Source organism: Argentina silus (genome assembly GCF_951799395.1).
Source record: "Argentina silus genome assembly, chromosome: 20".
In the NCBI taxonomy this organism is placed as follows: Eukaryota; Metazoa; Chordata; class Actinopteri; order Argentiniformes; family Argentinidae; genus Argentina; species Argentina silus.
The window spans coordinates 246,932-319,020 of NC_139674.1; the positions used below are offsets into that span (position 1 = coordinate 246,932).

General features: G+C 42.0%; 1 long non-coding RNA gene and 1 pseudogene across 2 annotated transcripts; one reads left to right on the top strand and one right to left on the bottom strand.

The window, feature by feature from the left end:
* Positions 1-5,114: 5,114 nt before the first annotated feature.
* Positions 5,115-27,481, bottom strand: LOC310820244 (cytochrome P450 3A27-like; annotated as a pseudogene). The gene is made up of 10 exons: positions 27,471-27,481; positions 13,599-13,668; positions 10,623-10,691; positions 9,781-9,888; positions 9,328-9,405; positions 9,130-9,205; positions 8,800-8,960; positions 6,201-6,420; positions 5,835-5,997; positions 5,115-5,234 (listed from the first exon to the last, which is right to left on the bottom strand). The product of its transcript is annotated as a cytochrome P450 3A27-like (transcript).
* Positions 27,482-31,298: 3,817 nt separating this feature from the next.
* On the top strand, positions 31,299-34,395 carry LOC310820532. Its single transcript, XR_014554822.1, has 4 exons — positions 31,299-32,820; positions 33,087-33,187; positions 33,561-33,638; positions 33,865-34,395. It is a non-coding gene; the product is annotated as an uncharacterized lncRNA (long non-coding RNA).
* The last annotated feature ends 37,694 nt before the right edge of the window (positions 34,396-72,089 follow it).

A 72,089-nucleotide genomic window follows, 5' to 3' on the forward strand; every position in this document is an offset into this window, starting at 1 on the left:
GATTTGCTATGTATCCCTAAATAGAGGCCAATTGTGTTGAGGTTTCCAGGCTAACGGTGTCGGCATGTGCAGTCCCCTGTCTTATCTCTGCACCCCCACACGCTCTCAGCCAGGGCCACATCAACAAGGCTTTTGACAGAAAGGCTCGTCCCCTGGTTTGCCTGATTGTGTACCAGCTGAGCCATCAGAGAACATGAGGGTTGGGGCATATCTGCATATCTGGAGCCATCGTTCATCTGAAATTAAAAAAGTAACATCAGAGGGGAGTGCAAGGTGAGACAAGAATTGGACAAATTCAACTGAGAGTTGAAGGTCATGGACTAAATGCTATAGTAAAACTAGCAACAATCACCTTCATCTACTTAGTCTATAGGTTCTCTACCATCTCTCTAATCGTCACCATGCTCACCTTCTTCAATGTCTCCCTCTCCTGTTCTAGCTTCTCTTTTTCCAGACTGTTTCGCTCTTTCTTCAGCCACCATCACCAGGGCCTCTCTCCTCTTGACTGCCTCCATTTCTTTTTCCATCTGTTTCTTGGCCTTGAGAAATGTCTCCTTCTCCTTCCACATCCCAAGCATTTCTTGCTCCACCTTCTGCCCGTCTCTTTTGATTTTCATCTACTCCTTCTTTATCATTTGCAACTCTGCTCCGACCTTCTCTGTCTTTCTAAGCATCTCCTTTGAGGTCTCCTTCTCCTGCTCTTCCTTCTCTTTTTCCTTGCTCAGTTTAAGTCTTTCTTCGGCCTCCATCACCAGGGCCTCTCTCCTCTTGACTGCCACCATATTTTTCTCCATCTCTTTCTCCATCTGTTTCTTGGCCTTGAGAAATGTCTCCTTCTCCTTCCACATCCTGAGCATTTCTTGCTCCACCTTCTGTCCGTCTCTTTGGATTTTCACGCTCTCCTTCCTCATCATATTTAACTCTGCCTCTGCCTTCTCAGCCTTTCTAAGTATCTCCTTTGAGGACTCCTTCTCTTTCTCAATCTCCATCATGAGGATCTTGATCCCACTGTCCATCTCCTCCCTCTCCCTATTGAACTCATTCCTGTCCTCCTGCAGTCTTTCTGCCTTTCTGGCCAGGATCTCCTCCTCCCTCTGCCTAACTTTTTGGTCCCTTCTCTTTTGTTTCTCATATTCCTCTATCTTTTTCTCAAACTCTGCCTTCTCTGTCTTAATCCTCTCATGCTCCTTCCTGATATCCTCAATACTCATATATATTTTCACCTCCATTGTTTTTATGCACCTACAGTAGATAGAACACAAACAAAAATGATTGAAATAATCTCCACACACCCATACTATAATGCAACAGGAATGTCAGAAAGATTCCCCAAATGAGAATGGTATAACAATCTTTGAGTTTGCCCTTCTGAATCAGTCAACAAATACCAGTACACCGATTGGCAGCAAAGAAATGTTATTATCTATAATGTGCGTTCGGCTGGCGTCATAATGGGTTTGGAATGACTATCATGGTAATTCACTGCCTAACAACTCTTATCAGCGTTCGATGCAATGGTTCGAAGTGACTTGGTCCTGTCAGAGGCCTATGTTAGAGTCAGCAAAAGCTTCCAGTGTGGGTTGGCTGGCTATGTTTGTTGACACGCCTTGAAATATAGCCTACAATTGTGGTCAACAGGTCAAATATCAGTGGCCATATAATGGGCACATTTCATTAACTGGAATCGGCCTGGTACAGGTAGGAGCCTATAGGCTAACAAGCAGAAGACCTCCGCAAAATTAAAATAGCCCTAATTCAATTCATGCATTTAGGTCTCTAATAATAATAAAAAATATATTTGATTTGGAATGTGTTTTTCATTTGTAGCCAACAATTTCAAAGCCTGTGCAGTTGAGTGCAATAGACACACAAACAAAAACACAAACAAAACACTAACAACAACAAGAGGACAGGACCTAAAGGAAGGCCTTTCTAAAGATGTGAGTTTTTAGGCATATAGAAATATCCAACGCTGAATTCGACTTAATGGGAATATCATCTCCTAGTGGCAGATATCTCTCAGTGACATTTTTACGCGTCCCTTGTCCAAATGCTGTAAAGGTAGTCGGCCTATGCCGTCTCAAGTATTTACAAATACAAGTGTTATAAAACTATACTATATGTCAACTATACTACATCTCTGGCCTACATTAGCCTACCTCAGTCAGTAGGCTGTGTATGAGCGCCGAATCTTCCGGTTATAATCTCTTTATATCTCACTCTGGTAATACTGATTGCACAGGTTCAGGTTGCGTCTTAGCTCGTTATGCCACTGAACTAAAAGTTCAAGAACTTTGTGTATTATTGCAGAACATTCTCAATTCTGTGTACATATCAACGTCATAATGATACCAATAGCAACGCATTTTGGGTGGAATCCTAACTCCAAATCCGCGCGCGTAAATCTTGCATTCATGTCAATGGGAAATTGATTCGATTTACACGCGGATCTCGAGTTAGGATTCCACTGCAATACACATTTAAGTTTAAGTTCATTTGAATTTATAGTGCATTTTACCCACAATATACGGCTTACACAAAAGTAGCCTACAAGACAAATACAACATTTGAAAAAACATATTGCATAGAATCAAATTTGGGGATATAAAGGTTTTTTTTCTTTATAAAGTACATTACAAACATAAAGTCTCATAAAGTACATTACAAATACGAAACAATTATTAGTCATATTTTTTATTAGTAATAATAATAAGTATTTTATATTTAATACAAAATAGATTAAATGGTGAAATTGGTGTGTATAAATATATAAAACTTGACTCATAATCCGTATAGTGCTGTTTTTGGAGTAATTACTAATTACTAGTAATTACTAGTGTGTGCGGACTGCGCTCCCTGTCCCGTCTTTCTGCTGTGGGGCAGCGGAGCACTCTTGCCCCATCGTTGCGAGGGGAACAACGTGAGCGTGTTTGGCGTAAGCAGGGAAAACCTCACGCAAATTATATTGGGTATGAATTCTGCCTAGCAACAGGTGGCGAAAAACTATTAAACGCTAATGTCGTTAACGTGGTCTGACATGACAGGAAATAATCACAAAGCAATTCAGTTCATCTACTGTACGTCTATCGCTAATGCTAGCTAGCTAAAGTTTTCACAATGAATCGTGTAGATTATTTGTTGACCATGCGGTTTAGTACATTGCCTTTGGAAGAGAAGTTGGAGATAAAACGTTTGGGGCCAACAGGAATGGTTTGACAAAAAGAGATGGCTAACCGCTACCACCTCGAAACATGCGCTGTTCTGTTTCCCATGTATGATTTTTGGTGGAGACTATTTGGGCATCGGCTGGATTCAAAGACATTATACATCTGTCAGAACAGAACAGACACCAGCGACTGAACGGCCGTGACATGATTTCCATTGAAAATGCATTGATCCAGGGACAGATGGATTTCAACAGTAAAGTCATCGAGAGGTTTGCTGAAGCAACGAACCGCCGCGCTACTTTCCTATTCAAGTGAGCGGGTCTGTTTGGACATGTATGACAAATGGACAATGCGCCGTTCACTGTAGACTATATTGCTTTTGTTTTGTAGTCATTTTAAACGTTATACTGGCTGTGATATAAAGTGGAGGACTAAATGTTACGTATAGGCCTAATATCTAGACCGTTGATGGGCACACTTGTTACTTCTCGCTTTCAGAACCCTGGACTGGGCTCGGGCTGTATATTCATATAGTTCCGTTAATTAGCCTAGCCTACTTTCCGTGATTTAATGTGACTTTTGTAGTGTGTTATAGCCTCTGCACTGGTGCTATTTATTTCACATTTAAAATAATACAATTGATAAAACCTGATTAAACTTTCCTACAAGTTAACGATGTGCCGAATGCTTGTATTTTGATTAAACATGCAAGTTATTGAAGACACGTGTCTGTCTCATCTTTTTACTTTGTTGCAGTATAGGCGTTCTGTGTCGCGCTGAAGCGTATGAAGTGTATTCAGTTATGGGGTTTACTGTACATACTTTTTCTCTGCACTGTTCCTGCTGCAGAGGATGCGTAAACGATTTTCCCATGTTGTTTTTTGGTTGTGGTCTGTGTTTATACATTTAGGCTATTAGTTGTATCCTACTTTTCAGTTTTACAAGTCAAATCTTATGACAGATGAGATGGCACTTCAACCGATAAAATGCAGGTACATTTTGACTACTGCTGCACTACGATACCCATAGATAGACCCAATACATTGGTAACTGCACTACTTTTACAGCTCATATACTGCTTATACTGTTCATACTGCATTCTATATTTATTCTGCTTATAATGTTACTGTTAATACATATATTGCTTATACTGCACTACTTATACTGCTCATATACTGCTTATACTGCTCATATACTGCTTATACTGCACTACTTATACTGCTCATATATTGCTTATACTGCTCTACCTGTATATATTGTTCACATTGCACTTTTCTGCTTTTTTGCACTTCCGGTTAGACGCTAACTGCATTTCGTTGTCTCTGTACTTGTACTCTGCACAATGACAATAAAGTTGAATCTAATCTAACACCTATTTATTGTCATGTTTTGATGGCATGTTGTTCATTCTCATGTTATGATTTAGTTTGTGATTATACACACGTTTTTAGCGTGATGATAGAGACCCACTACCAGACGAGTACAAAACATACACAAGTCACATGCAAATCCCTGCACTGCAGACGACAGACAACAACTGTCTCTGTACAACTAGTCCTGGACCTCCACTAATAGACAGATACAAAGAGAGCAGCATACAGTAGCAGCAGAGCCCAGAGGCGAGGCAAGGCAAGGCAAGGCAAGTTTATTTATATAGCACATTTCATACACAGAGGCAATTCAAAGTGCTTTACGTAAAATAGATAAAAAGGAAAGAGCATGAAAGAAAAATTAGAATAAAAACGCATAAAAGACATAAAAAAAGAATAAAAGTCACAGTGCATTTTAGGGTCACAGTGCAATTATTAGCGCCAATTTAGTTTCAATTTAAGGCAAAAGCGAAGCTCTTTTTTTTTTTAAGCCCATTTTTGAAAGTAGCCAGTGTTGGGGCTGATCCTAGATCTATGTGTAACATAATAACTGAGAGACCTGCAGCAGGGCAGGTCCTCATCCCTGGCTGTCTGCTTTGAGCTGGTTGTCGTTGGACTCCTGGCAGCGGAACAGCAGCTTGAGTTTGATGGGCCGTATGGGCATCAGAGTGTTCTGTAGGTCCATCTCAATAGGGATCTGGTGAGAGTTGACACACAGTTAAAGTATGAAGGAACGAGTAAAACAGATGTCAGCGTTACACTATGAATGTTACCTAATACAGTGTCACTGTTACGTTCGGGTAGCATTGCACTATAAATTCAAATAAACTCAAACTCCTGGACAACCTCTCTTGGGTCGACATACATTAAAATGGCCCTATGAAGTCTCGAGGGAGTTTTGCAGAAATACAAATAGCTTTTTTTTTAAATCTCACACTTCCATCATTTAGTTACTAAATTTTAGTAGGTAGCCTATACTGAGGATGATTGGCGCCTAGTACTGAAAAATGCAATCTGGGAAATTAAATGGGGAGTACATACTCATGCAGTACGCAAGTACAGAATTGTAGTATGGGGGTTCAAACCCGGGTCTCCCATGTGGAAGACACAAACGCTACTATTAAGCCAAGAGGACATCCTCAAGGTCTGAGGGCGACACTTCAGTTTACATGTCTCAGGCAGGGCTACCTCATCACGCGAGTGTGATTCCAAAATCACCTCTGCTACATATAGAAACGCAACAAAGTCATAGGTACAAAATTATATTTACAATCATTGTATCATTATTTTGTCTCACCTCTGTCTCTTTGCAGACGGTGAAGTTGAACCTCTGTAGAATCTCCACCATCGCCAGTTTCAACAATACCAGAGCGAATCGCATCCCGATACAGTTCCGTGGGCCCAACCCGAACGGCATGTAGGTGTATGGGTCGATGCTCTCCTTGTTCTCCTTACTGAACCTACACACGGAGAGTTCAGAGGAGGAGGGGTTAAAGAACATATCAATTAAATCACAGTAATATGATGGTTATACATGGTTGAAGAAACCTGTTTGTGTTTGGTCGTCGCATTTAGGTTTGTTTTATGGTTGTTTGTGGAACACTGCTCTTATCGTTGCTGTTGTGATTGATATTGTGGTTGTGGTTAAGATGTGGCCCATTACCTCTCTGGTTTGAACTCCTCTGGGTCTTCCCACACATCGGGGTCACGGTGCAAGGTCCAGATGGGTATCATGACAACCATACCCTTGGGGATGGTGATGCCGCTGATCTCAACAGATTTCTTGGCGACTCTTTCAAGTCGATGGGGTACAACCTGAGAGACTCGTTGATCACGCTGTCTAGATAGTCCATCTGCATCAGAGCCTCGTACTGGATAGGAGCCTGCACAGGGATATTACACTCACATGAGCACTAGTGATTGGTCGTTCACGTAGCCGTAGCCCAGAACTAACTCTTTTTCGTCACAAATCTGAAGAGCTGTTAGTTTTTTGTGTTTTTTTGGGGGGAAATGAACACAGTACTATACTTATTCTAATCTGCATAGCCTAATTTCATGACACCCGCATACAGAACGCCATTACTTTACCATGGAACATTACCATGGTGCTTTTGAATATTAGGTCCCTATCTGGCAAAACCTTTATTGATCTTATCTCAGAGCGAAAGCTGCACTGTAATGTTTTTATCTGAAACCTGGCTAAACATGAATGCATGTCAGTCTATTAGAAGTGGGGAAAAAATATATTTTCTCTCTATTATTTATCTAGCCATGTCGCTGAGCAGATGAGAATTTCATGATGAATATGAATATGAATAGTACACCATCAACAGCTTCCTCCTGTGATAATGATTTAGCAACCAGCTTCAACACCAAACTAAGGGCAACTATCGACTCTGTAGCACCAGTCAAACTGAAAAAGGCTGTGGCCAAATTTAAAAGAATTTGCAGAAAGTCTGAGCGGACAAAAACTGCAGGTCCACCTTGATATTCTTCGAGAGCATCTTTCTGCTTTTAATAAGGCAATAAAAAAACGCCAAGACAGACGGGATCATTTCTCAAAATTGATCTGACAAGACACCTGGTGATCTGCTCTCCACCTACAAATGTGAGGAATTTGCAACATACTTCTGAGATAAGAGAACCAATATTAGGTGAGGAGAAGATGTGTTTGATGACTTGTTACCCCACCTTCCACCACATGGAAGCACTATGAACTCTTTTGCAGTGGTCATACAGAAATGCTCAGCAAAGTGGGGGTCTGTTCATCTGCACCTAAAACTACCATGGTGAAACCCCTCCTGAAGAAAAGTAACTTAGACTCTTCAGTCCTTAGCGATTTTAGGCCAATCTCCAACCTTCCCTTTTTAAGCAAAAAAATAATAATTCTTGAAAAAAAGGTGTTCAAACTGTTAAATAATCTCCTTATTCCCAACTGTACCTTTGACATGTTCCAATCTGGCTTTTGTGCCGATCATAGCACTGAGATAGCACTATGTTGTTAAGTTATTAACTAGGTTCTTAATGACCTTAGAATTAATTAATTAATGCTGATGCCAAAATGCTCTTTGTCCTTGTCCTGGTCAAACTGTCTGCACACTTAAAGACACTACTTACAGTAACACTAAGCACCAGGCAAAAAAACAAGGTGTTACCATTGACTCAGATCTTAATTTTGAAACCCATATCAAGAATGTGACTAAAACATATTTGAATCACTTAAAGAAGAGTAAGTAAGTTTGCCGGAAATCTGCCATCGTGGAGAAATTCTGCCTGAAGTTGTCCAAACAACAACATCCTCCCTAATATTAATATATCCCCCCAAAATGAACTTGCAGTGTTGGACATTAGCTGTTGTGTTTCTGCATGCGCACACGATTGGGAGAGGCAGCCACCAGAGAAAGGTCAGTCTACTCCCCTAGAACACCCCTGGCACTCACAACATGTTTATATGCAAACCGAATGTCAGGTAGGACACTGCATTTTAAAAAGCGTGTTTTCCGAACCAAAACAGCGTTCGTAAATGAAATATTTATTCATAAGGGATTTATTATAAGGGATCTTGTTCCCTGATCGCTACCGATTAAAGATAGTCATTACAACCGTTAGGAAGCTTTTAGGAAGCTTGAATATTACATGGACCTTTACAGAACACAGCTGTAAAGATGCAACCTTTCCTCTCCCAGGCTGACACTGAGAGACGAATGCATGCTTGTATTACTAGCAACCTTGATTACTGTAACACTCTCCTGTCTGGTCGACCAAAGAAAGCTCTTGGCAAATGATACAAAATGCAGCAGCACGAGTCAGATGGAGAGCACATATCACACAAGTCTCTGCACTGATAACCTGTTAGTTTTATAATTTATTTTAAGATAATTGTATTAGTTTAGAAATCATTCTATGGTCACGCACACCACTGCATGTCAGACATGCTTTTAAGGTATATACCCTGTAGATCCCTCAGGTCCTCAGGTACTGGCCTTTTAACTATTCTGAAGATTCCAACAACACCTATCTACTTCCTGTTTCAAATGAATAATACTGGGCAGAAGTCTGCACAGGGATGCTACAGACACATTAGCACACTGCAAAATACTGTCACCTATCTAACCATCTGTAGGAGTCTGCAGTGCACAGGGGTTACACACTCATCAGTACCCTCTAAAACACTGTCACTATCATGTCACTATCACACTGTCACTGTCACTATCACCTGTTCCACATGAATAGTACTATATAGGAGTCTGCAGAGGGGTTACCTTGTTGGGAAACACAGTGTCTATCTCCTCCTGCAGCTTGGTCATGATGTGAGGGTTGGTTGCCAGATTGTAGGCCAGGAAGGACAGAGAGCTACTGGTGGTCTCATAGCCAGCAAAGATGAACATCATTGCCTGAGACAAGATCTCATGGTCACTCAATCCTATGACGATGGGAGAAATGGGGTGGTAGGTGTGTTTGTAGGTATAGGTGTTTGAGGCAGGTACTGTATGTGTGTGTGTTAGATGCTAGTATACAGTGTGTGTGTGTGTGTGTGTGTGTGTGTGTGTGTGTGTGTGTGTGTGTGTGTGTGTGTGTGTTAAGGCAGGCACCTTTACTCTGCTCCTCTCCCTTTGAGTTGCTGTCTTTCTGCGAGTCTATCATCAGCTGCAGGAAATCTACCCGACTCTGGAAGCAGGCTTACGTCAGATCAAAATCACATGAGAACTACCAGATGCTACCAAATCTCTACAATTGTATTACACAATACTGGCTGAAGATCGTATATTTGATCAGATATATTTACATACCTTCCTGGTGCTAGCCACGCGATTGGACTTGATCTTCTGAAAGACAGCGTAGAAGAAATCTGTGACCGAGGCAGGGAATAGGGATACCTCCTTGTTTGCCATAACAGGACCCATGAAGGGGAAGAATGCTGGACGGACAGGAAATGCCACGGTTACAAACAGGAACAGGAAATACCATGATACTGTCCAGAAACAACTCCTAGGCTCTATCCCTAGACACTTCTGTATCCAATCCACTCAGATCTCCAAGTGTCCAGCATTTAGGAACTAGAGGTTGGTTCTGGACAGGGCCCATGTGTTTGTCAAATGAGTAGAGCGCAAACCATTGGCAGTGTGGTTTATGTCAGTCTAATCAATGAAATCGATAGCTTCATTTATTAAGCACAAAATGACTGAAAGCTATATGGGGGCAGTTGTACCGACTGTGAGGAACAGTGGGCTGAAGATGTCAAACTTGAGCATTTTCTTGATGTTGGTCACAAAGGGGTCGGAGGGGTTGTGGAGGGAGTCGATGTCGACACTGAATGAAGTACTGACGACCACATCCATACTGTATGGTCCAAAGAACCTGGAACACAACCACACAATCTCTGACTACCAGAACCACAACCACAAAATTAAAGGGGGAGTTCACTGAAATTACAAATTCACCTTATCGTCTCGGAGATAAATACTCACTCCTTTAGTTCAATGGGCTCATCGTTATCAGCCGTCTTCTTCAGATTGCTGACCAAGTTACCAGAGTGCTGCTTCATGATCCTGAGCATCTGAGTTTGGAAGGATACATGGAAAAATATCATGATTGATACGTGGATTAATATGTGCAAAACATATATTAATATCATGTTTGAAACAGGAATTATTTTAATGTTTATATAGCCTGATAATATACATCCATACAGGATACATTATGTATATAGTCAAAGAATAAGTGACTCCAAAGATGAACTATTATTCTATACTCTGTCATCTGACCACTGAACTTATCGAAGATAAGATCAAATATACTTTATTGTCCCGGATGAAAATTTGTCTTGGATTAATTAATTAAAGTTGCTGCTTCACACAACAACAAACAACAATGAATACACACTATACACATAGTACAAATCACACACACACTCTCACACACACACACACACACACACACACACACACACACACACACACACACACACACACACACACACGCGCGCGCATCAGAGTTGTTAGTCATTCATTTATTTGTGTTGTATAAAGGAATGAATGAAAGAAGGAGAGGAGAGATGGGACTGTACCTCTTTGATCCGCCCACTGGTGAAGGAGGGAGACAGGACACTGCGGATCCGTCTCCATGCATCATCCTCAGCGATAAACACGGCGTCATACAGAGGCCAGTTGAGATAGATATTCTAGAAAAATAATAATAATTATATACTGCAAGATTAACCTACTATTAATAATGCTATAATAACAATGATATTATCTATTTAAGGAGTCCTTATGTTTTTTCCCCCATACAACAACTTCAATTCAGCGTATTACCCTCCTGTTAGTGAAAAGGGAGTTGCATTCTTTGATGAGGATGGTTTTGATCATGGCTGTGTCCATGATACACAGGATGGGCTGACGGCCATCATAGATCCTACAGACCAGCAAAAACAAAGATAGCCTCAATTCTTCGTGGCATTGATTCCACAAGATGTTGGAAACATTCCTTTGAGATTCTGGTCCATGATGACATGATTGCATCACTCAATTCCTGCAGATTTTTCAGGTTCACTTTCAAGATGTGAATCTCCCGTTCTACCACATCCCAAAGGTGTTCTATTGGATTCAGATCCTGGGAAGGCCACTGAAGAACACTGAACTCATTGTCATGTTCATGAAACCAGTTTAAGACAACTTTTGCTTTGTGACATGGTGCATTATCATGCTGGAAGTAGCCATTAGAAGATGGGTCAATTGTGGCCATGAAGGGATGCACATGGTCAGCAACAATACTCAAATAGGCTGTGGCATTCAAGCGAATATACCGTAGATAGAGACAGACAGACCCATCACAGATCCTGCACTCTTAGAAAAAAAGTGCTACCTAGAACCAAAAAGGGTTCTTCTTCCACTCTCCCTTTGAAGAAACCTTTTGGGTTCCATGTAGAACCCTTTTCCACAGAAGGTTATACAGTACCGTGCGAAAGTAATGGGACAGTGAAGCATTTTTTCTTCTTTTTGGAGTTGAAATGAGAACGTAGAGATTCTCATTTTTGATTTGATTATATTTGTGTACATATTGGTTTATCATTCAGAAATTACAACATTTTTATGCATAATCCCCCTATTTCAGGCTACACTAAAGTGATGGGACAATTGGCTTGACAGGTGTGTTCGTCAGGTGTGTTCCATCACATAATTTGTGCAGTCTGCTATTGGTGTCTTGTCAACATGAGGACCAAAGAGATGTTATTGAAAGTCAGGGAAGCCATTATGATGCTGAAATGTCAGAAAAAAATGAAACATAGCCAAAACCTTAAACCTACCAAAATCAACAGTTTGGAACTTCATTAAAAGGAAAGAAAGCACTGGTGAGCTAAGAAATCGCAAATGGCAAGGAAGACTTCCAGTGGATAACCAAAAAATGCTCACCATAATAAAAAAAATAAAATAAAAAAAACTGCCCCATAGATTAGGAACACTCTCCAGGAGGTAGGCGTCAATGAGTCAGAGACTACCATCCGCAGAAGACTTCACCAGCAGAACTACAGAGGCTACACTGCAAGGTGCAAACCACTACTTAGCCACAAAAACAGGCTGGCCAGGTTACGGTTTGCTAAAAAGTACCTAAAAGAGCCTGCAGAGTTCTGGAAAAACATGTACCAGAGTGATGGCAAGTGTAAAGTGTGGAGAAAAAAAGGAACTGCCCAATATCCACAGCATCCCACATCATCTGTGAAATATGGGGGAGGGGGTGTTATGGCTTGGGCATGTATGGCTTCCACTGTAACTGGCTCACTTGTCTCCTTTGATGAGGATGAATTCAGAAGTGTTCAGAAACATCTTGTCAGTCCAAGTACAAGTTAATTGCTCCAAACTCATTGGACGGCATTTCACCATACAGCAGGACAATGACCCAAAACATACTGCCATAGCAACTAGGAAATTATTCAGGGCCAAAAAGTGAATCCTATAGAATCCTATAGAACATGCATTTAATTTGCTGAAGAGGAGGGCAAAACATCCTAAAAAAACAAACAACAATCGCTGCAATATAGGTCTGGCAGAGCATTACCAGAGAAGATACCCAGCGTCTGGTTGGGTCAATGGGTCACAGACTTTTGCACTTTTGCATACAAAGGATTGGGGACCAAATACTAAACATGAGTGCTTAATTTGGACATTTGCATAATGCAAAAGAAGAAAAAATGCTTGTCCCATTACTTACGCAGGGCACTGCAAATGGAACCCATAAGAGTTATTCAACCAAAGAATCCTTTTAGAACCCTTTTTTTCTTTATTTTTTTAATTACATTTTTGCCCTTTCAATGACATGGAGGGAAGACACAATCACTTCCGATTTGAATTCTGACATGTCGTGGCTCCTCTTTATTCATGCAGTTTGAGACGTGCTCAGAGGCAATATAGGATTGTTGTCAAACATTGGCAACGCACAAGTTGTGTTTGGGACCATACTACAGAATACTTAAAAGCTTAAAACTTAAATCGCTCAATAACAGATTCAAATTATTAATGTGGAAGCATGAAATTGTTGCTTGGGCAGTGTACTTGCATGAAGACAGATCATTTGTCTTGGTGTATGAGACCATTTCGTCGGTTGGATCGTCTGTGTTTGTGAAAATCGCACGGTGTCCGCCTGGTTTAAGAGTGTATACTGTAGACACTGAGAGATATATATATCCATCATAGTTAACAATAACCAGGATCAGTTTAGCAGACTCCCCCACAGTTTCCCATATTTCTGGAAGCTCTCTGTGTCAAAATTGGTGAAACCACCCTGGGAACAAAAAAACAAAACAAAAAAATAGCCAGTTCATAAATGCTTGTCATAAACCTGAACTGTGGCTTAGTTTATGATGGCCCTTTTCCACTACAGACCGGCTCTCACTCCTCTCTTTTCGTTTTCGTTCAAAAGCTTTATTGCCCATTTTTCTGGGTAAAACAATTCATATTCAGCTCCCATGGCTTTCACCACAACAACACACATCATGGATGAGTCTACAATGTTGTTGTTTATGGGCTTAATCTCTACAAACCTTCTTATATCCCATTATCGTCCCGAGGAAAGGGATGGGTTTAGGTCCAGGAATGCCTAGTTTTTTTTATATTCCATATGGCCAGTATCCATACCTGGTCAGAACAAATATAAATCAACAATCTGACTTGAAACAAAAGCAAAACGATCAAGTCATAGGTATCATTGAAACTGTTAGATAACTGTAATTATCAATACTATCATTTGTATGTATTATCACAACTAACTAACTAACAAATAATATTTTTTATTAAAACTTCTTACACTACGATCAGAGAGATGAGTAAGGCAAGGAGAGTCCATGTCTCGGTGGAGAAGTACGGAAGGTAACCCATCTTTACAGGTTCAATCGCTTCTTCTGAGTAACCCCGGACACGTCTGCTGAAGTGATTATTTTATCCCGTCATGACACCTGTGTTTCAGATCATGAAACACAGGCGAAAGAGTATGTGAGAGGTGAAGTTGAAGCCATGGCTAGTGAATGATTGAAAGGGGATCCCTGCGCAGAGGGCAAAACTCAGTGATGTTATTGTCGGCCTTTATCTTAACATCCTGCTAATAGTTGCTGCCTGTTTGATCCCTATCGGGTTTTAATAGTTTGCAGACCCATTGATTCAAGAAGGACTATGGGGCAAATATTTTTGGGCAAATATTTTCTTTCGAGTAATACTGAATTTTACATATTTGAACTCCTCTAAAAATGTGTTATGTTCTTTACATGTATGCACTTGTTTTATATCATTGGCTCCTAAAAACAGTATTTCAAAATACTAGTTCAAAACACATCACATATTACAGTAATGAAGCAACTGATTAACATGAATACAGTGCTCTTCATAAGTATTGGAAAGAGGAAGCATTTTCTGTTCTTTTAGCTCTACACTTGGATTTGAAATCAAACAATTATTATGGGGTCAAAGTAGAGATTCTCAACTTTAATTCAATGGGTTTTTAAAAAAACATTTGTAAACATACTCCCACTATTTCAGGGCTTCAAAAGTATCATATAATGTCCAAATAAAGTACTAATGTTTCGTATTAGGTCAACAATCTGCCTGAAGTCTGCGACCCCACCAGGCACTATCCACTATCCACTATCCACTATCCACTCATCTTTAGAAAATCATTGACTAGCCTCCCTACAGCAATATTATCTTGACATTAGGATCCTTTGTCCAAACCAGGGTGTATGTTTGGTTGCAGGGGCCCAGGCTGTGCTCTCTGACTGCTCCAACTGTAGTAGACCCTGCAGTGAGGAAGAGGTCAACATGCTGCAGTACCGTCAGCCAATCACACACAAGAACCAACAGATCGCCAAGACCTCCATTGCACCATGCACGCACGCACGCACACACACACACACACACACACACACACACACACACACACACACACACACACACACACACACACACACACACACATACACACATACACACACACACACAAACACTGTCTCAACAGCCCCTTCCTTCACTCTCACTCTCTCTCTCTGTAGGTGGGTCAGGCTGCGTATTCAGCCTCTAAGGGGGGTATTGTTGGGATGACTCTACCCATCGCCCAAGACCTGGCACCCATGGACATCCGTGTGGTCACCATCGCACCCAGTCAGTAAACACACACACATACATACGCACTCTTTCACACACTCCTCCCCCCCCCCCCTTCCTCTCCATATCAGACAACCTCTCTCTCCCTCTCCTTAGGTCTGTTCTCCACTCCTCTCCTGGCGGGTTAACCTGAGAAGGTGCGTTCATTCCTGGCCCGCCAAGTGCTCTTCCCCTCGCGCCTGGGAGACCCTGCAGAGTTTGCCCACCTGGTGACATCACTGGTTGAGAACCCCATGATCAATGGAGAGGTCGGATGGAGCTATCCGCATGCAGCCCTGAGAGAGAGTGAGTGTTTGTGTGTGTGTGTGTGTGTGTGTGTGTGTGTGTGTGTGTGTGTGTGTGTCTGTGTGTGATCCAAGGTATACCACTGTGACAGCTCCGATGTGTGTGTGCATGTGAGGTGTGTGTTCATGTCTGGTACTCCAAGCTCTGCTGTACTGTACGCTCCATGCTGTTTTGCTTTGTTTTGTAAACTGATCCAGTAATAAACTTCTAATGAGTCTGAGTCTCTCCTCCTCTGTGTCTGTGTAAAGTGAGGTCAGTAGGAGCTAATAGGACAAATGAAACAAGAATGAGCCTTATTAGGCAAGTGTACCTTCATTTGTCCTATTAGAAGTGAATAGAACGCCTGGACACAGGAAATGCTAAATGCTAAAGCTCTCATAACATCACACCTGCACCAGTGTATAGCTTTATGTACATGTCATCCACAACATTTGAGTGAAGGGAAAGGGAAGCACACATTTCTTTTGGAATGGAAAGGAGTCGAGGTACAGTATCTTGGTATACACACGTTTGCTCCAGTTTTGTACCCATTGACTGTGACCCTGTTTGTGTAAGAGGCTAGGGCTGACCCATTCTGATTCAAGATGTTTGTGTAAAAAAGGTATTTATTGCATATATTGTCCACTAAAAAGCAGATGATGGTACAAGTGTAAGGGACCAAGTGCTCCAACCTCAGTCTAGCCTGAAGATCATTCCATATCTGAGGAGCACAGCAGCTAAAAAGTTCTTCTCAATTCTGTAATCACTTGTAGCACATTAAATAGTAACAAGCTGCAAGTTTGATCGCCACTAAGTCGCCATAAAAGCAATGATGTGAGGTAAAATGGGAGTTTTAAAAGAACTGCTTCATATACAGATGAAATCCAATGATAAGCCCTTCTCAACGTCAAAGAATCCCAACCCACAGACTGATACAAAAGACAATGGTGGGTACAGAAAACATGCCTACAAATGAACTGCAGAGCAGAGTGATAAATCGGGTCTAGTGGTTTAAGAATTGAGGCTGTCGTGTGATTTTAAATTGTGTCACCATAATCACGGACAGGGAGGAGCGTTGCCAAGACAATCTTCCTCCTATTATCAAAGGTGAAGCAAGACATTTCTTTACAAAACAAGTACAAGTCTAACTCGCAAACTCTTGATCACTTTTTCAACATGTATTTTAAAAGTGTATCATCTATCTAAATGCCCAGGTACTTATAATGGGGAACTTGTTCAGTTTGGGTTCTTTTCAGGGTACAAATATGTTGATCATTGTAATCAATATTATGGGATATAGAGAAAAACATAACAGACCTCATGCATACCTCTTCAAATTAAGGTTTACCCAGATTGTTTCTAATCTAACCCATGTGCATACATGTGCCATGTTTTTTCTTCCTCAACTTGTAAATGTAAAAAACACAAACACCACCACTTTGTCTTTTTGTGGTGTTAGGAATACAGACCTCACAGATAAAAATGTTTTGATAAAGGTCATAAACCGAAACGTCGACACAATAAATAAGCAGAGGTAACAATCGTGTGTGCAGGAGTATTCATTTTTTTACATACCTTTTCTTCCTAAACTCATCATCACTCAACATAGTTTACAGCTATGCAACTTGTAAAATACAGCATTTCAAACATGACACACAGTTTGCCTTTGAATATGACTTTAATGAAAGAGAATTGAAACGGCAAGTGTAGTTATAGTGGTAGTATGCAGGGTAGTTATTGTGGTAGTAAGTTCGGGATAGTTGTGGATTTCCAGAATTGTCTCTGTGTTGAAATATCTGAAAGAGAAAAATTGTCTTATCATTTGTATAGATAAAATCTAAATTATTTTGAGGTGATTTGAGAAGCCAAAAGGATCATGCTTAGAATGCACTGTAAGCAGATAATGGAGGGCATACCTGTATTTTGTTTCCCTTTATGGAAAGCCCTCTCCATGCTCTCTCTGGCAAACTCCAGGTTCGCCGCCATTACTCTTTTCTTTTCAGTGTTCTCCTTCTCTCTCTCCATTTCTGTCTTCATCCTCTTCACGACATCTTCTGTAATCTTTGTCATCAACTCTTTCACTTCCCTCTCCCTCCTTTCCACCATATTATTTATCATCCCATCCATCTCTTCTCTCATGCGTTTAACGTCATCTTCTTTCTCCTTCAGGATTTTCTCCATCTCTTTCTCGACCACTTCTACTCTCTTCATTGCCTCCAACTCCTTTTTCACCCATTCAATATCCTTTTCTTTCTCCTGTTCATTCCTGTTTCTCTGTCTCTCCTCCTCTGCCCATTTCATCACCTCCATCCTCTCTCTCACTTGTTTCACCTCCCTTTCTTTCTCCTCCAGGATTCTCTCCATCTCTCTCTCCATCTCTTCTACTGTCTTCATACCCGCCTCCATCTCCTTTCTCATCCATTCAATAACCTTTTCTTTCTCCTTTTCAATCTTCTCCCTCTCTCTCTCCATCTCTGTCTTCATCCTCATCTCCTCTTTCACTTCCCTCTCCCTCCTTTCCACCATATTCTTTATCATCACATCCATCTCTTCTCTCACACGTTTAACGTCGCATTCTTTCTCCTCCAGGATTTTCTCCTTCTCTCTCTCCACCTCCTCTACTCTCTTCATCGCCTCCAACTCCTTTCTCATCCATTCAATATCCTTTTCTTTCTTCTTCTCATTCCTGTCTTTTTCTCTCTCCTCCTCTGCCCATTTCATCACCTCCATCCTCTCTGTCACTTGTTTCACCTCCATTTCTTTCTCCTCTAGGATTCTCTCCATCTCTCTGTCGACCTCTTCTACCCTTCTCTTCATCACCTCCATTGTTTCGGTCTCCTTCTTACTCATCTTTAATCTCTCTTCGCTCTTCTTTACCTCCTTCTCTCTCTCCTGCACCACCCTCTCTCTCTCCTCCACCTCCTTCTCTCTCCTCTTCATCTCATTTCTTGTTTTTTCCATCTCCCTCTGGAAAGTCTCCTCCATCTCCTTTGTCACTTTCTCCACCTCCTCCACCTCTTTCGCCTTTATTTCCAACTGGACAATCCTCTCCTCCAAATCCTTTTTGTTATTTTCCTGCGTCTTTTGAATGCGACTGAGTATTGCATTGCATTCATTCACTTTCTCAGTGTCTCTATCCAACACTTTCCTCTTCCTCTCCATATTATCTTTAAGATGGTTGACTATCTTCCTCTTCCTCTCCACCATTTCTCTGTCCTTGTCCACCATTTCTCTGTCCTTGTCCACCCTCTCTCTCTCCTCCTTCAGCCTCTCCTTCTCTGCATCGGTGTGCTCCTTCACCTTATGCAGAAGGTTTTGGGCTCCCTCCACCTCTTCCGCTCTCTCCTCCATCTCCCTCCTCCAACCCTCCTTCTCTTCCTTTCTTTCTTTAGCCATTCTGGCCCTCTCTCTCGTGTGCCTGGCCCGTCTTGATGTCCTCTGTGGGAGTGGGGTGTAGGCTGCGAAAGCTGCCGGTCCTGCTGCCTCCATCATCAGGGCAGCCTGATCCTCTTTACACTCCTGTGGACATACAGTGAACACACTACAGGTGCAGTCTCGAGAATGTCTTCCTGACGCCTTTACGCATACAGCTTTGTGATGCTTAGACAGTAATGACATAATTCATGTTTACATTTCTTTAATTTTCGACGCATTGTCGTTATTCGTGACGCATCAATGACCAATTGATTATCTGGCAATGCAATGAAAAAAGCGTGTGGAAAACAGTCGTTAATGATGTAGTGGAATTTAAATCATGGTATTTTGAAATAACATACCGTTAACCAGAGCTGTTGATTCATTCAGAGACTTTATTCACAGAGAACAAAGCCGGGTCAGGTTTGCAAAGTTGAACACACTTTTCACTTCCGTTACCTGTCTTTTTATAGACTTCACATAGGTCAACACCCTTCATTCAACAAACGTCTACTTCCTGTTTACATACACCAATAATATTCAAGAACTACATTTCGTCATCCCGGGGCTACGCCCCCTTTGGCTTGGCGCCGATCAGTCTACTGTAGAGATCAATTGATCTAGGCTGTTTTCTAAAGCCCTTTTGTCTTGGCTGTTTACAACTGTGTTTATCACCCATCCATCCTGTCCCCAGATCACCTGATGATGTTTACACAGCTGTATACCACTCTACTTCAAAGCATCCATACCCCCTAGTCAGCCCCCACCTAAGTGATCTCACCCCTCTGAGATGTTCCAGGACCATCTGGTGTCCTTGTGACCTTTTCCCCTAGGTGTGGGATTACTAAGGCTAGTATTTGTCTTTAAATTTACTATAATGACAGATTTGGGAAGCACATTTCTTCAATGGTGGCCGCATGGCATTCCTGTGCAGGTGACAATGGTCATTTTTCAAAACGACAAGGATATTTAAACACCTGATTATTTGTTTGGTATGCTCTATGGCCTCGGCTACAGACCTCATCGAAGTGACACTTCGATATCTTAGGGTGCACATATCACGTCTTGGTCTAGCGGATAGGAATCTGCCTTTTAACGCAGGGCGGCCCGGGTTCGATTCCCGTCATGGTAAATGATTCTTGTAGAAAAATAAAATGAGTCACAACGTGTGCAACAGAACAGTTCGAAATCTCTTTACATTTGCATCGTCATGAACATGAGTTATATCAGGCTAGCTCATTTTTTCTTTGTTCATTTTAAGTGTAGAAACAATATTTCGTTTGTGACCATTTTTTTCTGCCGTTTTGACAAGTCTCATGACTAAAGAACACAAGGCTGTCTGCTGAAGGACGCTTGACTGTAGATTTTTGCTTCGTGTCAAAAGCACTCCCTGACGCACACTTTTTCAAAGCAGGTGAATTCATCAGATCTGTTTGAAACATTGCATTTCATCCAGTCAATACGACTGCTTAGATACTCGCAGCACAGTTGCCCCCTACAAATTGCCCATGAGCGCGGAGCTTGTCTTTGTCAATGTAACAACTTTGCTCCATCAAGGGGAGCCGCCGGTTCGACGCCCCTGTAAGCACATGTGTCTCCAATTTGTAGCCCTATGGAAAATTAGGCCTAACTATTAAAAGTTCTTTGATTAATAAATAGGAACTAATAAATAGTATAAATAGAATAAGTTCATTAATAGAATACATAGGACTTAAAAAGGGTAAAACTATTACTATGTTTGATATTGAATAGAGTTTCATGGGTTAAGTTCATGTATTGAATTATTTACCTGATGTAAAATGTATTTTGTTTTCTTAAATACTGTGTTCACAATGCTGGCAATATTGTAAAGGAATTTATTTTTGATTTCTGTCAGAAAAGATTCAAATGTAAAGTTTGTGCATTTTGTTTATTTTCATGAGTCAATGAAAAAGTGAGATGAAGGTCAGGTGTCAGGTGGATGAGAAGGAGAAGTTAGATTCGGGATGGCGAACGAAGAGAACGCATGGAATATGCTGCTGTGCTGGTTAATATTGTGGAAATAGGTAGCCCACTTATTTCTGTGTTTAGAACAAGGTAATAATGCGAGTGCACAACCCGTGCATCTTATAAGTTATTACGTTCGGCGTATGACCTGTTTTGGAACAATTTCTCTGCAGAGGAGTAACCGTTCCGACGGTCAACCACCTGGCTTAGCCTAGCCTACAGTGAGAGAGCTAGTTTTTCTTCGGAGGCTTATGGGCTGTGTGTTCGACCAACACGGGAGTTCAAAACGTCGATAGCCACCGGGAGAGACAGTGGCACCAAAGATTCCTGCCGTTGGAGAGAACTACCCCGGTTGCCGAGAGAGGAGCTTCGCGAGGCTGCCGGCTTAAGGAACTGGGAGTTTGGTTTTTGTCGTCTAGCTCGTGAGAGTGAAGGAGCCGCCATTTTAGGTGAGCTACAACGCACGCAAGCTACACGCGCCAGGCCTGCAACGCACTGGACTTTGGTATTGTTGTCGTAGTTATCATTGCCGGCTTTAGAATAGGTTTTATTTCTTTTCATTGAGGTTTACAGTGTTTACCATTTACATTTGGATATTTGTGTGTGCACGTTAAGTGTTACTGTATTTCATTTCATGCAATCTATTTTGGGGATTTAATATCAGTGAAAGAAGACTGATTTGAATAAAATAACAAAAGACATGTAATTGGTGGGACTGTGTTAATGTGAACAGACAAAGTAAAAATACAATAATAGTTAGAGATAACATTTTATTTAAAGAATTCAGGTTAGCCACCCCTATTAATTGCCCAGACCAGCAAAGGGGCGCTACAAATTCCTTTTTTTTTTTTTCAGGCAAGCCACTGTGAGACGCCTTTACGCATACAGCTTTTCGATGCTTATAACATAATTCATGTTTACATTTCTTTAATTTTCGACGCATTGTCGTTATTCGTGACGCATCAATGACCAACTGATAATATGGCAATGCAATGAAAAAAGCGTGTGGAAACAGTCGTTAATGATAGATTCGAGAAGCACATTTCTTCAATGTTGGCCGCATGGCATTCCTGTGCAGGTGACAATGGTCATTTTTCAAAACGACAAGGATATTTAAACACATGATTATTTGTTTGCTGTGCTTTATGGCCTCAGCTACAGACCTCATCGAAATGACACTTAGATCTTAGGGTGCAGATATCACGTCTTCCCAAATGGTCTTTAGGAGATTAAGTGCTATGTGGGCGAAAGTGCAAATATAGGCCTGCCTATATAAATAGATAATAACAATTTTAAGATAAAAAGAAAATGCTGGGGACATGTAATAAATTAGTAATACGCATAGTGATAAGACAATTAGAGATAACAGGACGTAAAACCCCCATAATAAAGTGGCCATGCGTAACTGTTGTGATATATTAACAAACATTTTAGAAAAAGGTAGACGGTAATAAGTGCTGATGTCCTACAATTCGAGAAAATCACACACTATATATACATACATATGTAAACCACACACAGAGACACAAATAAATATGAAAGTGATGAAGTATAATACATGCTGTAGTATAATAAATACAAATATATATATATATATATATTATATATACACTCAACAAACACTTTATTAGGAACACCTGTACACATTATCATGGTGGAGGTGGTGTAATGGTGTGGGGAATGTTTATTTGGCACTCTTTGGGCCTGTTAATACCAATCAATCATATTGCTTGAATGCCACAGCCTATTTGAGTATTGTTGCTGACCATGTGCATGCCTTCATGGCCACAATTTACCCATCTTCTAATGGCTACTTCCAGCATGATAATGCACCATGTCGCAAAGCAAAAGTCGTCTCAAACTGGTTTCAGAAACATAACAATGAGTTCTGTGTTCTTCAGTGGCCTTCCCAGCCACCAGATCTGAATCAAATAGAACACCTTTGGGATGTGGTAGAACGGGAGATTCACAGCTTGAAAGTGCACCTGAAAAATCTACAGCAATCGCGTGATGCAATCATGTCATCATGGACCAGAATGTCAAAGAAATGTTATAAACATCTTGTGGAATCAATGCCACAAAGAATTGAGGCTGTTTTCAGAGCAAAGGGAGGCCCTACCGAGTATAGTATAGTGTTCCTAATAACGTGCTCAGTGAGTGTGTATATACAGTGCGGGAAAATAAGTATTCAACACATCAACAAATGTTTAATTCAACATATTTCCATTGCAGCCATTCACATGAAATTTAGATCAGACATAGGTATTAACTCAGTAAAACTACTCAGCTAAAGAATTTGTAACACCAATCTATAAAAAAAAGTTGTGCAATTCTCCAGGGGAAGGAGAAGGACTGGAGAGGAGGGGGAGCCCAACGGGCCTGCCGAGCCAGAGAAGAGCCACTCCAACAGCAGCACGCTGTCCGGCTGGCGGGACAACATCATCTTCATCAACGAGGTCTTCCACCAGGTGCAACTGACCCTGTATCCCTTGCTGCAGTGTTGACAGGAGGCTGCTGCTGAGGTTCCTCCACTGCTGCACTGCCTCACACATCCAGCAGGGGGCAGCAGCAGAGCAGCTCAGGGCTCTGCAGCACAGGCTGGATTTTTCCTGCTCCTCCTTTGTGGACCTGTCAGCATAGGAGCAGAGGGACACAGCACAGAGCTCATCCCACTTAGACACAGTCCGTCTGGGGTAAGGACAGACACACTGATCTCTGATGAGGAGGAGGGAGGAGGATTTCTCATTGTACAATGTACGCTCCCTCCTCTGTCTCCCCTCAGCTCCAGCAAAGCCCTCCTCCTGCAGCTCCTGTACCTGGTCCCTGTGGGAGGTGAGGCGTGCTGTGTCCCTCTGCAGTGCCCTTGGTGGAGAGCTGGACCTCAGTGAGACTACAAACCAAAGTTATACATAGTTAGTGTATAGCTGGTATATGATTCCAATTCTCAGAATGAGCCGTGAATCAGGAAATTTGGTGTTTCACATAATTACCAATGTTTTTTTTAATTGTTTTTTAATGACTGCCATGGGAGTGGCTGTGGACAAAATCTGCGATGGCCCTATATCCAATTACATTTTTGAAGTCCCTCTCTATCAGAAGAGGTTTTATGCTCTCACCTTTAAACCCAGATGAACATGTATTTTAATCTGAACTGTCCTAGACTATTAAATATAACTTGAAATGGTGACTGACTACTGCTTGAGTTTGTTTTGTGTGAATCTGTAATGACACCAACTCTCATTACAGACCATTATTGACCAATAAGACACTTTACTGAATTTCTATTTCTATCTCTCCACTGGACGAAAATCATTCCTATGGGATTTCCCATAGAGTGAAATAAGGCAGATTTCTTGACAGATTTCATGTTGACAGACATCAATAGCAGACTCCAAAGTCACTAGGTCTCAACTACCCAGCTTAAGCATATTGAACAACACTTATTGGATTTGTGTTCTAATGGCCTACTCTACGTTACCTAGTGATAGGTTTGGGAATTGTTATCTGGGTTTCGTTCTTCCTGGTACATCATCTAAGGACTACCTTCTGACTATGTACAACACTCACACACACATGCTAGATATTCTGCCTGATGGGAGGGCAGGACAGTGATGTCAGGTTTGTGTGGTCATTTGATTGTTGTTGTTGTAATGGCTTAATTACACCTTATTTGGCTCTGTTCTAACCTACCACTCTAGTCTTACACACACGTTGCTGGGGAAATGGCACAAGAAAGACGCAATCCTAGCAACGACAATTGTCAGTAGCACTAATTATTCTGTAATAATGATGCATGACATGTATTTTCAACACTTTTCAAAAATACGTCACTGTAATGTATTGGCATTATTACAACTTTGTGTTTCCAATGTATTAATAAGGGCTTTCCCTATTGGCTGTGTAAGAGTCCTTAGCTGTTGTGCACATGCGCTGTACTCTGTCTTAAAATTGATCAGTAAACGAGCATCCACGTAATGTTCGGTCTCCGTTATTGAAACCGTGAATATATATAACTCTAAATATATTACAATTTGGCGACGAGGATGGGATATCTAATGAAAGATGATCCCAGTGACGAGAGACAACTTTGCAGCAAGTAGAACGCAATAAACGAACTTTGTAGCTCGAAAGAAAGAGGCTAGCAAACGGAAGCTAAGTAGCTAAAGGCTACTAGTTTCCAAATCGGTGCGTTAGCTGAATACAAAGAAGGACAGGAAGATTTCGAATCTTACTTGGAAAGACTGGAACAGTGGATGATCGCAAACGAGGTGGACACTGACAAAAAGGTCAGCGTGTTTCTGTCGGTAATCGGAGCGGATGCCTACAGACTTAGCAAAGAATTTAGTCAGTCCTGAAAAACCTAGCACACAAACCTACGAGGAGCTAAGCGAGGCGCTCAGTGAGCATTACAAGTCGAAACCGCTTGTCATCGCGGAACGTTTCCGTTTTCAAAAAAAAAAATCAACAAGACGGTGAGTCTGTCTGATTACATAGTAGCTTTGAAGCAACTTTCAACTCATTGTGAGTTTGGTGCACATCTTAATGATGCACTCCGTGACCGTTTCGTTAGTGGGTTAAAAGCTGAGGCTGTGCAGAGGAAACTTTTATCGCAACCAAGACTAACATTCAAGACTAAGACTATTAAGTAATAAACAAAGTCAAACAGTCAGAACAAAAGGCCTGATTAGACACAACTTGATGACGAAATGTAGTTCTTGAATGTTATTGGTGTATGTAGATAGGAATCAGAAACACGTTGAATAGAAGGCGTTAACCTCTGTGAAATCTATAAAGACAGGTGACTGAGGAGAACGGGGTCGTCTACATGTTCTGCGGGAATAAAGTTTTTGAATGAATCAACAGCTCAGCTTATTTCAAAGCATTATAACTTAAATTCTACGACACTAGCATTAGCAAGGAAGGCCTGAAAAATGCCTTCGTGTTTTTCAGGATTGGCTGTGCGTGGACTGGGGCAGCCGTTTCTACGACAGGTTGTTGTTGTTTTTTTTCTTTTTTGCAGGGCTCCCGTTGGGAGGACAGCGAGAGCGACTTCGAAGCGGGTATGTGACGTTTAATTACATTTTACAGTAGTAGACACAGTCAACAAATGTATTTGGGTATGTGCCTGGTATGTGTGTGGGTTAGGTACAACTCGTAGTTTTTTAAGTGGTGATGGACTACACATGAGGCAATCTCCTTCTGTTACTGACTGGGCTGTAAACTCTACCCATTTATACCAATAATTTTGCTTTGCCTGTTCCCATAATGTATTTACCTTATATTCTCTGTCCCTATCTCTTTTGGTTTCAACCTGTGTTTGCTTCACTTCCTGACTCAATTCTCTAGTCAGGGCCTGTTCTATTTGGGACAGCATATAGATTAGTATTATTACTTTATATATCACTAGTCACTTCCCCAGGATCCCCCAGGCTCTACTGTCCTTCCCGTTCGGCTGGGGGCTGGATTTCCGGCCCCTGTTCAGCCTCTGTACCTGTTCCTTCATTTCCTCTGTGCTCCTGTACGATCTTACCCGTTCCTTCGTCTTCTTCTCTGGTTTGCTTTTTCTTCTTGCCTCGGGACCCCTGGTGCAGTGGTTCAAGTGGTACCAGGTTAGACTCCCTCGGACTTGTATTGCAGTGGGGGTGGCTCGCACTACCTCGTACGGTCCCTCTCTCCTTGGCTCGTTCCACTTCCTCCGGAAGACTTTGATGTACACCTGGTCTCCTGGAGTTATCGGATTGGGCAGGGGTTGCTCCGGCTCCGGCTGCTTGTCTTTTTCCTGTGAATATATAACTTTATGTATCTCAGTTGGTTGTTTCATGTACTGCTTTAGTTCCATCTGGAGTTGTTCCAGTGGTGGTCCTTTGTAAGGTATATATTATAAGGCACATATCTTATTCAGCTTTGTTTTGAGGGTACCATTTATTCTTTCTACCATTCCTTGTGATTGTGGATGGTAGACACAACTCAATCTTTGCTTTATCCTTAAGTGCTGTATGGCTTGTTTCACAGTTTTCTGAATAAATGCTGCACCATTATCTGAGCTAATCTCATTAGGTATTCCAAATCTGGGTATTACTTCTCTTGTTAGAAATTTAACCACTGTTCCTGCCCCTAATTCTGCCGATGGCGTTGCTTCTACCCATCTGCTAAATCTATCTATGACAACAAGCATATATCTTTTCCATTGACCTTTTTTATCCTGTCTACATAGTCCATTACCAAATGTTTAAATGGTCCGTCTGGAACCGGTATGTGTCCTAAGGGTGTTTTGATTCCCTTTCTCACATTGTTTTGTGCGCATACTGTGCATTCTGCCAATGCATTTTCTACCATTGCCTGTAAATAGGGTGACCAATACCCTTGGAGTTTTATCTTTCTCACAACTTCCCCCCTTGCCCAATGGTCAAAACCATGCGCATCAGCAATCAAAATCCCCAGTAGCACCGTAGGTGCCACTATAGTACCCTCATGCGATCTCCACAATCCTGTAGAGCAGACCTGGGCAAACTACGGCCCGCGGGCCACATCCGGCCCTTTGTACGTCCTGTCCGGGCCGCGTGAGGCCAATCATAAATTATAGGGATGCACCGAAAATTCGGCCACCGAAATACCTAAATCACCGAAACAACATGGCCGAAACACAATTGTAATGACGCAATTAAAAAGCGCAGCCAGCACACGGTTATTTGGATAAGAGCCAACATGTCTGCGGTGTGGACTTATTTCAATATCTCGGAGAAAGACCCACGGATAGCGATTTGCAAAACATGCAATGCTGAAATTTCAAGAGGGGGTGTATCTGCAAAGAGTTTCTCCACGTCGGGTTTAATTTATCACCTGAAATCCAAACATCCCGATTGCCATTCTAAATATGAGAAGAATGCGGCGCAGAAAAGAAAAGTCAATCCGAGCACGCCCACTCCGTCTGTAGCAGACGTTTTTGAAAAGGCAAGAAAGTTTTCCAGTGATGGTGCCAAGGCAAAAGGCATAACACAAAAAATTCTGGAATTCATTGCCTTAGATCAGTGGTCGCCTACCCGTCAATCGCGATCGACGGGTTGATCTTTGAAACATTCCCTGTAGATGCCGAAAATAAAAATAATTATAATATAATATTATTTATTACACGGCTCTCCTTAATGCTGTAGATTAGAACGTTCCATTCACTTGAATGGGCCTTCCAAACGTTCGGCGGTCAATTATTTTCGTATAACAGACCGTTGCTAATAATAATTGACCGCTGTCTGTCTGTCAATACTATGAATGGTAACAAATAAATAATAATATTTTAAATTTTAATTATTATTTATAATAATAATTAAATTTATAATAATAAATAAAAAACTTTTGTAATTGATTTATTCTTTGAATTGCAATGCATTGATTTTAGTGAGGTTAGTACACAGTCATAGCCATAAATGCAATGGTTGTAATAATTGACAACCATTTTCTTTTCTTTCGGTTTTCGGTTTTCGGCCTTGGTTTCCTCATTTTTGGTTTTCGGTTTCGGCCAAGAATTTTCATTTCGGTGCATAAATTAAACAAATATCTGTGTCGTGTTTTTATTTTGAAATTTGAAATTTTATTTTGAAAAGCGTTACGTTTGTATTACTTACGTATGGACGTATGTGCGTGCGTGAGCTGTGAGTGAAGGTGAACAGCGACAAGTGACGCTAGCCAGGTTACCCTCAAGATGTCGGCTCACGCGAAGAAAAGAAAAGTTGATAACGAATGCCGTGTTTTCAACAAGACATGGACTGCCAAGTATTTCTTTACAGAAATTAAAGGTAAAGCTATTCAAAATATATAATTTAGTGCATTTTACAATGGAAGAAAGTTGAGCAGAATTAAGTTCAAGTTATCATTGGTGTGGCCCTCTGACACAATTCAGGTTTCTCATGTGGCCCCTTGTAAAAATTAATTGCCCACCCCTGCTGTAGAGTCTCCTTTTGCCCCCCTTTGGAGCCACATGGATTGCTCATACGGCCCTGCAATCTGTTGCATGCGTATTATATCCTCTAGCTGCGTTATTGGTTCTATTAATACCATTGGGGCCAACACGGCCACCTCACACTTCGAGGCTCGCTTTGCCGCTTCATCAGCAGCATTATTGCCCTGAATAATGTAATCATTGCCTTTCTGGTGCGCCTGACATTTGATGATCGCTAACCGTTTTGGTTTCATCATAGTCGACATCAGTTCCTTAATTTGCTCACAATGCTGTATGGGTGACCCATCACTTTTCAAAAAGCCTCTCTGTTTCCATACTGCCCCAAACAGATGACAGACTCCATGCGCATACGCTGAGTCATTAAAAATGTTCACTGATTTGCCTTCTCCCATTTTACAGGCTTCTGTCAGTGCCCTTAGTTCTGCCAACTGGGCAGAACACGGTTGTGGACAGCTGAATGTCTGCCCTATTTGTTTGACTATGCCGTACCCTGCATGATTTCCTAAATGATCTCTATAACATGAACCATCTACAAAATATGTCTCTTCTGCATATAGTAAGGGTGTTGATTCTAAATCTGGTCTTAACCTGGTGAATGTTAGCGATTGTGCTATACAATCATGTTCTTCCCCTTCATCTGCCAGTGGTATTAACTCAGCTGGATTTACTGTGCTACATCTCGATAGTGATGTCTGATGTTAATAACGACAAATATGACAGGTTCCTAGCTTGTGTTAGAACAAACCTTCCCTGTTCTAACAGTTCCACTGTCTTGTGATGTGTGTGTATATTGTTATTGGGTAGCCCGTTGTGATTGACGAGGCCTTCTCATAGGCATAGTGCATAGCTGCTGAAAACAGGGCAGGTACCCCTGGGCAACACTGTCTAGTTTGGTGCTATAGTAGGCTAACGCTTGCTTTTTCCTACCACTACACGTTTCCTGTACTAACACTGCTGAAGCATACCCACTCCTTCTGTTTGCCACATACAATAGGAATGGTTTGTTATAATCGGGCACAGCCAATGCTGGTGCCCGTTGCATTTCTTTTTTCAACATTTCAAATGCTATTGTAGCTTCTGTTGTCCATATTAAAGGGGCTCTTAAGTTCTGCTGACCCGCTGTTTTCATTAGCACCCTCAGAGCTGCTGTTTTTATCGCATAGTCCTCTATCCAATCTCCGCTGAATCCTGTCATTCCCAAGAATGTCATCATTTGGCCCACATTTACTGGTTTTGGTGTTTTACTTATGCCTTCTAATTGTCCTGGTGATATTGCTTTTGACCCATGCGCTATAGTTCTTCCCAGATAGTCAACCTGAGGTAAGCAATACTGCAATTTAGTTTTTGACACTTTGTGCCCCCCCTTTGCCAATTTTTGGAGAACTCTTATGGAGTCCTCATGACATTGTTCCAATGTGGTTGAACAAATGAGCAAATCATCTGTGCTGTTTATCTCCAGGTCTTCTAGATCTGCTTTTAGCACCTGGTTGAACACATGAGGCGAATGTTTGAACCCTTGAGGTATTCTAGTGTATGTGTATTGTTGTCCTCTGTAGGTGAATGCAAACAAGTACCAACTTTCTTCTGCTAACGGTACACTGAAAAAAGCTGAGCATAAATCTATCACTGTCTAGTATTTGGCTGTCGGAGGAACATTTGTTAACAGTGTATGAGGATTTGGTACTTCTGCTGGCCAATCCTGCACCACCTCATTTACTGCTCTTAAGTCATGCACCAATCTCCATTTTGACTTATCTGCTTTTAGAATTGGAAGAAGGGGGGTATTGCACGGGCTGTTTATTCTTTCTAAAACTCCCGCTGCTATCAAACCCTCTATTGTTTTGCTTATTCCTTCCTCAGCTTCAGGTTTCATAGGATATTGGGCTTTTCTTGGTAATACACTGCCCTGTTTTGTTCTTATAATTATAGGGCTTGCTGATTTTACTAAGCCCACGTCAGTGTCATGTTTTGACCAGAGACTTTCTGGAATCTGTTTTTCCATGTCATCGCTCAATTGATTATCTGATTTTTCTTTCATCTGAACTTGTTGTTTAACCAATATGGCTACTTCCTGTGGTATACCATTCATAGGCGTGGCACATATTATTTTTATGAATTCCTTGTCTGCAGAATGTTTTACCAATGGGTTACTTGTTTTTTTCCAGTCACTTTTTAATGCGGTTCTCATCATTGGTCCCAAGTCTCTTGCTCTATACCCTTTATTTACCATTAATGACACATGAGGAGCAGCATTAGGTATATTATACCATTTTTGTACAAATTCTGATTCATCTATTTTCATAGCTGCTCCCTGTTTTCCCACTATGATGTATTGTGACATTAATGGGACAACCACATTTTTAGTTTGTTCTTGGTAGGAGTCGCAATTTGAGTCAAACTGCATTGTGCAGTGGTAGTCAAATCGTGGTTTTCGTGCATCTGGCAATTGGGCTTCAATACATTTTCTCCATTTTAACCAAGTTTGCTCTATTTCATGGTTTATTTCCTCTAACCAGTAAACATTTGCGCTTGCATTTATTGGTATTTCTTGTGTCTTTATTGCCGTATTATCTACATATACACCTTCTGGGGAACACCATATTTTCATCCCCAGCATGCATAATGCATCCCTCCCCAAGAGATTCACCGGTGTCTGGTCAGAGATCAGTATGGGCAGGGTTGTGGGCTCTGTCTCCTATCTTCAGACTTACTGGAGTTGCCATTGGAATTAACTGCGCTTGTCCCGAGAATCCTACTGTTTTAACAATTTTAAAATCTAAAGGTCTATTTCTCTCTCTCTTTTCTCCTGTCTCTTTTTTGAATTAACTCAAGGTTTGTGTTTTTTTTTTTACCAGTGTTCCCATTTCCTTACACACTGCAACATCAAATGTCCCTTCCTTAGGCCACTTAGTATAATTCTTACTGGTTCGTTTTTCCCATTTTTCTGACATCTCTCTTATTTGGTTATTCAAAAGAGGGTTTTTATTCTCTAATATTTCTACTGGAGTTACTATGGTAATCCCTTTCTCCATTTTCCCTTTTGTCTTTCCTTTTGCAGTAATTGTTTTTAGGGTTATTGTAAAATGTCTTCATTTTCACTCTTTTCTGCAATTTGTCAAAAGAGAACAATATTGTATTATTGGTTATCTAGGATATCACTGTGAGATTAAAGAAATATGTTAGGAAGCAGCTTTGGAATCAGCTTGAGATATCCTAATCACAATTGGTGTCTTATACCCTGGGAATCAAACGTAGGTATAACCAACAACTGTGTGTATTTGCATGTATGTATGTGTGCTTGAGAGTGTATTTGTATGTGTGAGAATGTAAGAATGAGTGGGTGTCTATATTTGTATGATTATGTGTGAGTGTGTAAGATGTGTGAGTGTGTGATGTGTGTATGAGTGTATATGGAACCCTAGAATGTGAAATGAATCAGTCTGAGCCTAAACATGAAACTCTTCAATTAAGAATCACTTTTACTCAGCATATAGTAATACAGTAAAATGTTTTCGAAAATGTTTTAAAAGGTCAACTGTTTGTACCATGCTGCTGGTAAGATAAAGAAGTTACGGAACGGGTCGAGGAAGGTAGATTGGAAGGTTTGGGGATGGAAATCTGAGGTGACAATTAGACGGTCACAACAAGAAAAAGGCGGAGCAGCTAACGAGGAAGGGGGAAGGGGGAGCCAGGGAAGGTAAAGCAAGTTGAATCAAGAAGGTAGACACAAAGTTGAATCAGGAAAGTAACCGCAAGTTAGGTAGGCTAGGGTCTTCTAACCAGTGTCCTATAGTTTTATTGTCTGAGCAGGTTGATGTGGATTTCGACCGCCTCTCTGTCCGCCCACCACGGTACGGCGGAGAATAACCGAGAGTAACCGCCAGTGTCGCCGACTGCAGCTGAAGGACATCATTCCTGTGGAGATGCAGAGACTGACCAAGTATCCTCTACTGCTTGAGAGCATAGCCAAGTACACACGTACCATAGACTACTACGATTTCACAACGACTACAATACATGTATGTTCCTGTGGTGAGGTTCTCCTACAAGCCCCCTATGTGTTTTTCGCCTCACCTGCACACTTTTTAAACCTTGTCTTTTTAAAACTGCTTTCTCTTTCACCTCCCTTTTTTGCACCTCCGCCCCCTTTACCTAACACCCCCCAACCCACCCCCTCCAGCTCAAAACACTTGCTCACTTTCTGGTGTAGTGCACTTATCGGCCCACATTAATGATGAGTTGATGGATGACTGGTTGACGTTTGGTTGTTGTTTTTGACCCCTAGAGGAGATGGAGGAGAGGGACAAGGTGAAGAGGACAGGAGACTGCTGCAGGAAGATACTCAACTATGTTAACCAGGCCGTCAAAGAGGCAGAGAACAAACAGGTAACCAGGACCGTGTGAATAGACGCCATTGATTAGACCCAACATTGGTGGTCACATGCCGATGAGGGGTGTGCCGATCTCATATTACTTGTTTCCGTAAATTAGGACTTGATACTGGTAATCGGATAATACTTGTGATCGGACAACCAGGACTGTGATTTAAATGCTTAAAATGAAGGAGCAGGTCGTTTAGAATGCCACTGAGCTGCACAAGTTGGTCAGAATGCATATTAGCAAGCACCTGTCATTATTTTTGTGGTATGTTCAATGTTTTGGTTAGTAATATAATGATTCATGATTTACCACAGGACAACATGTGTGATTGTTCAGTGCTCATAAGTGTGTGTGTGTGTGCACGTTCCTATCCTTACAGGGACTAGAGGACTACCAGAGACGGTTAGACCTGTCCTTACTGAAGCAGAGTGAGAACCCCATGATCTCATAGTTCAAGGTGAGGAGGCGCTCCACTACTCTCCCATTCACTTCTAATCAGAAAGTTTCCCTTTAAGGTTCCTGTTTGATTATTTTGAATTTCTGTAAGTTATTCCCTTGTGTCTGTTATCCGTAGCCTTGTATTCTTGTTTGGCATTGTTACGTTCCCACTCCTACATGTGCGTTTCCTTGTTGTGTTTTGTGTTTCCTTCTGTTTTTCCCTTGACCTGTCACTCTACATTCAGGTGTCCGTCAGCAATTGGCCATTCGTCCCAATCAGTCATCACCATTCCTGACCAATCAGAGGGCTGTCCGTGTCATTTAAAAGCTCCGCTGGCCTTCCCCTCGGGAGTCGACCCAGTTGTACCGTAGCTTATGTTTGCTGTCGATTCGCTGTTGCTTAGTTGTTCGAAACCTCCGACGTACTTATTTACATTTAGTTCTCTTTTGGTATACTTGCGTCATTGTTTACGTATAGTTTTTTTCTCAATATTTGTCTGTCTGTTAAATGTACGCCATAGGGGTAAGGTGAATAGGTAAGAGACCCATGGGTTTACATTTCCAACACGAAGGCTCATCTCTGTTACAATTCACCAGGTTAGGAGTGGGTGCCGCCCCATGTATGTTCTAGTCTAGTGTAGCATAGCACTTTAGCATAGCCCTGGTAGTATAGATTACTATTGCACTAGTTTAGGACATCACCTTTGTTTATGATTTCTTTGCTTTGGCACCGCTCAGTTCCCTTTTCTCCTTGGCGTGTGTCTTGTGTTGTGTTTTCCCAGAGGAAATAAATAATTGTATATAGTTTACACTGTGGTTTGTGCCTGTTTAATTCCTGCAATAAGTCCTTGGCACTACCTTTTTGTTGCGACTCCTCTACCGCCCCTAGACGTAGACGAGTTGTCATCTGGAGTTGTAACAGGCATTATGATTGTTTTCTACTCTGTAAAAGCCAAAAATGTTCAGAAAAAGAAAAGAAGAAACTGAAGTTTTGATGATGATTTGATGATTCACATTCTCCTGTCGAATATGGATCTCACCAAGAGGAAGATGGTGCATGAGGGACCTCTCTCCTGGAAGGTCAACAAAGACAAGACAATCGGTACGTTGACATGAATGAAATGTGTTTTAGCGCAGAGAGAAAATACTGCATTTGAATTAATTCATTGTACTGTACACAGATTTTTACATTTTACAATGTTTTAAAGTTGTGAACGCCTCTCTGAAGGTATGAGCTTTAATTCTGACTTCTGAAAGAACATAGATTCCACCAACAACTTTGTGTCCCTTAGAAAAAGAAGTCACTTCCTCTCTGGGTCTGCAAGCCCCGCCCACAGGGTCCAATCCATTCCAAAATCAGAGGAGGAGGAAGAGTTGCCATTGCCAGATAGGGGAGAGGAGGAAGATTTGAAGGAGGTGGTGGTGGAGGAAAAGGAGGAGGAGGAGGTGGAAGAAGGAGCCTTCCTAGAGGGCGAGCTGGTAGACAGACTACCCTTCTTCCAGGAGAGGTCACACCAGGGCATCGCCGTCAACCACCAGGAACCTGACGCAGAGGAGGCCCTGAGGACCTGTGAGTTCACTGCCCTGGCTTACCCCAGTAGACTAACAAAGCACGGTGCTATACTGTACCATAACCATGTCTTACAGTCAAACTCTTCATGTACGGTCTACTACTCTACATCTATGCTTTTGTTCTGTCAAGAACCTGTGAATTCTTTTTTTTCTTTTTTTTCTTCGATTCTGGGTCCGCTATGGGAGGTGTCTATTTAATTGGTGGAAAGCCGCGGCACCTGTTTTTGGAGAGAATCCGAGTTAGACGGGGAAGTGGAACAGCTTTTTGACCACAAACAATCACCACAAGCTACTGCAAACTAACAAAAGTTATTGTCACAAATTGAAAGAAACAATTCGGGATCAATATATTTTGTTTATGGCATTGAAGAGCCACAGAGAATATTTTTGTTGAACGTTAATGCATAATAAATGCTATTTTGGTTTGAATTCTAACTTTTGATCTCCGCTTTTTTCTCTATCTTGGATTGTGTGTTATTAACCCCGCTCCAGCGTTTTTGTTATTTCGTTATGTTGTTAAAAGAAGCCACAATAGAAATTGTAACACTCCAATCTAGAAATCAAGTTATGTGCAATTCTCAGGAAGGAGAAGGACTGGGGAGGAGGGGGAGCCCAACAGGCCTGCCGAGACAGAGAAGAGCCATTCCAACAGCAGCACGCTGTCCAACTGGCGGGACAACATCATCTTCGTCAACAAGGTCTTCCACCAGATACAGATGTGCAGAAGTACCATGGGCTCACGTTGTTATTGTTTAATATTGTCTAAAAGTATGAAGAGTAATGTTTTTACACGATAAGGACCCGGACCAGATTAAACAAACGAAACGAACCTACAAACCTAGTATTTTCACTGTAGCAAGATATGATAGAAATACATATACATACTGTAATAATGTTTGTTCGTACGGAGGCAGACGCAGTATGGTAGTGAGGGAATGTAGCTCCCGTTTATTAGCACAGTGGTCAATTTGGCTTTTCAGCCCGTTTCAAAGTTCAGCGACTTTCCAGTCGTCTCTCTCTCTCGGAACCTGCTCCTTCGTTCCCAGCCCACCTCCTGAAAAAGCAGAGGCACACACATCTTAAGCATCTAGTCAACGAGGCTTCATTTGCAACAGGTGTGCAACGGAGCCTCGCCGACACAACCCTGGCCACGGTCCTGTAGCTCCCTCTACAGGCCGAACGCTGCATGTCCCCCCACACATACATAGTGTAATGCTTATTTGATTTCCTCCACTTGCTTTTGAATGGAGTGTTGATCTGAATGACCCTATGAGATGAGATGAGTTGCATTGGACTGCCCTCTAGTGGACGGACAGTATCACTCCATCGAAGACACATTCTTAGAAATTTGACTCGAACACACTCATTCTCAGGATGAAAATAGAGATTGTGTGTGTGCAGTCAGGAGAAGGAGAGGGACAATCTCCTGGAATTATATTATATAATTATAATTCTATAATAATGATAATTATGATGTATTATCTTAATATATTATAATACATAACACATATTCTCGTAAATCTCCTGATGTCTTTATCTTCCCCCTGCAGTCCTTCCTGTTGCCGTCCTGCGAGGCGTCAACCTCGGGCCTCTGTAGCAGCCATCTCTATCCCTTTAACAACCATGTGCACCCTTCAGCTACACAGTCACATCTCCATACACGCTGATGATGTCATCTCACCTTTCCTCCTTTCATCAACAGGTGACGCCAGTGTGAAGGAAAAATCGAAAACTCCCTGGTAACACAAAGCCAGACTACAACATAAGGTGACAGATTGGAATTTTGAAGGCCACAAACCGACACTGATATTGGGGGATTGTAACCTGAACAAAATTCCTTCTTTCACCAACCCCAACATATAAATTGACAGTTACCCTGGGGCCTGCTTCTACCATTTCACCAATGTTTTGGAAAAGGGTGGACTGTGTGTGCTGCTGCCAAAAAATGGACACTAGAGGGAAGTCAAGAAGAATTTGTTGGAGCGCTATTGAACCATCAGGGTGTGAATGCTTTAGGAGAAGAAGTGCTACGTGGGCGAAAGTGCAAAGTAAGGTGTTGATTTTAAAATCATAGCAGGCCTGCCTATATAAATAGATAATAACAATTACAAGATAAAAAGAAAATGCTGGGGCCATGTAATAAATTAGTAATAAGAATAATGATAAGACAATTATAGATGACAGGACGTATAACCCCCATAATAATGTGGCCATGTGTAAGTGCTTCAGTTTTCTTCAGTGGCCTTCCCAGTCACTGGATCTGAATCCAATAGAACACCTTTGGGAAGTGGTAGAACGGGAGATTCACAGCTTGAAAGTGCACCTGAAAAATCTATAGGTATTGCGTGATGCAATCATGTCATCATGGACCAGAATCTCAAAGGAATGTTTCAAACATCTTGTGGAATCAATGCCACGAAGAATTGAGGCTGTTTTAAGAGCAAAGGGAGGCCCTACCCAGTATTAATATAGTGTTCCTAATGAAGAGCCCAGTGAGTGTATATGTGGTTGTTAATGGCGGCAGCTAATGGGGATCGATCCTAAAGATAGTGAGAAAGAAAGGAAGACAGGAGTGCTGGATCAGAGACCTTGAGTGGATGAGTGCTGAGACCTGTCCTGCTCAACACCTTCAGACAGGCCATGAGTGAATGACAACTACTACATAGTAGTAAATGATGCATCTGCATGTAGAAGATTATTTTCAAATACATCAAAGTAATTCTTCACATTGAGAGAGAGTCTGTCGAGGGAGAACCCTTCAACTTTAACAATAGATATTAATATGATTTATTTAAACTGTTGGGCCCCTTCATTGATCGCAGATCTGAAATGATGATATGCTGCCCTCTTGTAGACAGACAAGATTACTTGAAGTACACATATTTTAGTGTATGTGAAACCAACCTATTCACTTCCTAAAAGGCTGCAGTCACAGTGCAGATCAGCATTACCATACACAGACAGACTTCTATGAGAAACTCCTACCCTAACCCTCACCCTATGACTGAAAGGAGAGATGCAATTGAGATGGTTAACAGGTGTGCTTCTCCTAGGACTATTGACTACCCCAAATGTGTAGGACGTGGCATAAAATGATCTTTACCTGTGTATTGTTGCATCATACAACATCTGTAGCTATATGTCGCTATTTCTTTGTTAGGTCATCTCTGTGATGTATGGCAAGGCAATGTGTGGATGTGAAACCATATCATTGATTATTGTTTCTCTTTCTCAGTTTCACTCTTTCTAAATCAATAAACCTGAAGTCAGACTGACATTCTGTCTCCAGACTCTTGGGAGGTGTTTAGAGGTGTTCAGCTATGTATGAGGACAGAGCAGGTGTCTATAAGTATTAACAGATGTTTGTTTCTTTGTCGCCACAGCCTACCTGAGTATTGCTGCTGACCATGTCCATCCCTTTATGACCACAGTGTACCCATCTTCTGATGGCTACTTCCAGCAGGATGTGGTGGAACGGGGGATTCACATCATGGAGATGCAGCCTACAAATCTGCAGCAACTGCGTGATGCCATCATGTCAATATGGACCAAAGTCTCTGAGGAATGTTTTCCAGCACCTTGGTGAATCTATGCCACAAAGAATGAAGGCAGTTCTGAAGGCAAAAGGGGGTCCAACCCGGTACTAGCAAGGTGTACCTAATAAAGTGGCCGGTGAGTGTATGTGTGTGCTCTACAAACATTCTAAACCATAACTCGTCTTACTGAATGAATACTTTATTCAGGTTTGGCCATTCAAAATAAATCTGGCTTCAGCCCCGCAGCCACACTGGTGACTTGGTTTTTTACCTTTTGAATTCTCCTGACTGTTAATACACAGTTCATTTCAGCAAATTACCATTGCCCAGCTGTGGATAGACATCTGAGGAAGGAACATAAAGGGAGAGGTCCTGCTCAATGTAAATCAATCAACCAACCTATCAATGAATCTACAATCTAAACTGTTGAATCTATCAAAACAGTTTTCCGTTAGCCCACCTTTGCATTGTGTTCGCTGTCTACTCTGCCAAGTGTGGCTGTTGGGTATTGAACTCGGGTCTGTTTACCCTTGGAAAAGATGGGAAAACTGTAGATAGATACAGAGGTAAGAAAGTGAACCAGATGAACAAAAAAGAAACACTAGAATTGTAACTAAAAATGATCAAAAAATCTCAAGTAAGTTTGATGGCACTTCTCTCCTGTTCACTAATTACCTTTTCACTGTGACTAAAGCTTTGTTCCCTTGTTTTCTCCACTCCCGTTATTACTTTCACCTGATCCTCCCCTTCACAGTATATTAAACAAAATGTCTCATTTCTATTTTTGGCATCTGTCCATTATTCTTCATCAGTCTGGGGAATCTCTTACTTTTCATCATACAATATTTTGGTTGTTTTCTGGGTCTTTTAAAGCCATAATTATCATTATTAAAGCAATCATTATTGTATGTTTTTCTTATTTTGGTTCAAGACTATGCATCTGTAACCTTTGATAAGCCTTCATCACTTTGTTACAGTACTTGGTTTTGTAATGGCAAAAAATATTTGTACTATTTTGTTTTAGTTTTATATTAAATGTATTGACCTTTCTGTGACCCAATGTACTTTGTTATTTTTAATTATGTGACTGAGGAAGAACCAAAACCGACTGCTCCTTCTCTTGTATCAAAGATGTTATGTGACCTTGGAACACTCCTAACTGCAGGCTGAGGTTTGAGATAGTGGCTCACAACGCCTACGCTTCTTTCCCAGCTTCTTGGTCAGCAAACAGGTGCAAGATATGTTTACCCCTAGACCTATGACGTATGAGCATTGGAGTTAAGGATGGTCTTCTCCTCAGCCACAGCATCAGTATCTGAATCCACACTGTTGGTGAAGGAATGCTGATCCAGCTGACCAACGTTGTATAATACTTTCTATATGCATTAAAACTCTCAACTGAGACCAAACATCGTTTGTTGTTGTTCACTGAAAGATTTCCATAACAATCTGAGGTTACTTTTGATTGACGTTGGCATGAAATATAATGTGGGAAACATTGATTTCCGTTGATGGCAGTGAATGACAATGTCAGCCAGCGATGGCTGTAGCAAAGTAAAGAAGACTTATTATAGGTTGCAGTCACTCCTGGCCCACACCACGACTAGACTATTTCCATTATTAGACCAAGATGAACGAAAGTTCATCCAAATGTTGTCATTCTCTTTAATAGCTGCCTTATACTCCACAGACAGTTTTTCCTCTCCATGTTTTTGTTTTCTTTCGCTAGTATCTTCTTCATCTGCCCATGTTTCATCAGTGTGGAGATCCGCTTTCTTCTCCTCATCCCCCTTTTGATATTTTTTCAGGTCACCTGTTTGGACACTTTCACTGTCATGACTATGATGCTGGCTGGAAATCGAGTGCAGATGCTTCAAGAAAATGGAAAAACAGACAAAGTGGTACTGTTGAACAAAAAAACAACTATTTTATCAGAATAAAGTCTGATCATATTTATAAAAAAATGTTCAAAGATATCTTATCTTCATCTGACCTCTTCGCAACAATGTTACTGTGCTAACTGCTAAACTCTGACCTTCTAGAATATCACAGAGCTGGCTTGGATTAGAAGAAGTTTATTTTTCCAGAAGGTACTTTGTTTATGGTGTCAGGTGCATAAAGGCATTTTTTTTTTTATTCCTCTGGGAACCTTGTCATTTTTCGCCTCAAACAGCGGAGCTCCACCCAACCCACACCCTTGTGCCGCCAGTCAGCGAAAACATTTTTTTTAGATTAGATTCAACTTTATTGTCATTGTGCAGAGTACAAGTACAGAGACAACGAAATGCAGTTAGCGTCTAACCAGAAGTGCAAAATAGCAGAAAGTGCAATGAACAGTATATACAGGTAGTGCAATATATGAGCAGTAAGTAGTGCAGTATAACATAAGTAGTGCAGTGTAAGCAGTATATGAGTAAGCAGTAGCATTATAAGCAGAATAAATAAGTTACAGTATGAACAGTGTAGCAGCATATGAGCTGTATAGGTAATGCAGTATATATGTATTAACAGTAACATAAGGTAGATAAATATATAAATATAAATATGGAATGCCATATGAACAGTATAAACAGGTATGCACAGTATGTACAGATATGTGCAGTGTACTAACAGTAGTATTAAGAAAATATGAACAGTATGGACATATGTACAGAAGAGCAGTGGTATTGAGTAAGAGCAGGGGAGGGGAGTAATAGTGCAATTGTCCGGGGGGGGGGGTGCAGGGGTTGCAGGGGTTGGTAGGTTGTCACGTAGGTGCAGTGTTGAGTTCAGTAGGTACACTACTTTACGTTCCACAAACAGTCTACGTTCCAAGGTAAAGTCCGATCGTTTCCATTGAAATGGTTTTGGGTTCCTTGTTTTGTGAGGAACTCATTTTTATTCATTTTTCCTCTAGGAACCCTGTCTTTTTTCGCCTCAAACAGTGGACCTCTCCCGCGTATTCTCTTTGATCGTGTTAGAGCGGGCGCTGTTTTGAATAATTCCAAAGCCGCGCTCATGTGTCCGCTACGTTCCAAGGTAAAGTCCGATGTTTCCATTGAAATGGTTTTGGGTTCTTTGTTTTGTTAGGAACAATGGGATATTTCATTTTTATTTCGTTTTTATTCATCTGGGAACGTTGTATTTTTTCGCATCAAACAGTGGACCTCTACCGCGTATTCTCTTTGATCGTGTTAACACATCTCCAAATGTTACGTACAGTGGGGGAAATAATTATTTGATCCCCTGCTGATTTTGTTAGTTTGCCCGATTACAAAGAAATGAGCGGTCTATAATTTTTATGGTACTTTTATTTTAACAAATAGACACAGAATATCAAAAAAAAAAGTCCAGAAAAACATATTATATAAAGTTATAAATTAATTTGCATTTGATCGAAGGAAATTAGTATTTGATCCCCAAGCAAAACATGACTTAGTACTTGGTGGAGAAACCCTTGTTGGCAAGCACAGAAGTCAGACGTTTCTTGTAGTTGGTCACCAGTTTTGCACACATCTCAGGAGGGATTTTGGTCCACTCCTCTTTACAGATCCTCTCCAAATCCTGAAGGTTTCAAGGCTTTTGCTTGGCAACTCGAAGCTTCAGCTCCCTCCGCAAATTTTCTATAGGATTAAGGTCTGGAGACTAGCTAGGCCACTCCATGACCTTAGTGTGCTTCTTCTTGAGCCATTCCTTTGTTGTCTTGGCCGTATGTTTTGGGTCATTGTCATGCTGGAAGACCCATCCACGACCCATCCTCAGTGCTCTGGCTGAGGGAAGGAGGTTCTTGTCCAAGATCTTACGGTACATGGCCCCGTCCATTGGCCCCTCAATGCAGTGAAGTCGTCCTGTACCCTTAGCAGAGAAACAACCCCAAAGCATAATGTTTCCACTTCTGTGTTTGACAGTGGGGATGGTGTTCTTGGGATTGTAGCATTCAGCATTTCTCTCCCTCCAAACACGAAGAGTCGAATTTATGCCAAAGAGTTCAATTTTGGTCTCATCTGACCACATCACCTTCTCCCAAGCCTTCTCTGAATCATTTAAGTGTTCCTTGGCAAACTTCAGATGGGTCCACTGCTTCACATGTGCCTTCTTGAGCAGGGGGACCTTGCGGGCACTGCAGGATTTCAATCCGTTACGGTGTAGTGTGTTACCAATGGTTTTCTTGGTGACTGTGGTCCCAGCTGCCTTGAGATCATTACCAAGCTCCTCCCGCGTAGTTCTGGGCTGATCCTCACCCTTCTCATGATCATCCTTACCCCACGAGGCGAGATCTTGCATGGAGCTCCAGGCCGAGGGCGATTGATGGTTATTTTGTATTTCTTCCATTTTCTAATAATTGCACCAACAGTTGTCTCCTTCTCACCAAGCTTTTTGCTGATGGTCTTGTAGCCCATTCCAGCCTTGTGCAGGTCTACAACTCTTACCCTGATGTCCTTTGAATGTTCTTTGGTCTTGCCCATGGTGGTGGAGAGGTTGGAATGGAAGAGATTGATTCTATTGACAGGTGTCTTTTATACCCATAACAAGCAGAGATTAGGAGTACTTTCTTAAAGTGACAGGAGTAATCTGTGTGCCTCATGGGCATATAACCGGTCTGTATGAGCCAGAATTCTTGCTGGTTTGTAGGGGATCAAATTCAAATCAATTTATAACTTTATATAATGTGTTTTTTCTGGACTTCTTTGTTGATATTCTGTCTCTATTTGTTAAAATAAAAGTACCATAATCATACCATAAAGTACCATCAAATAATTATTTCCCCCACTGTATAGGCCTAATATCTAGACCGTTGATGGGCACACTTGTTACTTGTCGCTTTCAGAACCCTGGACTGGGCTCGGGCTGTATATTCATATAGTTCCGTTAATTAGCCTAGCCTACTTTCCGTGATTTAATGTGACTTTTGTAGTGTGTTATAGCCTCTGCACTGATGATATTTATTTCACATTTAAAGAAATACAATTGATAAAACCTGATTAAACTTTCCTACAAGTTAACAATGTGCCGAATGCTTGTATTTTGATAAAACATGCAAGTTATTGAAGACACGTGTCTGTCTCATTTTTTTTACTTTGTTGCAGTATAGGCCACCTCAATGTAGCGTTCTGTGTCGCGCTGAAGCGTATGAAGTGTATTCAGTTATGGGGTTTACTGTACATACTTTTTCTCTGCACTGTTCCTGCTGCAGAGGATGCGTAAACGATTTTCCCATGTTGTTTTTTGGTTGTGGTCTGTGTTTATACATTTAGGCTATTAGTTGTATCCTACTTTTCAGTTTTACAAGTCAAATCTTATGACAGATGAGATGGCACTTCAACCGATAAAATGCAGGTACATTTTGACTACTGCTGCACTACGATACCCATAGATAGACCCAATACATTGGTAACTGCACTACTTATACAGCTCATATACTGCTTATACTGTTCATACTGCATTCTATATTTATTCTGCTTATAATGTTACTGTTAATACATATATTGCTTATACTGCACTACTTATACTGCTCATATACTGCTTATACTGCTCATATACTGCTTATACTGCACTACTTATACTGCTCATATATTGCTTATACTGCTCTACCTGTATATATTGTTCACATTGCACTTTTCTGCTTTTTTGCACTTCTGGTTAGACGCTAACTGCATTTCGTTGTCTCTGTACTTGTACTCTGCACAATGACAATAAAGTTGAATCTAATCTAACACCTATTTATTGTCATGTTTTGATGGCATGTTGTTCATTCTCATGTTATGATTTAGTTTGTGATTATACACAAGTTTTTAGCGTGATGATAGAGACCCACTACCAGACGAGTACAAAACATACACAAGTCACATGCAAATCCCTGCACTGCAGACGACAGACAACAACTGTCTCTGTACAACGAGTCCTGGACCTCCACTAATAGACAGATACAAAGAGAGCAGCATACAGTAGCAGCAGAGCCCAGAGGCGAGGCGAGGCAAGGCAAGGCAAGGCAAGTTTATTTATATAGCACATTTCATACACAGAGGCAATTCAAAGTGCTTTACGTAAAATAGATAAAAAGGAAAGAGCATGAAAGAAAAATTAGAATAAAAACGCATAAAAGACATAAAAAAAGAATAAAAGTCACAGTGCATTTTAGGGTCACAGTGCAATTATTAGCGCCAATTTAGTTTCAATTTAAGGCAAAAGCGAAGCCCTTTTTTTTTTTTAAGCCCATTTTTGAAAGTAGCCAGTGTTGGGGCTGATCCTAGATCTATGTGTAACATAATAACTGAGAGACCTGCAGCAGGGCAGGTCCTCATCACTGGCTGTCTGCTTTGAGCTGGTTGTCGTTGGACTCCTGGCAGCGGGACAGCAGCTTGAGTTTGATGGGCCGTATGGGCATCAGAGTGTTCTGTAGGTCCATCTCAATGGGGATCTGGTGAGAGTTGACACACAGTTAAAGTATGAAGGAACGAGTAAAACAGATGTCAGCGTTACACTATGAATGTTACCTAATACAGTGTCACTGTTACGTTCGGGTAGCATTGCACTATAAATTCAAATAAACTCAAACTCCTGGACAACCTCTCTTGGGTCGACATACATTAAAATGGCCCTATGAAGTCTCGAGGGAGTTTTGCAGAAATACAAATAGCTTTTTTTTAAATCTCACACTTCCATCATTTAGTAGGTAGCCTATACTGAGGATGATTGGCGCCTAGTACTGAAAAATGCAATCTGGGAAATTAAATGGGGAGTACATACTCATGCAGTACGCAAGTACAGAATTGTAGTATGGGGGTTCAAACCCGGGTCTCCCATGTGGAAGACACAAACGCTACTATTAAGCCAAGAGGACATCCTCAAGGTCTGAGGGCGACACTTCAGTTTACATGTCTCAGGCAGGGCTACCACATCACGCGAGTGTGATTCCAAAATCACCTCTGCTACATATAGAAACGCAACAAAGTCATAGGTACAAAATTATATTTACAATCATTGTATCATTATTTTGTCTCACCTCTGTCTCTTTGCAGACGGTGAAGTTGAACCTCTGTAGAATCTCCACCATCGCCAGTTTCAACAATACCAGAGCGAATCGCATCCCGATACAGTTCCGTGGGCCCAACCCGAACGGCATGTAGGTGTATGGGTCGATGCTCTCCTTGTTCTCCTTACTGAACCTACACACGGAGAGTTCAGAGGAGGAGGGGTTAAAGAACATATCAATTAAATCACAGTAATATGATGGTTATAAATGGTTGAAGAAACCTGTTTGTGTTTGGTCGTCGCATTTAGGTTTGTTTTATGGTTGTTTGTGGAACACTGCTCTTATCGTTGCTGTTGTGATTGATATTGTGGTTGTGGTTAAGATGTGGCCCATTACCTCTCTGGTTTGAACTCCTCTGGGTCTTCCCACACATCGGGGTCACGGTGCAAGGTCCAGATGGGTATCATGACAACCATACCCTTGGGGATGGTGATGCCGCTGATCTCAACAGATTTCTTGGCGACTCTTTCAAGTCGATGGGGTACAACCTGAGAGACTCGTTGATCACGCTGTCTAGATAGTCTGCGTCAGAGCCTCGTACTGGAGAGGAGCCTGCACAGGGATATTACACTCACATGAGCACTAGTGATTGGTCGTTCACGTAGCCGTAGCCCAGAACTAACTCTTTTTCGTCGCAAATCTGAAGAGCTGTTAGTTTTTTGTGTTCTTTTTTTGGGAAATGAACACAGTACTGTACTTATTCTAATCTGCATAGCCTAATTTCATGACACCAATGATAGATGTACACAAGGATCAATCAGAAGTCAAAATGCCACTAAACTGCGCTGCTTTTAGTGGATTGACTGCTTGGAATACTGAATGTGCTATAGTCTATTATTTCCTATCACAGTCGACAGACTACAAGAAAACTGTCAGGTGGTTCAAATGTGAATAACTTGGTATCCATTCCATTAACTGTGGCCGGGCAGCACCGAACAGCCCAGAGAACATTACCATGGTGCTTTTGAATATTAGGTCCCTATCTGGCAAAACCTTTATTGATCTTATCTCAGAGCGAAAGCTGCACTGTAATGTTTTTATCTGAAACCTGGCTAAACATGAATGCATGTCAGTCTATTAGAAGTGGGGAAAAAATATATTTTCACTCTATTATTTATCTAGCCATGTCGCTGAGCAGATGAGAATTTCATGATGAATATGAATATGAATAGTACACCATCAACAGCTTCCTCTTGTGATAATGATTTAGTAACCAGCTTCAACACCAAACTAAGGGCAACTATCGACTCTGTAGCACCAGTCAAACTGAAAAAGGCTGTGGCCAAATTTAAAAGAATTTGCAGAAAGTCTCAGCTGACAAAAACTGCAGGTCCACCTTGATATTCTTCGAGAGCATCTTTCTGCTTTTAATAAGGCAATAAAAAAACGCCAAGACGGGATCATTTCTCAAAATTGATAATGAATCATAACAACTCAAACAGTGCTCTTTTCAACGATTGACAGCCTTATAAATCCCGCCCACAAGACACCTGGTGATCTGCTCTCCACCTACAAATGTGAGGAATTTGCAACATACTTCTGAGATAAGAGAACCAATATTAGGTGAGGAGGATCACTCAGGCAAGACCTGAAGATGTGTTTGATGACTTGTTACCCCACCTTCCACCACATGGAAGCACTATGAACTCTTTTGCAGTGGTCATACAGAAATGCTCAGCAAAGTGGGGGTCTGTTCATCTGCACCTAAAACTACCATGGTGAAACCCCTCCTGAAGAAAAGTAACTTAGACACTTCAGTCCTTAGCGATTTTAGGCCAATCTCCAACCTTCCCTTTTTAAGCAAAAAAATAATAATTCTTGAAAAAAAGGTGTTCAAACTGTTAAATAATCTCCTTCTTCCCAACTGTACCTTTGACATGTTCCAATCTGGCTTTTGTGCCGATCATAGCACTGAGATAGCACTATGTTGTTAAGTTATTAACTAGGTTCTTAATGACCTTAGAATTAATTAATTAATGCTGATGCCAAAATGCTCTTTGTCCTTGTCCTGGTCAAACTGTCTGCACACTTAAAGACACTACTTACAGTAACACTAAGCACCAGGCAAAAAAACAAGGTGTTACCATTGACTCAGATCTTAATTTTGAAACCCATATCAAGAATGTGACTAAAACACATTTGTATCACTTAAAGAAGAGTAAGTAAGTTTGCCAGAAATCTGCCATCGTGGAGAAATTCTGTCTGAAGTTGTCCAAACAACAACATCCTCCCTAATAATAATATATCCCCCCGAAATGAACTTGCAGTGTTGGACATTAGCTGTTGTGTTTCTGCATGCACACACGATTGGGAGAGGCAGCCACCAGAGAAAAGTCAGTCTACTCCCCTAGAACACCCCTGGCACTCACAACATGTTTATATGCAAACCGAATGTCAGGTAGGACACTGCATTTTAAAAAGCGTGTTTTCCGAACCAAAACAGCGTTCGTAAATGAAATATTTATTCATAAGGGATTTATTATAAGGGATCTTGTTCCCTGATCGCTACCGATTAAAGATAGTCATTACAACCGTTAGGAAGCTTTTATAAAGCTTGAATATTACATGGACCTTTACAGAACACAGCTGTAAAGGTGCAACCTTTCCTCTCCCAGGCTGACACTGAGAGACGAATGCATGCTTGTATTACTAGCAGCCTTGATTACTGTAACACTCTCCTGTCTGGTCGACCAAAGAAAGCTCTTGGCAAATGATACAAAATGCAGCAGCACGAGTCAGATGGAGAGCACATATCACACAAGTCTCTGCACTGATTACCTGTTAGTTTTATAATTTATTTTAAGATAATTGTATTAGTTTAGAAATCACTCTATGGTCATGCACACCACTGCATGTCAGACATGCTTTTAAGGTATATACCCTGTAGATCCCTCAGGTCCTCAGGTACTGGCCTTTTAAGTATTCTGAAGATTCCAACAACACCTATCTACTTCCTGTTTCAAATGAATAATACTGGGCAGAAGTCTGCACAGGGATGCTACAGACACATTAGCACACTGCAAAATACTGTCACCTATCTAACCATCTGTAGGAGTCTGCAGTGCACAGCAGTTACACACTCATCAGTACCCTCTAAAACACTGTCACTATCATGTCACTATCACACTGTCACTGTCACTATCACCTGTTCCACATGAATAGTACTATATAGGAGTCTGCAGAGCGGTTACCTTGTTGGGAAACACAGTGTCTATCTCCTCCTGCAGCTTGGTCATGATGTGAGGGTTGGTTACCAGATTGTAGGCCAGGAAGGACAGAGAGCTACTGGTGGTCTCATAGCCAGCAAAGATGAACATCATTGCCTGGGACAAGATCTCATGGTCACTCAATCCTATGATGATGGGAGAAATGGGGTGGTAGGTGTGTTTGTAGGTATAGGTGTTTGAGGCAGGTACTGTATGTGTGTGTGTTAGATGCTAGTATACAGTGTGTGTGTGTGTGTGTGTGTGTGTGTGTGTGTGTGTGTGTGTGTGTGTGTGTGTGTGTGTGTGTGTGTGTGTGTGTGTGTGTGTGTTTAAGGCAGGCACCTTTACTCTGCTCCTCTCCCTTTGAGTTGCTGTCTTTCTGCGAGTCTATCATCAGCTGCAGGAAATCTACCCGACTCTGGAAGCAGGCTTACGTCAGATCAAAATCACATGAGAACTACCAGATGCTACCAAATCTCTACAATTGTATTACACAATACTGGCTGAAGATCGTATATTTGATCAGTTATATTTACATACCTTCCTGGTGCTAGCCACGCGATTGGACTTGATCTTCTGAAAGACAGCGTAGAAGAAATCTGTGACTGAGGCAGGGAATAGGGATACCTCCATGTTTGCCATAACAGGACCCATGAAGGGGAAGAATGCTGGACGGACAGGAAATGCCACAGTTACAAACAGGAACAGGAAATACCATGATACGTGACTCCAATCCTATTCAATGCACAGCCCTGTCCAGAAAGAACTCCTAGGCTCTATCCCTAGACACTTCTGTATCCAATCCACTCAGATCTCCAAGTGTCCAGCATTTAGGAACTAGAGGTTGGTTCTGGACAGGGCCCATGTGTTTGTCAAATGAGTAGAGCGCAAACCATTGGCAGTGGGGTTTATGTCAGTCTAATCAATGAAATCAATAGCTTCATTTATTAAGCACAAAATGACTGAAAGCTATATGGGGGCAGTTGTACCGACTGTGAGGAACAGTGGGCTGAAGATTTGAAACTTGAGCATTTTCTTGATGTTGGTCACAAAGGGGTAGGAGGGGTTGTGGAGGGAGTCGATGTCAACACTGAATGAAGTGCTGACGACCACATCCATACTGTATGGTCCAAAGAACCTGGAACACAACCACACAATCTCTGACCACCAGAACCACAACCACAAAATTAAAGGGGGAGTTCACTGAAATGACAAATTCACCTTATCGTCTCGGAGATAAATACTCACTCTTTTAGTTCAATGGGCTCATCGTTATCGGTCGTCTTCTTCAGATTGCTGACCAAATTACCAGAGTGCTGCTTCATGATCCCGAACATCTGAGTTGGGAAGGATACATGGAAAAATATCATGATTGATACATGGATTAATATGTGCAAAACATGGGTTAATATCATGTTTGAAACAGGAATTATTTAAATGTTTATATAGCCTGAGAATATACATTCATACAGGATACATTATGTATATAGTCAAGGAATAAGTGACTCCAAAGATGAACTATTATTCTATACTCTGTCATCTGACCATTGAACTTATCGAAGATAAGATCAAATATACTTTATTGTCCCGGATGAAAATTTGTCTTGGATTAATTAATTAAAGTTGCTGCTTCACACAACAACAAACAACAATGAATACACACTATACACATAGTACAAATCACACACACACTCTCTCACACACACACACACACACACACACACACACACACACACACACACACACACACACACATACACACACACACACACACACACACACACACACACACACACACACACACACACACACACACACACACACACACGCGTCAGAGTTGTTAGTCTTTCATTTATTTGTGTTGTATAAAGGAATGAATGAAAGAAGGAGAGGAGAGATGGGACTGTACCTCTTTGATCCGCCCACTGGTGAAGGAGGGAGACAGGACACTGCGGATCCGTCTCCATGCATCATCCTCAGCGATAAACACGGCGTCATACAGAGGCCTGTTGAGATAGAAATTCTAGAAAAATAATAATTATTATATACTGCAAGATTAACCTAATATTAATAATGCTATAATAACAATGATATTATCTATTTAAGGAGCCCTTATGTTTTTTTTCCCATACAACAACTTCAATTTAGCGTATTACCCTCCTGTTAGTGAAAAGGGAGTAGCATTCCTTGATGAGGATGGTTTTGATCATGGCTGTGTCCATGATACACAGGATGGGCTGACGGCCATCATAGATCCTACAGACCAGCAAAAACAAAGATAGTTAGATATACACTCACAGAGCACTTTATGAGGAACACTATACTAATACTGGGTAGGGCCTCCCTTTGCTCTCAAAACAGCCTAAATTCTTCATGGCATTGATTCCACAAGATGTTGGAAACATTCCTTTGAGATTCTAGTCCATGATGACATGATTGCATTACTCAATTCCTGCTGATTTTTCAGGTTCACTTTCAAGATGTGAATCTCCTGTTCTACCACATCCCAAAGGTGTTCTATTGTATTCAGATCCTGGGAAGGCCACTGAAGAACACTGAACTCATTGTCATGTTCATGAAACCAGTTTAAGATGACTTTTGCTTTGTGACATGGTGCATTATCATGCTGGCAGTAGCCATTAGAAGATGGGTCAATTGTGGCCATGAAGGGATGCACATGGTCAGCAACAATACTTAAATAGGCTGTGGCATTCAAGCAAATATACCGTGGATAGAGACAGACAGACCCATCACAGATCCTGCACTCTTAGAAAAAAAGTGCTACCTAGAACCAAAAAGGGTTCTTCTTCCACTGTCCCTTTGAAGAAACCTTTTGGGTTCCATGTAGAACCCTTTCCACAAAACGTTATACAGTACCGTGCGTAAGTAATGGGACAGTGAAGCATTTTTTATTCTTTTTGGATTTGAAATAAAAACTTTTTTATTTTTCCCCAACGCGGGAGAATGATGCCCGTGATGGGCCTAACCCAAAACTCAAAGAATATCTCGCTGTCCCTCTCCTTAAATATCATTCCCAACAAAGGACAAGGTGTGAGATACATTACAATAGCAAAGCAATTGACAAATGGTGAAAGCTGAAAAATCTGAAACATAGTCAAAACCTTAGGCTTGCCAAAATCAAGCACTGATGAGCTCAGCAATCGCAAATGGCTGAGGCTTTACTGCAAGATGCAAACCACTAGTTATCCTTAAAAAGGATAGTCAGGTTAGAGTTTGCTAAGAAGTACCTAAAAAGCCTGCAGAGGTGTGGAAAAAAGTCTTGTGGACAGATAAGATGAATATTATCAGAGTGATTGCTAGAGGAAAGTTTGGAGAAAAAAGGATCTGCCCAAGGTTTACAGCATACCATCTCATCTGTGAAACATGGTGGAGGGGATGCTATGGTTTGGGCATGTATAGCTGCCACTAGAACTTGCTAACTTATCATAATTGATGATGTTACTGCTGACAGCAGCAGCAGAATGTATTCTGAAGTGTACAGAAACATCTTGTCTGGTCGAGTAAAAGCAATGCTTCCAAATTCATTGGATGGCGCTTCATCAAACAGTAAGACAATGACCCAAAACATACTGCCATTGGAGCTAGGGAGATTTTCAGGGCGAAAAAGTGGAAAGTTCTTGACTGGCCATGTCAATCTTTGGATTTAAATCCTATTGAACATGCATTTCATTTTCTGATGGTAAGATTATGGGCAAAAAGACCTCAAAAACTGAAGATGGCTGGCCTGGCAGAATATCACCAGAAAAAATACCCAGCACCTGGTGGGGTCAATGGGTCCCAGACGGTTTGCATACAAAGTAGTGTCGACCAAATACTAAATATGAGTGCATAATTTCGACCATGTATACCAATACTAGACAAAAGAAAAGAAAATAATCTAGCAAAAGCAAACTATGTTCTGACAGGGTTTGACTCATCTAATACGACATCAGATCTGGATAGGTTCCTTGATTTCCTCTGAAAGGTGACATAGGCATGAAAACATGTACACAACATCAAGAAGAAACCATTGATGTGTTGTCTCTTTAAAAGAAATGTTAAAAATCTCTTTGTTTTCCCTGAATGAAACAAAGCACAGGTGTTTAAAAGGCCAGCCCCACCCCTGATTACAATGATCCACACGTGGAGACAGCCAAAGCAACATAGATCAATAAGACATCGCACATGTCACACCAGAATGTGTGTTGGCAAGAGTGTGCCCTTATAGCCAGGATCCACTCACCACCTCTCTGGTCACATCTCCCTGATGTTGGTTATGAAGAACTTTATGAATGTAGTTAAATGTATTTAATATTAATTATTGCCTTGGTTTATACTCGCTTCGGAATTGTAGGACTTTTGTACGAGCAAAGTGCTGAATATCTTCTCATAGATACACTGTGCTTAGCATGTACTGCTGAAGATTATGTTAATATTATGTTAAGATTTAAGTAGTCTCGTTCCCAGACACTTCTGCCCAAATGCCCAAAAGGTCTGTTGGACCAATGCGTTAAACTTCATTGGCCTTCATTAAGCCAAGAGCAAGAGCGTCAAAAATGGGGACGGGGCATAGCCATGGGCTTTACCTCGCATCAATCATCTTCCACAGCACATTCCACACATTTCTGATAAAAAGCTACACCTTGCAGCCGTGTGATTAGCTGAAATCAAATAATAACAAATACTTTAATCAGTAACCACCCTCCGGCCAGGTTTGAGTCGTCGTTATTCCAGACTTATATGCGCTGTGAGCAATAGCCTGGGGACGAGGTTAACATTTAGGTAACCTGCGAATAACCTCATGCACTAGAAAATAAAACAAACTTAATTGCTACATGGCCTGTTAATTTCCATGCTCATCTTTGATGTCAAGTTTTTAGGTTGTTTTTTTTATCAGAGGGATATTTGGCTACTTTCAAGTGCCAATTAAAAATGGGTAGCCTTTTAAAAGGGGCAATCCTTCATATATCCCACAATTCAACACCAATCTGTTCTCTGGAAAAATTAATAAAACATGAAAATATTGGGTTTATGCCTTAACCATTTTTTGTAAATTTGGGGCTAGACACTTCACCCATTTTCATCACATTTACATTTACCTTTTTGACATTTAGTAGATGTTTTTATCCAAAGCAACTTACAACAAGTACATTTGTCTCAAGTAAGTGAATCATCTATACATCAGTCATCATAAGTGTGGGGGGACATGCAGCGTTCGGCCTGTAGAGGGAGCTACAGGACCGTGGCCGGGGTTGTGTCGGCAAGACTTTTGTTGCACACCTGCTGCAAATTAAGTCTCGTCGGCGAATGTTTAAGATGTGTGTGCTTCTGCCATTTCGGTAGCTAGGCTGGAAACGGCGAGAAAGGCGAGGAGAGCGGACAGTGGAGAGAGAGAGACGCTCTGACGAGGCTGGAAAGCCAACGAACTCTGATTGAACGATTACTGACTGTATGAATAAACGGGACCTTTCCCTCACTACACCGCTGCGTCTGCCTCTGTGTACACGGACACCACTACATTTGGCGATCAACCTGGGACACAGAGGGAAGGCGGAATAGAGGCGCTAGCAGCGGCGATGTCGAGGATAGCGCTTGTCCTCGAGCAGCAGACGGCCCTGCAGCAGACCCAGCAGGCAACGCTGGAGGAGTTAACGGCGGCGAGGATCACGGACAGCGCCCTCCTCCAGGACTTCACCAGGGTCGGCGGGCCGGCGCCGGGGACCGGAGCGGCACCAGGTCCCCCCAAGGTCCAGTACCACCGCCCCCAGAACCTCAAGACCGCCGTGGGACTGGCTGAGGACCATCTCTCCCTCCCACCGCGGGGGCCACAACGACCAACCCCGGCCCCGCGGCAAGGGGGGGGGGGCCGACGCCCAGGAGGAACCGAGGGAGCGGAAGGAGAGAGGCCGGCGCCCGCCCCAAGGTCGAGATGGCAGGGGCGCACCTATCCAGAACCGACCCCGGCCCCACAGGGAGCACCTCGAGCGACAGGGGGGGTGTGTTGGCGGTGCGGACGGCCGGGCCACGTGCAGGCCGAGTGTCAGGCGATGGACGTGGGACAGGTCGTCCGCATCGGCGACATACCGGGCCCTCCCCCCGGACCAGGAGCGGCGTATCGTATTCCGGTAAGGATACAACATGATACGCACCAGGCATTCTTGGATTCGGGCTGCATGCAGTCCATGATCCAGGAGCGCCTGGTTCGGCCGGGGGCATTGTTGAAGGCATCGAGGGTGCGGGTGAGGTGTGTGCATGGGGACATTCACGAATATCCGGTGGTCGCTATCGAAATTCATTTTGAGGGGAAAAACCATAGTGTACAGGCGGCGGTTAGCCCACGCCTCACGCATCCCCTGATTCTAGGCGTGGATTGGGAGGGGTTTCCTCCCATGCGTGCACGACAGCTAGGGAGGTGTGTGGCGTGTAATGTGCTCTGTGCCGAGGCGGCGCCTCGCGACACTGCCGGGGAGCCGGAGCCGGCGGGGGCGCCTCACCCCGAGACTTCCCCGCCGAACTATCCGCTGCTAGGCGACTTCCCCCTCGAGCAGTCTCGTGACGAGACCCTAAGATCAGCCTTTGACCAAGTGATAGCAATTGATGGTACTTTGATACGGCCAGACACGGTGCGCGCCTACCCCTATTTCGCGATTATCAGCGACAGGTTATATCGAGTAAGTCGTGACTCACATAGTCAGGAGGAAGTAACCCAGTTGTTGGTTCCCCGCAGCCGCCGCAAAATGGTCTTCCAGGCGGCTCATTTCAACCCCATGGCGGGCCATCTAGGGTATGACAAAACACTGCACCGTATAATGGCTCGATTTTATTGGCCGGGGATTCGGGCAGAGGTGCGTAGGTGGTGCGCTTCCTGTCGGGAATGTCAGTTAGTAAATCCCCCGGCCATTCCACGGGCCCCCTTGCGGCCCTTACCATTGGTCGAGAACCCGTTCGACCGCATTGCGATGGATATTATCGGGCCATTTGACCGGAGCACACAGGGTTATCGATTTGTGTTGGTCTTGATAGATTACGCCACCCGATACCCCGAGGCAATACCTCTGCGCAATATCTCTGCCAGGAGTGTAGCGCAAGCATTGTTTCAAGTCATCTCCCGCGTGGGAATCCCGAAAGAGATTCTCACCGATCAGGGCACTAATTTTATGTCACGCACCCTCAAAGAACTGTATGGCTTGTTGAACATCAAGGCGATTCGAACCAGTGTTTACCACCCGGCCACTGACGGCCTTTGTGAGCGGTTCAATCGGACCTTGAAGTCAATGATCCGGAAGTTTGTCCACGAGGATAGTCGGAATTGGCATAAATGGCTAGATCCCCTGTTGTTTGCGGTGCGGGAAGTTCCCCAAGCTTCCACCGGGTTTTCCCCGTTTGAATTACTCTACGGGCGTAAGCCCCGGGGTGTCCTAGACCTGCTTAAAGAAAATTGGGAGGAAGGGTCTAGCGACAGTAAGAGCGAGATCCAGTACGTCCTCGACTTGCGCACAAAGCTCCACGCCCTAGGGGCTATCTCACGTGAGCATTTGCTGCAAGCCCAGGAGCGTCAGAAACGCCTGTATGACAGGGGGTCTACCCTACGAGAGTTTACACCGGGAGACAAGGTGCTCGTACTGTTACCCACCTCCAGCACGAAATTACTCGCGAAGTGGCAAGGGCCGTTTGTGGTCACACGTCGCATGGGGGACGTGGATTATGAGGTTGTACGCTCGGACCGGGGGGATAGCTTGCAGGTGTATCACGTCAATCTCCTAAAAAAATTGAACGACGTGGTCACGGTTGCTCTGGCTACGGTAATTCCGGAGAGAGAGGAGTTCGGTCCGGAAGTCCCAAAATCGAAAGTTAGCACTCCGGTCGATATTGATAACCATCTCTCTGCTAGCCAGGCCGCGGACGTTGCAGATTTGCAGCTTAAGTTCGCTGACGTGTTCTCTCCCCTGCCGGGTCGGACTACGCTCATCGACCACCATATAGAAACGCAGCCGGGTTTAACGGTGCGCACGCGTCCCTATAGGTTGCCGGTGCACAAACGAAACGTTGTGTGCACGGAGTTGGAAGCTATGCTGGAGCTGGGTGTGGTCGAGGAGTCCCGCAGTGATTGGTGTAGCCCCATCGTGCTTGTCAACAAGCCAGATGGGGCTATACGGTTCTGTGTGGATTATAGACGGGTTAATAATCCAAGTTCGATGCATATCCGATGCCCCGGGTCGACGAGCTCTTGGACCGGCTTGGTACGGCCAGGTACTTCACGACATTGGATTGCACGAAGGGATACTGGCAGATTCCACTCTCGCCGGTGTCCCGGGAGAAAACGGCATTCTCCACTCCGCTCGGGTTATTCCAGTTCACCGTGCTCCCTTTCGGGTTGTTCGGAGCCCCAGCCACTTTTCAGCGCCTCATGGACCGTATTCTGCGGCCGCACGCCGCCTATGCTGCGGCCTACCTAGATGACATTGTCATTCACAGTGACACCTGGCCGCAGCATGTGCGGAGTGTGGCTGCTGTTCTGCGGTCCCTGAGGCAGGCGGGGCTGACGGCCAACCCGAAAAAGTGCGTGATCGGGCGGAGGGAGATCCGGTATCTGGGGTACCACTTGTGACGGGGGGAGGTGCGACCGCAGATTGAAAAGACTGCGGCCATCGCCGCCTCTCCCCGGCCCAAGACAAAGAAGGAGGTGAGGGCCCGGGATATTACCGCCAGTTCGTACCAGGGTTTTCAGAGCTGGCCAGTCCCTTGACGGACCTCACCCGGAAGGGTGCCCCGGATCCGGTCCAATGGTCGGGCCAGTGCCAGGGGTCGTTCGAGGCCCTTAAGGGGGCTCTTTGTGGAGAAACGGTCCTGTATGCGCCTGATTTTAACCTCCCTTTCTCCCTACAGACGGACGCGTCGGATAGAGGGCTGGGAGCAGTGCTGACCCAGCGCGTGGAGGGGGCCGACCGGCCGGTGCTGTACCTGAGCCGCAAGCTGTCGGAGAGGGAGGGCCGGTACAGCACCGTGGAGAAGGAGTGCCTGGCCATCAAGTGGGCGGTCGGCACCCTCCGCTACTACCTGCTGGGTCGCGCCTTCACCCTCTACTCCGACCATGCCCCCCTCCAGTGGCTCCACCGCATGAAGGATGTAAACGCGAGGATCACCCGGTGGTACCTCGCGTTGCAGCCCTTCAACTTTTCCGTCGTGCACAGACCGGGGGCGCAGATGGTCGTGGCAGACTTCCTCTCCCGTGCAGGGGGGGGGGAGTAGGTCGTCGGCCGTCGGGTCGTCGGCCTGTGTCGGGCGGTGGGGGTATGTGGGGGGACATGCAGCGTTCGGCCTGTAGAGGGAGCTACAGGACCGTGGCCGGGGTTGTGTCGGCGAGACTTTTGTTGCACACCTGCTGCGAATTAAGTCTCGTCGGCGAATGTTTAAGATGTGTGTGCTTCTGCCATTTCGGTAGCTAGGCTGGAAACGGCGAGAAAGGCGAGGAGAGCGGACAGTGGAGAGAGAGAGACGCTCTGACGAGGCTGGAAAGTCAACGAACTCTGATTGAACGATTACTGACTGTATGAATAAACGGGACCTTTCCCTCACTACACCGCTGCGTCTGCCTCTGTGTACACGGACACCACTACAATAAGAAAAACAAAACTATGCTAGGACCAGGGGCCATTGGCAGTCACAATGCTTTTTAAAAATGCTTTACAGTAGAGGAACTGTACAGGTGGGTAGTGGAAGGTGAAGAGGTCTTTAGGAGGGACAGTCCAGATGTAGCCTGAAGAGATGGGTCTTCTATCTACGGCAGAAGATAGGTAGTGACTCTGCAGTCCTGACCGCACTGGGAAGCTCGTTCCACCACCGGGGCGCCAAGACAGTGAAAAGCCGTGACCAACGAGCGCGACCACTGCATCCTCTTAGAGGCGGCCAGCCGAGGTGGAAGAACGGAGTGGTCAGGCTGGGGTTTGACATACAGTATGTATTCACCGTCAAATGTTGTTCACTTTCCCAAACCCCTGCCTGTGTAAGTAATGAGACAACATTTTTTTTTTTGTTCTTTCGGCTCTTTACTCCAAACGTTTGGATTTGAAATTAAACAATTACTACAAGGTTAAAGTAGAGATTTTTAGCTTTTATTTGATGGTATTTGTGTACACATTGGTTTCACCATTCAAAAATTACCTCACTTTTTATGCATAGTCCCCCTATTTCAGTGTACCCAAAAGTAATGGTACAGACTTATCAAATGTCCAAATGAAGCAGTCATGTTTAGTATTTAGTGGACAATCCACTAGTATTTAGTGGACAATAACTGCCTGAAGTCTGCAACCCACTAACCCTACCAGACGCTGAGCATCTTCTTTGGTGATGCTCTGCTAGGCCTGTACTGCAGCCATCTTCATTTGTTGTTTGTTTTGAGGTCTTTTTGCCTAAATTCTTATCATTAGGGAAATGTAATGCATGTTCAATTGAATTTTAATCTGAAGATTGACTTGGCCAATCAAGATCTTTCCACTCGTTGCTATGGCAGTGTTTTGGCTATGGCATTGTTTTATTGTATGGTGTGGCGCCATCCAATGCATTTGGACGCATTTGCTTGCACTCAAGTAGACAAGATGTTTCTGTGCACTTCAGAATACATTCTGCTGCTGCCGTCAGCAGGTACAATCATCAATTAAGACAAGTTAACAAGTTCTAATGGCAACTATACATGCCCAAACCTAACACCCCCTGCACCATGTTTCACAGATGAGGTGGTATGCTGTAAATCTTGGGCAGATCCTTTTTTCCCCAAACTTAGGCAGACCTCTGCAGGCTTTTTAGGTACTTTTTTTAGCAAACTGTGACCATCATTTTTGATGATAACTAGTGGTTTTTGATGATAACTGTGTCTTCCTCTTAGTTATAAACAAACCAGAATTAAATGCATAGGTCTATGTATGGATGGATGGATGGATGTTCTCATTGGAACAGCTGGAAGACTTTCTCTGCATCCCCGAAAAAACACATGTATGCAAACACACACACACACACACACACACAAACACACACACACAGGCATGTTTAAGATATGCGTAGCCCATGTTTATTAGTTGACTTAGTTGTGGGGTTAGTTTAGATACAGCGCACGATGCAACAAGCAGGTACAATACACCTCAGCATTGCTATACCATCGTGCTACCACAGGGAACTGGTACCCGCATAGTTAGATATGGCACTGGTCCCACACTAGAGAGAACTGGCATGTTCTAGATCATTATACGAGGTAACTAGCTAGGAATTATGTCAAACTAGAAAGTGCTCAGTAGTCCTAGGGCTACAAACACAAGGTGGCCAACCCTCCTGCAAACAGGGTGCTAATATTTCTCAATATTAGCTTGTCAAAGCTAGCCAAGGTTCTCAGCTGTCCGGAAACAACAAGTAACTTAGTTAGCCGACTGTCCCAAGTGCTAGCTGTAGCCTACACATGTGACCTAGCAAGTTATAATAATAACCTGAGGAATTATTGTTGAGCTAGGGTTCAACAATAACAATGAATTGAGAGCTCACAGGTTAGCCTGCTAGCTCAGAAGGTGAAAATCGTCGTTGAATGTCGAGCTGAACCGTAGGATTCTATCAGAGACAATCTAACGCCCCATGAGAATCATAGGCTGAGGTGTAGCCAACTACAACAATACTACTACAGTACACTTTTCTTTTTTTCTTTTTTTTAAAAACTTTTTATTATCATTTACTTTTATAAATTGCAGTCATACAGTATGTCACAACAAATCTTTTTGATGGTACAGTAAGGTGCCGCGGGTAAGTCCACAGAAAGGTTAACAGTCCATGGATATCTTTCATCTTAACCAATATATATGTGAGGTATGATCATTATCTCAGCAATACCACATACATACAGTATAGATTACATTTGGTAAATTATAAGGTAATGTTCAACAACATTATCACCATTATCATCATCAACAATAACAATAACAACAACAATAATAATAACAATAACAACAATAATAATAACAGTAACAATAATCTTTAAAAAAATATATAATAATAATCTGCATTTCAATCATATCAAATGAAAATGTAGGGCAATGGATGACCATTTATTTAGGAATACATCTACTTTCAGTTGTAATAATGCTGTTGTATATTCCATGTTGTAAACGTTTTGGATTCTTTCCCTCCATTGTGTAATTGTTGGAGGGTGTGGCCTCAGCCAGGAGGCTGTGATTACCTTATTCGCTATTAAAAAGAGGATTCTCAGCAAGTATGTTTGACTGTTCTCTTCAAGATCAGTTGGCAGTACCCCTAGTATAAAGTGTAATGGTTTAAGAGGTAAATCTATATGGAGACATTTTTGTATTTCTTTTTGTACATTTTGCCAGTATTCTGATATCTTTGGGCAGTCCCAAAATATATGTGTGTGATCTCCCACCAAGTCACAACCCCTCCAGCAATGATCTGAGGTGTTGCTCCATTTTGATGTTATAAGTGGAGTTCTAAAGTATCTCATTTTCATTTTCCATCCAAATTCCTTCCAGTTTGGACTACTGGATATCCTATGTCCCTGTCTGCATGAAGTCTCCCATTGCTCATCTGGGATTATTGTGTTCATTTCTAGTTCCCATTTTTCTTTAATATCTAAGTTATCTTCTTTTAACTCTTCCTGCAATATCTTGTAAATATGTGATATGAACTTTGTCTTCACTATTCCTTTAGTTGTTGATATGAAGAGGTGTTCCAATTTTGTTGGTAAGGAACAGAGCTGTTCCCATTCTTTATGACTTTGTAGATAGTGTCTAATTTGTAAGTACCTAAAGAAGTCTTGGTTTGGTAAATCATATTCCTCTTTGAGCTGTTCAAATGATTTTAGGACTGCTCCGTCAAACAGCTGGTCCAAAACCACTAAACCCCTTTCCTTCCATTTTAGGAATCCCTTGTCCAGCCTAGATGGAGAGAACTCACAGTTGTTTGCTATCATTATAGCTCTGGAAATGGTCATGGGAAGTTGTAGTTTTTTCCTCAAGATTGACCATATTTTTAAGGTGTTCTTGCTCCATACATTAGCAATTTTCTTTTTCCCCCATATGTCTTGGTTTAAGAATGGTATTGAATCTAAAGGCAAATTTGGGCATTCACTCTGTTCCATTCCCACCCATATAGTGTCAGTGTCTTGGGATATCCAAGCAATCATTGATCTGAGTTGGGCTGCCCAATAATATTTTTTCAGGCTAGGTAAGTCCAGGCCTCCCCTGTCTTTTGGGCAGAGTAGTCTTTTAAATTTAAGTCTGGGTCGCTTGCTTTGCCAAATAAACTTGGACAGCCATTTATCCAATATAGTAAAGGTGGAAGCAGGAACATAGATAGGTAGTGATTGGAAGAGAAAAAGCAATCTTGGCAAAATCTTCATTCTTATCGTTTCTATTCTTGAGTGGTAGAATTTCCCATCTTGTAAGGTCCCCTTTTATGTGGCCCATCAATTTCCCATAGTTGGCTTTAAACAATTTTGATAGGTCAGTTGTTATAGTAATTCCCAAGTATCTAAATCCTTGAGACCAGTGGAAATCAAGCCTTCCTGACATTTGAATTGGCCATTGTCCAACTAACATCATTGCCTCTGATTTTGATTGGTTGATTTGATAACCAGAGAGTTCTCCATAATTCTTTATAGTGTCCATCAGTGCAGGGACCGAAAGGACTATCAGTAATATCCCACTGTAGACAAGTGTTTGTGTTGTGGAAGATGCTAGTTTAGCTTGTACTATTGGCTTTCATGGTGATTATGTAAACTTACCTTTTATTTCTTCATGTGAGACCATACTAGCATTATATAAGAACACATTGGGTACTCTTGGTTATGTTAGCTAAGAGAGGATACTATATTTCAATGTTAATACAACACATTGTAGCTATATGTCGCTATTTCTTTGTTAGATCATCTCTGTGATGTATGGCAAGGCAATGTGTGGATGTGAAACCATATCATTGATTATTGTTTCTCTTTCTCAGTTTCACTCTTTCTAAGTCAATAAACCTGAAGTCAGACTGACATTCTGTCTCCAGACTCTTGGGAGGTGTTTAGAGGTGTTCAGCTATGTATGAGGACAGAACAGGTGTCTATAAGTATTAACAGATGTTTCTTTCTTTGTCGCCACAGCCTACCTGAGTATTGCTGCTGACCATGTCCATCCCTTTATGACCACAGTGTACCCATCTTCTGATGGCTACTTCCAGCAGGATAACGTGACATGTCACAAAGCTCAAATCATCTCAAACTGGTTTCTTGAACATGACAATGAGTGACACTGTACTCCAATGGCCTCCACAGCCACCAGATCTCAATTCAATCGAGCACCTTTGGGATGTGGTGAAACGGGAGATTCACATCATGGAGGTGCAGCCTACAAATCTGCAGCAACTGCGTGATGCTATCATGTCAATATGGACCAAAATCTCTGAGGAATGTTTCCAGCACCTTGTTGAATCTATGCCACAAAGAATTAAGGCAGTTCTGAAGGCAAAAGGGATTCCAACCCGGTACTAGCAAGGTGTACCTAATAAAGAGGCCGGTGAGTGTATGTGTGCGCTCTACAAACATTATAAACCATAACTTACTGCATGAATACTTTATTCAGGTATGGCCATTCAGAATAAATATGGCTTCAGCCACGCTGGTGACTTGGTTTTTGTTGTAGGCTTATTGTTTCACATTTTTTCTACTCAAGCTACTTTTTATACATATTTTTGCTGTTAGTCTCCTCTTACCTTTTGAATTCTCCTGACTGTTAATACACAGTTCATTTCAGCAAATTACCATTGTCCAGCTGTGGATAGACATCTGAGGAAGGAACATAAAGAGAGAGGTCCTGCTCAATGTAAATCAATCAACCAACCTATCAATGAATCTAAACTGTTGAATCTATCAAAACAGTTTTCCATTAGCCCACCTTTGCATTGTGTTCGCTGTCTACTCTGCCAAGTGTGGCTGTTGGGTATTGAACTCGGGTCTGTTTACCCTTGGAAAAGATGGGAAAACTGTAGATAGATACAGAGGTAAGAAAGTGAACCAGATGAACAAAAAAGAAACACTAGAATTGTAACTCAAAATGATCAAAAAATCTCAAGTAAGTGTGATGGCACTTCTCTCCTGTTCACTAATTACCTTTTCACTGTGACTAAAGCTTTGTTCCCTTGTTTTCTCCACTCCCTTTATTACTCCTCTTCACAGTATATTAAAAAAAATGTCTCATTTCTATTTTTGGCATCTGTCCATTATTCTTCATCAGTCTGGGGAATCTCTTTCTTTTTGTCATACGATATTTTGGTTGTTTTCTGGGTCTTTTAAAGCCATAGTCCACCCATTCAATCATTATTGTATGTTTTTCTTATTTTGGTTCAAGACTATGCATCTGTAACCTTTGATAAGCCTTCATCACTTTGTTACAGTACTTGGTTTGATGTTACTTTTGATTGACGTTGGCATGAAATATAATGTGGGAAACATTGATTTCCGTTGATGGCAGTGAATGACAATGTCAGCCAGCGATGGCTGTAGCAAAGTAAAGAAGGCTTATTATAGGTTGTAGTCACTCCTGGCCCACACCACGACTAGACTATTTCCATTATTAGACCAAGATGAACGAAAGTTCATCCAAATGTTGTCAATCTCTTTAATAGCTGCCTTATACTCCACAGACAGTTTTTCCTCTCCATGTTTTTGTTTTCTTTCGCTAGTATCTTCCTCATCTGCCCATGTTTCATCAGTGTGGAGATCCGCTTTCTTCTCCTCATCCCCCTTTTGATATTTTTTCATGTCACCTGTTTGGACACTTTCACTGTCATGACTATGATGCTGGCTGGAAATCGAGTGCAGATGCTTCAAGAAAATGGAAAAACAGACAAAGTGGTACTGTTAAACAAAAAAACAACAACTATTTTATCAGAAAAAAGACTGATCATATGTATACTTTTTTTCGGCCTGATACATATGAAAGCATTCAAAGATATCTTACTTACTCATCTAACCTCTTCGCAAACAATGTTGCTGTGCTAACTGCTCAACTCTGACCTTCTAGAATATCGCAGAGCTGGCTTGGATTAGAAGAAGTTTATTTTTCCAGAAGGTACTTTGTTTATGGTGTCAGGTGCATAAAGGCAATATTAATCAGACACATTTAAGCACATTAACATTGCATAAAGTAACGGTACATTACATCTCCAAAATACAGTACATAGTCAAAAGCAGTACATTTACATCAACCCACTACAATAAAGTAGCTAAATAATAAAGAGTTTGACCTGCAACTCACTCTACGAGCACCATTGAACTGATGATCAGCTCAGAATGTGAATGAAAAATGTGTAGGTCTACATTCCATGCATTTGCCCAGTACCTTTTCTCTAATATTAGGTATGAAAATATGACTTTCAATGTAACAATTTACATCTCCAATAACAGCTTATTCCCTACAGTATTATAGTGAACTGCATGTGTAAAAGCAGTGTGCTATATGTGTAATGCCATTTAAAATTTTACCTACAGTAGGTTACCATGGTAGCCGGCGTCAAATGGTCACCACTTGTGTGATATCACTGTGTTACAACATATTCTGTCATATTTGTTGTACTGTATCTCGCATCTCCTAGCAATAATAACCATGGCACCTCTGATGATGTCACTGTGACATCATGAAATGTAACAGTGGCACGCAGGTTCATTCCACGCTGAACATTTTAAATTACTATAGCCATGTATACAACCATGCACTAGGCTGGGCCTGCATCGGCCTTCAATAAAACCACCTCCAATGCCCTCAGTAATGCTGACATTTTAGTGGCAAACACATATTGATAGATCTTACCATAAGTCAGCCCAAAACAAATACACACCCTATCTACAACTATCTGTTAGCAAACACTTTTCCAGCTTTCTCTTTGTACTACCAATGTATTATATAGCAAACAAAATGTTCATGGAACACTCGTAAGTCTTTTTAGAGATATTTTTTTCAAAAAAGCATATTAACGCAAGTTGTTCAGAAACAATGATTACAAATTCCAGATTGCATCAAATCTAACAATGGTTAAATACATGCTTCTTACCAATTAATTGATTTATTAATGTTAATGCACACCAAGACAAAACTTGAATATTTTCTGTGCACAATACTGTACAACTTAGCAGGACATTATATCATTTTGATAACAATCATTGCTTTTTCAGTGAAACATTTGGAACATTTGGTCAATGGTCAGTCTTTCTCCAACTACCTGACTACCAGAATGTTCACATACCCAAGACTCTATCCCTATGGCATTGTTTGTGACATCATATCATTGTGACATCACATCAAACTGTACTTGTGCCTGTAAAGATGCAGTTTGGGTATTTTCTCTGTAGTTACTGTAACTGTATTAATCCAAGGGCTGAGATTGGTGGAACTCACATTGCAGTATTTATGCAAAAGCTCTTTTATTACATTAGCAAATTAAATCCAAAAGTAGTTTGGGGTACTGTAGAAACCATTTACCACTGCCATAAGACCACCTCACAGGTTGATGATTTCAGTTCTCATAATTTGTACAAGTGATATATACACCAAGGAAATACACCACTCGTAAAATATACCACTTGTCCTGATTTAGTGCTATCTCAAACCTAGACGTGTTGATCCTTTGATTGCTTTTGATTGAATTAGTAGGATAGAGAGGGTGAATAGTGTCTTTTTGGTTTTGTTTTCAAATTCATGCATATTACCCTAACCCCAAAAACAAGAGAAATACATGTTGCTCACCATTAATTACTTATGGAAATTCACACCAAAGACAACATTTTTATAACTATTAAGGCCTTTTGACTGAAATGTTTGTAAAATGTTGTACAGAGGACTTACCAATGCTGAGTCTTTCTCCATCTACCTGATGCCCGGGAAGTTCACATACCCAATACTACCCTATGGCAACCCATGTATGATGTCATCGTATGGAACATCACATAATTGTGATATCATATCAAGCTGTAACACATGTGTTTGAGCCTATGGAGTTGTGTTGTGTAGATTGTCTCTCTAATTAGTAATGTAAGGGCTGCATTTGATGGATGTGTGTTCAAAGTAGCTCTTTTTCACATGTTATAATAAAATCAATGACATAATCAAAACAAAGTTTTCAGGTATAGTAAAAACAAACTTCCACTGTCATTAGACTGCCCTCAAGTATATGATTCCAGTTCTCAGAATGAGCCATGAGTCAGGAAATGTGGTGTTTTACAAACAGTTTTAACCATCATTTGCGATGCTTTTTTCTTTTCTTTTTTTAAATGACGGCAACAAAATCTGCGATGGCCCTACATCCAGTTACATTTTTGAAGTCCCTCTGTATCAGAAGAGGTTTTATGCTCTCATCTTTAAACCCAGATGAACATGTATTTTAATCTGAACTGTCCTAGACTATTAAATATAACGTAGATGTTTCACTTTAAATGGTGACTGACTACGACTTGAGTTTGTTTTGTGTGAATCTCAACTCTCAAGACCATTATTGACCAACTCAATGACACTGAATCACCTTCATGATCACATTACTGGACACATGTAGGCCAACTGCTCATTTTAAAATCTAAAATAATCTTTGTCATGATGGCCATTTAGGATGGAACGGGACTCGCCAATAAGAAACCAACTCCAGACTTGATGAGGTGAGGGGAGAGGAGGAGGGTGAGACTTGAGTGCAGGGGAGAGGAAGAGGAGGAGGAGGAGGAGGAGGGTGAGACTTGACTGGGTAAGGGGAGAGGAGGAGGAGGAGGAGGGTGAGAAGAGAGGAGGAGGGTGAGACTTGACTAGGTGAGGGGAGAGGAGGAGGAGGGTGAGACTTGACTAAGTTATGTGCAATTCTCCAGGGGAAGGAGAAGGACTGGGGAGGAGGGGAAGCCCAACGGGCCCGCCGAGCCAGAGAAGAGCCACTCCAACAGCAGCACGCTGTCCGACTGGCAGGACAACATTATCTTCGTCAACAAGTTCTTCCACCAGGTACAGATGTGCAGAAGTACCATGGGCTCAAGTTGTTATCGTTTAATGTTGTCTAAAAATATGAAGAGTAACGTTTTTAGACGTTTTAGAAGAGTTACCAGATTAAACAAATGAAACAAACCTACAATTCACATGTCGTATTTTCACTGTAGAAAGATATGATATGACAGAAATATGTTAGCATTACCGTACGTTTAATGCTCATTTGATTTCCTCACGGTCACCACTTGCTTTTGAATGTAGTATTGATCTGAATGACCCTATGAGATGAGTTCTATTGGACTGTCCTCTAGTGGACGGACTGTATCACTCCATCGAAGACACATTCTTAGAAATTTGACTCCAACACACTCATTCTCAGGATGAAAATAGAGATCATGTGTGTGTGCAGTCAGGAGAAGGAGAGGAACAACCTCCTGGAATTATATTATATAATTATAATTATATAATAATTATAATTCTAATGTATTATCATAATACATTATAATACATAACGTATATTCTAGTAAATCTCCTGATGTCTCTATCTTCCCCCTGCAGGCCTTCCTGTTGCCGTCCTGCGAGGCATCAGCGACCCGCAAGGTGATCAAGGTGTACAGGAAGTTGATCCTGCAGGAGCAGCCCACCTTCATAATGGAGCCGGAGAAGAGCAGCTAGGACGAGGTGGAGGAGACCCAGAGCAGCTGCTCACCACGGAGATGGACAGCACGCATGTACAGGTGAGGACCGAACACACGCCACACACCACACACACACACACACACACACACACACACAGATGATGTTGTCTCAAACATGCACTTACTTAGGGTTAGCACTGCCTATATAAATAGATAATAACAAGTATATATATATATATATATGCTGGGGACATGTAATAAATTAGTAATAAGCATAGTGAAAAGACAATTATACATAAAAGGAGGTAAAACCCCCATAATAAAGTGGGCATGCGTAAGTGCTGTGATATATTAACAAACATTTTAGAAAAAGGTAGACGGTAATAAGTGCTGATGACCTACAATTCGAGAAAATCACACACTATATATACATACATATGTAAACCACACACAGAGACAAATAAATATGAAAGTGCTGAAGTATAATACATGCTGTAGTATAATAAATACAAATATATATATATATATATATATAATATATATACATTCAACAAACACTTTATTAGCAACACCTGTACACATTCTCATGGTGGAGGTGGTGTAATGGTGTGGGGAATGTTTTTTTGGCACACTTTGGGCCTGTTAATACCAATCAATCATATTGCTTGAATGCCACAGCCTATTTGAGTATTGTTGCTGACCATGTGCATGCCTTCATGGCCACAATTTACCCATCTTCTAATGGCTACTTCCAGCATGCTAATGCACCATGTCGCAAAGCAAATGTCGTCTAAAACTGGTTTCAGAAACATAACAATGAGTTCTGTGTTCTTCAGTGGCCTTCCCAGCCACCAGATCTGAATCAAATAGAACACCTTGGGGATGTGGTAGAACGGGAGATTCACAGCTTGGAAGTGCACCTGAAAAATCAACAGCAATCGCGTGATGCAATCATGTCATCATGGACCAGAATGTCAAAGAAATGTTATAAACATCTTGTGGAATCAATGCCACAAAGAATTGAGGCTGTTTTCAGAGCAAAGGGAGGCCCTACCGAGTATAGTATAGTGTTCCTAATAACGTGCTCAGTGAGTGTGTATATACAGTGCGGGAAAATAAGTATTCAACACATCAACAAATGTTTAATTCAACATATTTCCATTGCAGCCATTCACATGAAATTTAGATCAGACATAGGTATTAACTCAGTAAAACTACTCGGCTAAAGAATTTGTAACACCAATCTATAAAAAAAGTTGTGCAATTCTCCAGGGGAAGGAGAAGGACTGGAGAGGAGGGGGAGCCCAACGGGCCTGCCGAGCCAGAGAAGAGCCACTCCAACAGCAGCACGCTGTCCGGCTGGCGGGACAACATCATCTTCATCAACGAGGTCTTCCACCAGGTACAGCTGACCCTGTATCCCTTGCTGCAGTGTTGACAGGAGGCTGCTGCTGAGGTTCCTCCACTGCTGCACTGCCTCACACATCCAGCAGGGGGCAGCAGCAGAGCAGCTCAGGGCTCTGCAGCACAGGCTGGATTTTTCCTGCTCCTCCTTTGTGGACCTGTCAGCATAGGAGCAGAGGGACACAGCACAGAGCTCATCCCACTTAGACACAGTCCGTCTGGGGTAAGGACAGACACACTGATCTCTGATGAGGAGGAGGGAGGAGGATTTCTCATTGTACAATGTACGCTCCCTCCTCTGTCTCCCCTCAGCTCCAGCAAAGCCCTCCTCCTGCAGCTCCTGTACCTGGTCCCTGTGGGAGGTGAGGCGTGCTGTGTCCCTCTGCAGTGCCCTTGGTGGAGAGCTGGACCTCAGTGAGACTACAAACCAAAGTTATACATAGTTAGTGTATAGCTGGTATATGATTCCAATTCTCAGAATGAGCCGTGAATCAGGAAATTTGGTGTTTCACATAATTACCAATGTTTTTTTTTATTGTTTTTTAATGACTGCCATGGGAGTGGCTGTGGACAAAATCTGCGATGGCCCTATATCCAATTACATTTTTGAAGTCCCTCTCTATCAGAAGAGGTTTTATGCTCTCATCTTTAAACCCAGATGAACATGTATTTTAATCTGAACTGTCCTAGTCTATTAAATATAACTTGAAATGGTGACTGACTACTGCTTGAGTTTGTTTTGTGTGAATCTGTAATGACACCAACTCTCATTACAGACCATTATTGACCAATAAGACACTTTACTACATTTCTATTTCTATCTCTCCACAGGACGAAAACCATTCCTATGGGATTTCTCATAGAGTGAAATAGGGCAGATTTCTTGACAGATTTCATGTTGACAGACATCAATAGCAGACTCCAAAGTCACTTGGTCTCAACTACCCAGCTGAAGCATATTGAACAACACTTATTGGATTTGTGTTCTAATGGCCTACTCTATGTTACTACTCTAACTCTAAGCCAGAGCTAACTTCGGAGCGTGCTCTCCATTTTATTAACCAAAATGCCACTAATTGAAAACAGGTACGGTCACGTGAATCTAGGGAAATGGCACAAGAAAGACGCAATCCTAGCAACGACAATTGTCAATAGCACTAATTATTCTGCTCTGCATTTAATGCGTTGTTTTTAGCACTCAATGTTATATTTATTTTGTGTTTGCGTGTCTGTCTCATTTTTTGGCTGTCTAATTTATTTTCTGTTTGTGGCTATCTAAGGACAGTACACTAGACGTTTACTTAAGACTGATGTAATATTCAAACTGTCTCACACTACAGGTATTCAACATGTTCTTCTCTCTGTTGTAGCTCCTGTAGGTGTTTACTATGCCCTGACTGATATCAGGACTTTGGCAGAGGAGATGGATAAATTGGCTAATGGTACTACGTAATCACGAGAAATGTTGGGAAATTAGACTAATATATAATAATATATGCAATTTAGCTACCGCTTTTATCCAAAGCGACTTACATTGCAGTGAGTGCATACTTTTTTCAGTATGTATGGTCCCAGCAGAAATCTAACCCACAACCTAAGCGTTGTTTGCGCCATGCTCTACCAACTGAGCCACAGAGGACCAGGAATAAAGTCCCAGAGACCCAAATTGTCAACATTCTAGAGCACCAAGGGCGACTTCTTCATTTTGTAGCCAATCCAAGTATTATTGCTAGGTGAATACCACATAAAACACTTGGCACTCCAGGTGGTGAGTGTACCGGAATTCTTTGGCAGTGAGTGAGTTAAACGCAGATGACGGTTCAAGATACAGCATCAGTAGACAAACATGTTTTGCAGCGCTCACTCAGTCCCGTACATCATGCATGCTCATGGTGTCAACTCAACGTATTGTATGTGTGAAATAGGACAAGCAGATCTCACTCACTAGTAAGATGAGGAAAGTGGTTCTTTTATATTTCCTGTTGTTACTTTTATATTTTTTCATGTTTTTATTATTCATTTTGGTAATTCTTGATTATTATACTTTGTTTAAAAATAATCAAAGAGGGGACTGTTGGAATTGTACAATATTCTATGTGCCTCTCGACCTTTC